The sequence below is a fragment of the Populus nigra genome, chromosome 18 (genome assembly GCF_951802175.1).
Source record: "Populus nigra chromosome 18, ddPopNigr1.1, whole genome shotgun sequence".
NCBI lineage: Eukaryota > Viridiplantae > Streptophyta > Magnoliopsida > Malpighiales > Salicaceae > Populus > Populus nigra.
This window is the reverse complement of record NC_084869.1, coordinates 9,861,960-9,933,590: the sequence shown is the minus strand read 5'-3', so window position 1 is coordinate 9,933,590 and position 71,631 is coordinate 9,861,960. Positions and strand designations below refer to the sequence as shown.

The 71,631-nt window shown below is 32.3% G+C and overlaps 9 protein-coding genes across 10 annotated transcripts in view; 3 read left to right on the top strand and 6 right to left on the bottom strand.

Moving 5' to 3' along the window:
- The window catches only part of LOC133678462 (pachytene checkpoint protein 2 homolog), a 4,074-nt gene extending 1,952 nt beyond the window's left edge, over window positions 1-2,122 (bottom strand). The window contains exons 1-8 of the mRNA XM_062100756.1: window positions 1,938-2,122; window positions 1,785-1,848; window positions 1,574-1,680; window positions 1,318-1,385; window positions 881-984; window positions 668-772; window positions 260-349; window positions 99-174 (exon numbers count right to left, since the gene is read on the bottom strand). Of these exons, the coding sequence (XP_061956740.1) occupies window positions 99-174; window positions 260-349; window positions 668-772; window positions 881-984; window positions 1,318-1,385; window positions 1,574-1,680; window positions 1,785-1,848; window positions 1,938-2,088 (765 nt within the window). The 5' untranslated portion in view covers window positions 2,089-2,122. The remainder of the gene's footprint in view (window positions 1-98; window positions 175-259; window positions 350-667; window positions 773-880; window positions 985-1,317; window positions 1,386-1,573; window positions 1,681-1,784; window positions 1,849-1,937) is intronic.
- A 4,310-nt stretch (window positions 2,123-6,432) lies between these two features.
- On the top strand, window positions 6,433-6,870 carry LOC133678865 (uncharacterized). Its single transcript, XM_062101374.1, has one exon. It carries the CDS (start codon window positions 6,433-6,435, stop codon window positions 6,868-6,870), a length of 438 nt encoding a protein of 145 aa, XP_061957358.1.
- A 9,496-nt stretch (window positions 6,871-16,366) lies between these two features.
- LOC133678023 (uncharacterized) lies at window positions 16,367-17,013 on the bottom strand. Its single transcript, XM_062100173.1, has one exon. It carries the CDS (start codon window positions 16,970-16,972, stop codon window positions 16,583-16,585), a length of 390 nt encoding a protein of 129 aa, XP_061956157.1. The 5' UTR covers window positions 16,973-17,013; the 3' UTR covers window positions 16,367-16,582.
- A 5,953-nt stretch (window positions 17,014-22,966) lies between these two features.
- Window positions 22,967-27,216, bottom strand: LOC133678145 (protein JOKA2-like). 2 transcript variants are annotated; one of them, XM_062100359.1, is made up of 8 exons: window positions 27,087-27,216; window positions 26,895-26,972; window positions 24,939-25,996; window positions 24,717-24,840; window positions 24,344-24,595; window positions 24,099-24,248; window positions 23,427-23,981; window positions 22,967-23,300 (listed from the first exon to the last, which is right to left on the bottom strand). In XM_062100359.1, the coding sequence occupies exons 2-8, from the start codon at window positions 26,916-26,918 to the stop codon at window positions 23,202-23,204; spliced, it is 2,262 nt and encodes a 753-aa protein (XP_061956343.1). In that variant the 5' UTR covers window positions 26,919-26,972; window positions 27,087-27,216; the 3' UTR covers window positions 22,967-23,201. The 2 variants fall into 2 exon arrangements, with proteins under 2 accessions (XP_061956343.1, XP_061956342.1); XM_062100358.1 differs by having other exon boundaries at window positions 26,895-27,167.
- Window positions 27,217-31,161: 3,945 nt separating this feature from the next.
- Window positions 31,162-34,482, bottom strand: LOC133678602 (plant intracellular Ras-group-related LRR protein 9-like). The gene is made up of 3 exons (XM_062100978.1): window positions 33,673-34,482; window positions 32,281-32,447; window positions 31,162-32,204 (listed from the first exon to the last, which is right to left on the bottom strand). Exons 1-3 carry the CDS (start codon window positions 34,390-34,392, stop codon window positions 31,562-31,564), a joined length of 1,530 nt encoding a protein of 509 aa, XP_061956962.1. The 5' UTR covers window positions 34,393-34,482; the 3' UTR covers window positions 31,162-31,561.
- A 10,918-nt stretch (window positions 34,483-45,400) lies between these two features.
- LOC133678191 (uncharacterized) lies at window positions 45,401-49,169 on the bottom strand. The gene is made up of 9 exons (XM_062100424.1): window positions 48,966-49,169; window positions 48,757-48,866; window positions 48,156-48,274; window positions 47,947-48,044; window positions 47,097-47,184; window positions 46,880-47,017; window positions 46,685-46,787; window positions 46,127-46,263; window positions 45,401-45,764 (listed from the first exon to the last, which is right to left on the bottom strand). Exons 1-9 carry the CDS (start codon window positions 49,025-49,027, stop codon window positions 45,720-45,722), a joined length of 900 nt encoding a protein of 299 aa, XP_061956408.1. The 5' UTR covers window positions 49,028-49,169; the 3' UTR covers window positions 45,401-45,719.
- Window positions 49,170-50,407: 1,238 nt separating this feature from the next.
- On the top strand, window positions 50,408-51,113 carry LOC133678192 (SKP1-like protein 1). Its single transcript, XM_062100425.1, has one exon. It carries the CDS (start codon window positions 50,514-50,516, stop codon window positions 50,979-50,981), a length of 468 nt encoding a protein of 155 aa, XP_061956409.1. The 5' UTR covers window positions 50,408-50,513; the 3' UTR covers window positions 50,982-51,113.
- Window positions 51,114-61,079: 9,966 nt separating this feature from the next.
- LOC133678330 (uncharacterized) lies at window positions 61,080-63,058 on the top strand. Its single transcript, XM_062100623.1, has 2 exons — window positions 61,080-61,312; window positions 62,765-63,058. Exons 1-2 carry the CDS (start codon window positions 61,169-61,171, stop codon window positions 62,918-62,920), a joined length of 300 nt encoding a protein of 99 aa, XP_061956607.1. The 5' UTR covers window positions 61,080-61,168; the 3' UTR covers window positions 62,921-63,058.
- Window positions 63,059-66,742: 3,684 nt separating this feature from the next.
- LOC133678442 (protein PAL OF QUIRKY-like) lies at window positions 66,743-67,698 on the bottom strand. Its single transcript, XM_062100736.1, has 2 exons — window positions 67,415-67,698; window positions 66,743-67,297 (listed from the first exon to the last, which is right to left on the bottom strand). Exons 1-2 carry the CDS (start codon window positions 67,569-67,571, stop codon window positions 66,927-66,929), a joined length of 528 nt encoding a protein of 175 aa, XP_061956720.1. The 5' UTR covers window positions 67,572-67,698; the 3' UTR covers window positions 66,743-66,926.
- Window positions 67,699-71,631: the final 3,933 nt, after the last annotated feature.

Below are 71,631 nucleotides of genomic sequence, written 5' to 3'. Positions count from 1 at the left end.
ACTGAAAACAGAGTTATAAAACTAAGATTTCCAATGAATAGAATAAGCTAGTTCCAGAGGTAGGGATTTCTCAAAGCTTATACAGCTTGATGACTTACCAGCTTGCCACTTTCAGAGAACCATTTGCTAAACAAAGAATGAGCATTAACTTCAATCAATTGGCATTGGGGGTATCTGATTAAAGAGGAAGCATAAAGCAGAAATTAATATGAAATGAAATGTAATAATTTTTGTTCATCAGACAAGGTTATGTATAAACCTGGAGTTAAATCGTATTGATAGCTTCTGAGCCAATGCTTTACATAAAGAAGTCTTCCCAGTTCCTGGAGGTCCATGTAAGAGAATAAGGCTGCAAACGTAATTGATATATCATTTAAGCATCATTTTCAATCATGATACATTAGAAGAAGCAACAGCTTTATTCCAACATTAGCAGTTTTCCAAATATGGTTCGGATAAGTGTAAATGCATTTGTGGTTTCCATGTATTGAGTTTCCATCCCATCCCAGATTCTTGTATTAGCAATTAAGCCAGTGCACTGAAAGAAGAATGTTACAGGTAAAAAGGTTAAGACTCTTTCTACAGCCTCAAACTAGAGATTTCAGTGGCAAGAAAACTAGTCTGAATGACCTGTGGATGCATATCATTTTAAACAAAGCTTCCTTACCGATTCCATGAAACAAGAAAAGGATCAACACCCTTTTCAGTAAAGAACAATGCACTGGCTGCATACCGCAATAACCTTTGCTTGAGACCAAATTCATAAATCAAGCTACAAATAGCAAATTACGATGCCATCAGTCCCTACATAATTGACTTAATAAAAAAAGAAAAATCAACTGACTTGAAAAACTAGAAACAACAGAAGTTTCAAGCAAACCTTTCCCACATGCCATCAAATTCCTTAGCTGGAAGAATCCAATCATTAAAGCTAGAAAGTTGGCCATCCCCACCTAGCTCCTCACACGGTCCTTCCTCGCTGAGCTGAAAAGGCGGCAGTCATGAATTTTGAAACCAGCAACTCAACAAAATATCTCTTGAAATTCAAAGAAACAAGAGGATCATTACACAGGGAAAAAGAAATATGTAAATATCAAATCAAGTTCTCATTTTTACGACCTTGAACAGCTTTTACTGTTTGATGTTCACGTATTTTTATACCCTAAACAAAAGTTGAAGTGTCTCAAAAAGCCATTAAAGAAACAAACATTCCAATACTTAGAATATGTTGATAGAAACAGAGATAATGAGCAAAGCAAAAAGGAAAAAAAGAGAGTGAAAGAAGAAAACCCATCAAGCTTAAGTGATTCATAGTACCTGAAAGACATGTACAACAGGTTTGACTTGCCAGAACAGAAGAATATCATGGTTGGTCACCCATTCATCTACAACACAAGCATTAATAGCATTAATTGACAAAACATATTACTTTCTCCCATTTTCGAACATTATTCTGCTGATTGTTTTAGTATTCTCAGAACCCAAAACAGCATTAACTTCCCAAACCTTTCATTTTCTTTTCCCCTAGACCAGAAACAGGAAATTGAACACGTAATGAAACAAAAACCCATACCCGTATCGCAAACGCAGATTCTTTGTACATTTTCAAAGAGAAATTGGTCATCAAATGGCACAGGAATTGGTCCATCAACATAGCTTAAACTCCTCTTTTCAAGCATTCTATCAAATAAAGAGAAAACCAAAAAAATTTCCTCCTTTCTTTTAAGAATTAACAAAACAAAAGACCTCCGCAAAAACACAAAAGAAACTGAAATCAAACCTACCTTTCAACGGCTAACCGCACATCTTCAACGCGAGCTGTGCTTGAAGGTTTTAAGCAAACTTCAACTGTACCAAAAAAGAAAAGTAGGAGCGTCAAAATCAAAAGAAAAAAAAACATATATAAAATTGGAAACGGAAGAAAAAAGGTGGGGTACCAGAAACGAGGAATTTGCGATGGGTAAGAATGGGGGAAGGGGAAGAGAAGGGCAAAGCCATGCCATTACCATCGGATAGATCATGGCTTATGGCTGTGGTTTCAATGGGGTTTTGGATCGTTATGTCCATGGGACTGGGACTTGTTGTCATTCTTTACTGACCTGTGCAGAGGAGGAGAGGTGGTTTTAAAATTTGTAGAGATTTTGGTGAGCCCATTGCCATACCCTAATTTTATTTTTTAAAGTTGGGCGGGAAAATTTAATTTTGCTAAGCCAAGGGTCTGTTTGGTAGTATCATAGATTGTTACATGGTTAGATATTTTTTTTGTTTGGAAATACATCTAACTAATATATATATATATTTTTATTTTTATTTTTAAAAATTTATTTTTAACATTAACTTATAAAAACAAATAAAAAACACTCCATTAAAATTAATTTGAAGCCAAAAAAACAATTAATTGCAGTTGGATAACAATGTCAAACAAAGTCTAAGTATGTATTTAGTATAATGATGGTTTTTGCAATTACAATTTAAAAAATATAGGTTTAAAAAAATATTTTTGAGTAAGTTTAAAAAATTATATGTATGGTTAAAATTAATATAAAATAGATTTTTAAATGATAAAAAAAGTCTCTATAAATAAAAATTAAATTATTTTAAATTTTATAATATCAAGATTTGAAATGAAATTATACATTGCCTTTGAATTTTACTCAAAAGGCACCATGCATTATAAACTAGAAATAATTAAAAAAAAATAAAAGATTTGATTGTATTTTCATTTTCTGAAGTTACAATTTTTATCTTGAATTTTATATATACGCTAAGTCTTAATATTTTTTTAAAAAAATAAATAAAAATATATGATTATTTATAAATTTATAATTATATTTATTTTAATAACTAAACAACCTTAAAAGCGTTAAAATAACAAAATTATCATTCATAATTACAATAATAACATCCATAATTTCTTAAAAATCATTTAATGAACACAATTCCATTTCACATTCCGTCAAACAATTTATGGCATATATCAAATTTTGTAAGTGAAATTTGATAGCAGAACATTCAGTAGTCTCCCCTGCTCCAAACAGTTGAGTGATGGTACCTGCCAAATTTGCAGTAACAAAGGGTACCTCATTTCCCTCCTTTTTATTTTTGTACTCTTTTCCATTTATTTATTTATTTATTTATTTTAAAAAAATTCAACATTAACATGAACTCAAAAAGCATATTAAAAACTAAACGCGTTGAAAGTAAATTTTTTTAATTTTAAATTTTAAAAAAAAACACTAAAAATAATGCAAATATATCAAGAATTTTGTTTTTGTTATTTATTGGTTTTTTTAAATAAAAATAAATTAAAAAATTAAACAGCAACAATCAGGTTCCAAAATTTGATTGACTTATCCAATTTGATGTTTTTTTAGTTAATGTTTTTTTCTTAAAAAAAAATGCATCCGTCAATGCTGGACTTATTTGGAGTTGGATTTTATTTTTTATTTTGTTTTATGGTGGCTTATCCTAGTCTGATTACTTAGCTTGTATATTTGGCATGCTTATTTAGGTTGATTTAATTTTATTTTTTTCTTTGTTTTTTTAGTTTTTTTTTATTTGAATGGTTGGAATTAGATTCATCACCTTTTTCATTTCGGTAACCATTATTTTTTCTTCTGTTCCTATGATTCTTTTTTTTTTGTTTAAATTGGTCAATTTATTGTCATTATCTGGTATTTTATTATCTAATTAAATTATACCTTTTTTTTTTTAGCTTAATCATGTTCTTGCCTTGAGCCGTGTTTGTTTTTCACTTATTTGAAACACGGTTGAGTTATTAGGGCATCTTTTTTTAATAAAAAATATCCCAAGCCATGGTATAATGGGGGCTATATATCTAAGAATATCTAAAAGGTGTGGAAAGCTAATGTAGCAATTCACGATAAAAAGAACATTTTTTCCATTTCGAAACAAACCAATAACTAGCTATCAAGGATAATATGATCTTTTTATAAGGAATAGATGGGGAATAAATGGATCTTTTTGTATTTATGATGCACAATATAATAAATACATTGTCCTTATAATTAAATTTTATAAAGTTGATGTCCAGGGGCAATTTTATATTTTTAATTTTTCCAAAATGCTAAAATGATATAAATACCTTTAAAATAGGATTTTCCTTAACTTAAGGCCATCAATATTTTTTTATTATCATTTGGGTGTTTTTTTTTGTTATTATCAGGTTGATGGAGGGGTGCTATTGTAATTTTACATATAAAAATATTATAAAAAGGTGGCTAACGTATGCATTATAGGCGTCGGCATGTGCGGCGCGTTGCTAAGTGGCCAACCACTAGCTTCAAGGGTGATGTTCGAATCATTTCGGCATCCCATCTATTCATGTTGGTGTGTGTTGTTAACGGATCATCAGTTTGGCGTTGATGATTTTTTTCTTTCTTTCTCTCCTCCTTGATTTTTCGTGCTTACCCCTTCAAATTCTCGAAAACAACTTTTCAGTTTGTTTTTCCTTCAAATTTGATTTCTATTTTTTTTATTACTATTTGTTTTATTTTATATAATTTATGAAATTGATTTTTTTCGATTTCAGCCTCCATCAGTTTTTTTGTAAATCGATTTAGTCCTCATTCTTTTAATTGCTATTTGTTAATTATGTTTGAATTAATTTTTATGATTGGATTTTTTTTCATGATTTCATCATCCATTATATATTTTTTTCATATATATCAAAATTGATCTTCATTCTTCTTATTGTTGTTTTTTTTTTACTTAGCAAATTTTTTTAATTGATTTTTTTTCAATTTCATCCTTCAACATTAAATTTCTTAGAAGTTTAGCTTCTTGATTAAGTTTGAGTTTAGGATTTCACAGGTTACGAGTTTGAGAGATTTAGACGAGTTTACTTGTTTTTGTCTCTCCATTTTTTAAGTTTATGTTTTTTTTTTAATTTCATCTTTCAATATTTATTTTATTGGAGATTAGATTTCGTTATTTTTTATAGAATTTTTCACTAATTTTAATAATGACTCATGTTATCTCGAATTTTTTTATTTGTCATTTTTTTTTGGGGTACTAAGAAAATAATTTGAGCGCATCTCACAGCATAGTGCGGGCTATACAGCTAGTATGATCCAATTAACCAAGTTATGATTGTAAGTTTTCAAACTTAAAAAAAAAAAAATTTGTAAGAAATAGATATTCTTATAAAAACTATAATCGAAAATCAGCTGTAAACAAATTTACTGGTAATGTAGGAAACATGATCCAAAAATTCCACGGCATTGAAAGTCTAAATAAAAATAAAATAAAATAAAACAACCTGTTTTTTTCCCAGCAAATATTAGTTTTGATATTTTTATATTAAATTCACAACTATATTTACTTTTCTGTTTCAATTTGATTCCAAATCATTATTTACTAAATTAAGAGATCTGTAAAATGTTTTTTTTTTTTTTGTGCAATAGACTTGGACTAGATGTTTCAACTTCTGATCATGTCATATACATCGAAATATGTGATCCAATCCAAGATCCAACCAAAAACTTATCAAAACATTATCACGTTAAAAGAAAATTAGATGATGTTATCAACTCTCATAATGGGTTTATATAGATCCGTATATATGCGTATTTTTTTTATATATAAAATAAGAATTATGTATTACAATGGTATTTTTTTTAGGAAATTAAATGGTAAAATCTTAACATGGATGAGGGTTTGATTTTAAAATAGTAATTATAGAAGTAAAATTTGACTTGATTTTTCAAATTGACCCAATAAAACCTGGAATTGAAGCCTTTCTCATGCTGAATTAGGCCAATCGAATCAATTAAAATTTGGCTCGATAAAACCAATTTGACTTGATCAAGTTTTTAGTAATGTGGATGACCCAACTATACCTAAATAAGAAAAAGACAAAGTCAAAAATAAAATAAATTAATAACAATACTATCCATGAATTATGGTTATTTTCATTTGGATATTGAAACTTGAAGTTTAGTTTGTATTTTAAATATTTGAATTATGTTTTTTAATTTAAACTTTTGAATTTTTGAATTATTATTTATTTATTGGATTAATTTAAAATATGTTGTGGGTACACATTTTAAATGAAAATTCTAATTGATTTTAATTTTAAAAGGACAATGAATATATGTGTATTGATTAATGGACAGTGGGACACAAACAACTAACACCAAACAACTAACCAATTATCAAAAGAAAGACGTCTAATCCACAAATAAATTGCTTAGAAACTAACAAATTTTCCAGTTATCAATATCTCATCTGTCCAAGGGGCCATAATTTAGTTCCAGCTCCCAGTCAAGAAGAAGATAGCAGCCTTCAATAGCAGAGAGATTAGGGACACAAGAAGCTTATCTCTCATTTTAGCAGCAATATTTTGAGGCTCTAGTTTAGGCAAGATAACATGGCCAAGAGTGAACTTTGTTGCATAAGTTACCATTAAGCATGAAGAACAAGTCAGAGCATGAAGATGATGATAAGCATGAACTTGAAATCCTCAAGGGTGTGGCACAATCGTGGCATGCTCACTCGGGCAGTTCAAGGTCTACCAGCTGTGAATATGATAAATATCGCCAAAATTTTCAAAGCAAGCCTTCTCGGTTTAAGCTGGAAGCAATGAACAAGTCATCAGCCAAGAGGGTTGAGAGAGCAAATTGGGATTTCAAGCAATCACTGTGGGATTCCTATGAGATTGTGAATGTGTACAAAAGGTTGGAGAGAGGGCTTGTTTTAGATGATTCATTTAGTGGGGCAGATGCTCAGAGAAGGGTCCATAGGAAGAAAAGAGAGAGTAAGAAGAGTCTTACAAATTTGTTTAATCTAATATCTTCGAGGAGATTCAAAGAGGCTGAAGATCCTCGTGAAGATAACAATCAATATTGATGTAAAATCTTTATTAGTCCTATAGCTTGCTCTTAGCTTGCTTATGTTAATTAGTTCTATCTTCAGGTTTTCCATCGAGGATGTTAGTAGGTGCAGTCTTCACTCTTCATTAAAAAAAAAAACCTGACATGAAAAATTAAGATTTGTTTTGCAGGTAGTTTTCCCACTTTCCTTGTAGGAAAACCAAGCAAATTCTTATCTTGTGCTTTCAGCGAGAAGTATTTTCATAGAAATCTCATGCTACAAGTACCTGCGTTGTCATGAAAACACCACACAGGCAGACGAAGTAGTTGTTCTATGTGTCAGAGCTATCTATCACAGCAATTAATTTGTACAATAGAATTACTAGTTTTTTTAAAAAAAAAATCTCCAGAAGAATTTTAGTATCAGAAAATGATAAAGTTGCGCGATAGCAGTCGATTTTGATCCTTGATTTGTCAACATCACTTGAGGAATCTTGTAACCAAGTCCAGGATTCTGTCAAATTGAACAGTATATTCGTGCCTGATATTGAAAATGGTATGCTATTCTTAACTCAATAATTATTGCGGTCTGGTCCTGGTAGATTCCCTGCAAAGAATCTCAGCTGTTCACCACACGTCACTAGAAGTTGCTTGCAGCTGTCCAGCAACCAGATTAATTGTGCCGAAGAAACAGGGTAAGCCATCGTCCATCTGTTCGTTAATATTAATATTCCCTCATATGACACTTGTCTTAAAACCATCATTTGGAATAAGAAGCCTTAATTGTTAGTAGTTTATTGTTAAGTGGAAAGGATAATGTCCTTTAAGTAGAGGCATCCCTCATGTAATTCTAATAGCCCAGTTATGACAGGAGGACAGTAGAGTATTTAATGTTTAATTATACCAAAAGTACAAAGGTTAAGTAGATTAATCCCCCGTTTGCTTCATGGCCCATTGGATTTTTGAACTGATACATGAATCTTTCATCGTGATTTGTGTCAGTGGCATGGTGATTAGGGGTAAATCCCGGGGCCGTCACCATTGATTTATGAACGTATTACCAGAAGAGTTTCTTTGCTGTTCAGATATCTGCTGGAACATACCAGGAATAATACCTCTATCAGCTCCAACGATGACATTATTAATTAGTGTCTGCCATATTCAATGCCAGTTTTAAAGACCAATATCACTCATCATCTGTTTCCAGCATAACCTCCAAAGTTAATGATTCATTTATGAAATCTGCCAACCGAACATGATGACATAACAGCAGTCAGGCAATCACAGCAAAAAGCAACGAAGTAGCTTCATGGAATGACAGCTTATTTTGAAATGTTTGAAAAGTAATTGGAAAGGGTGACAATGGAAAGTCATTCATTGTAATGGAAAATCGGCTTGTAGCAGCAGCAGCAGCAACAGTTTCCATCAGTTCCATGTTAAATAAGCTCTCAAAGCATTTCTACAGGTGTTGCATAATTTTTTCCTTTTCACTGATACATTTCAGATTTTTTTTTTTCATTTCACGTATCTTTAAACTATCTGCATCAGCATAAGCCTAGATCCAGCAAAAGAAAGAAGGGAAGAGAACATATAAAACATTAACCAAAGGGTTAAAGATGTTATATTATCTAACATATAGTTGATTCTGGCAACATATATCATGTATGCAGTCAGCAAATCTCAAGCATCAACAATAGATTGTCCAATCTAGACTGTGCGATTCAGAATTTTATGTAATCATTTGCAATTCGCTCCGAAGTTTAGCTTCCGTAACACTCATTTATTTTGTTGAATGCTTAATCGCTGTAATAAGATTGCACTGTATGAAACCCTGGATTCACAAATAAGCAGCAAGGCAAAATCTTTCGTGACAGAATACCATCAATGAAAAGCTAGAGTATATCACACTATATTGTCTTATTAAAAGAAAAAATACTAAAATTTTCTTGACATGCTATATCCAAACAACCCTGAAAGAAGTTCTGCCAACACAAGAAAGACGGGCATTTTATTTAAATATCTGTGTTGGTTCACACTGCAGCTGGAATATAGTTTCCCAGTAATCTAAGCACAACCGACATGCTCCCAAGCCTATGGAAATTTGAAGGTCTTCCATTTGCACAGTTCAAAGCCCTTTTGCTTCTGCTCGATGAAGCCATCAGCTTCACCATTAACCTCTTCTTCTTGAGATACCTTGTTGTTGAAGGCCTTGTGAACACTTGGGTACTGGGGGGCACCATGGATAACGCTAGGCGTCTTTGATAACGTCGAAATATAGTCATGGTAATCACCGGACGTGGTGTTCGAGCCTTGCTGCTGCCTAGTTTGGCAGGCAGAGCCTTGAGACATTTTTTGCTGATTTGCTCAGTTTACAACAATTAGTAGAGAGAATCTGCAAATTTATAGACCCATGTCTTGCGAATTTATCCTCTGAAGATGGTAAAGTTGCATCTAATTCCTTATCTCTTGTCAGATATCAAGTTATCCACATTCTTTAAAAGAGAATAAATGCCTAGAAAGTGGAGAGCCTGAATGGATTCACATCACCTATACAGTATTATTCCAAGTGTCTGGCCCTTCCTGAAAGAAGATTATAACCCACAACTTTTGAACTCATGATAGATATTTGGAGAGTAGATGCCATATCATGCTGCATTAAAACAAACCCTAGCTGCACTGTAGGCTCAGCCACAATAGCTAACTAACTTTGTGCATTTTAGAAACTACGGTATTGTTTTGAATATAGTAGTAAAAATGAATTGGTTAATGCAATTAAATAATGGTATTGCATATTCGATTGAATATCAAGTTTAACAGTTAAATTTTATATTTGTCAATTGCAATGTTTGCAAGCACTTGAATTTAAATGATATTTGCATAGGAGATATAATAAAAGATTAGATTCATTTAAGATAACAAAGTTAAAAGAATCACATATATGTGTTTTAACTTTTTTTAAAAAGACCATCATCAACCTGATACAAATTTTATTGCTAATGCTATATCAACCCTAGTAATGAATAAGCTTCCAATAATGGTTACAAGCATACATGACGAAATAAAATTGCATTACATGTATAATATTTCATATGAAAAAACATGGATTGCAAAACAAAAGGAGATTGAGAATCTTATTGGTTCACATGAGGAGTCTTTTAGAAAATTACCTAGGTTGTTGTTGGTAATAAAAAAATGAAATCTTATAACAGTTGTTAATTGGAACCAAGACAAAAAAAAGGGTTTTATGTTATGATGATGGTTACTAGTATGGTAATATGACAACTAATCTTTCAAATCATTTAATTAAGTTCTGAATGGTGCTCGTACAATGCCTGTTTTAGTTTTGGTGCAATTAACATTTTACTAGTGTAATAGTTATTGGGTCAAGCAGAGACATGAAACTAATGATTTTATTCAACATGGTAAAATTTAGCCCCCAGCAATTGAGATTGAATTGACAATGAGTAGGGATAGATTAAAAGATTATACTGCAATGTTGTTTGATTCCGAGCAAGGGGTGTTCCAAGTCAACACCCATATTAAACTGGGTGTTATTAAAGAAGTCAAACAAGCAGTCAGTTTGAATGACAGATATTTCAACATTTATATTCACATGTTCTTAAATGTTGTGCCAAGAGTCATATAGATTTTATATAGTTTGTTGATGATCATTACACGATTCAAAGTTACTAATCAATATATGGCATGTTATTCCGTTTATTATCAAACGAGTTGGAATGGACTAATTACACTAGATCTTGTGTTGAAGGAGACTCATATAGATGGGAATTCGGTTTTGGTCAATGAATGTCTACTCGTTTGCAGAACGAGATGGATGCAAGAGAAGGTCATGCATATTATAGGTGTGACATATGAAATGAAACAAGCTATAATAGAAAAACAGTCACAGTATGTCACAACCCAAAATATATATATATATATATATATATATATATATATATATATATAAAATTATTTTTTTTACTAAAAATTCGATAGAGTTTCCTTGTAATGGGACCATACCAAGTTATCGACATCTTCATTCTTGACACAACTCATATTATAATCATGATCCAATCATCTTGGACCTCTTTCCCAAACAACGCATCACAAAAAAAACAGGTATGGTCCGATAATCAACATGCAATCAATAATAAAAAAACAAAACAAAACAAAACAAAACAAACAATTCTAAAGTTTACTTAACTTGCATAATAAAAAACAATAAAAAAAAACTTAGATTATGAATGTAACACCCCCATTATTTTATCATTCCAACATCTCTAATCATATGAGCAACCATGATATAACACAAATACTTAATTTAACATAAAGATATTCTTAAGTATGACATACACATTAATTACATATAAAAGTTTTGTTCTACAAATATAAAGGTTTATTCAACCTCTTTTACATCATTCATAATTCTCAAAATACATGTTGACCAATATAAATACACAAAAAGTAGCATATATTCAAGCATGATCTATTCTACTACTGCGAGGGTCCTGAAAATAAGATTAATATTTTATCAATATAATTATCAATAAATGTAATGTATCATTTCACTATACCTATATAAATATATATTTTTTCTATATACTTTATTATGAATCATTAATATCTTACACCTCCATATTCACCCAATTAAATTTCAATCTTACTCGTTTCACGGGGTATTGCTCCCTTATTAGGGACACTAATTCATTCGCTTAAAGATCAGGCACTAGTTCATCTATCTAATTACTGGAACTAATTTATCCGCCCAATTACCGAGCATTAGTTCACTTGCCCAATTACCGGTACTCATTCATCCGCTCAATTACCGGTACTAGTTCATCCGTCAAATTATAGGTACTAATTCATCCGCTAAATTACAAGGCATTGATTCACTTGCCCCATTACCGGGTATTAATTCATCTGTCCAATTACCGGTACTAATTCATCCGCCCAAGTACCGGACATTAGTTCACTCGTCCAATTACCGATACTAATTCATCCGCTCAATTACTGGTACTAGTTCATCCGTCAAATTACCGGTACTAATTCATTCGCTAAATTACTGGGCATTGATTCACTCATCCAATTACTGGGCATTAATTCATCCGCTCAATTACCGGTACTAATTCATCCGTCCAATTACCGGATATTAATTCATTCGCTCAATTACTGGGCATTAATTCACTAGCCCAAATATCAGTACTAATTCATCCGTCCAATTACCTGACATTAATTCATTTACTCAATTACTGGGCACTAATTCATCCGCCCAATTACCGGTACTAATTCATCCGCTAAATTACCGGGTATTAATTCACTTATCCCATTACCGGACATTAATTCATCTGCTCAATTACCGGTACTAATTCATCCGCCCAATTACCAGCCATTAATTCATTTGTCCAATAACTGGGCATTAATTCATCCACCCAAATATGTTCATCCATTAACATCAAACATAAATTACAGAATTTCTAATTAAAATTAAAACAAGTTTTTCAATTAATCTTTCTACAAAAATTCAAGATGTTGGATACCTACATGCTGGTGATGCTTGATTAGTAACTCCTTGTTGCTATTTGGAGCTTCCAACCTCTCCTGTTTCATTTGAAAGATCTTATGATTTCAATATTTCATCACCCAATAATTTTCTTAAAACTTTATAACATAATAAGATTTTCGATCAATATAATTTTAACATCCGAAACTATTGTGATTATTTTAACATAGTTTCATGTTCTTTAATAATTCCACAAATAATTCATATAATGCTATATCCACCTAAACTTTTAATTCACCATAATGAATCTTATATCCTATAAAACATTTTCCAACAATTAAAGGAAATTTAATTCCTTTACACTTAATTCAATACATCATTTCATTTTATTTTTCTTCCACTATTTCAATACAATTCATTAATTTCTTCAAACTTGAAATTTTATTTCTTTTATTTTCCATGGCCAAATTCACCTTTCTAAGAGTTCCATAATCACAATTCACACATAACAACAACTAAGCATCCATGTATGGAATTTTACTAATCAATACAATAAGATCATATTTACTTATAACATAACAAGGATCAATAACAAACCCAAGGTGGAAATCATTTTTTTTTATCCCCCTCCTTATTCTTTTTTCTCTTTTTTTACACATTCTTCAATCACCAAATACTCAATTATCATAACTAAATATAATTTGTTTGTCATTAATTCAACAACCTAATCACCTAAAAAATCCACCATTGGCTGAAATTCTCATTACTAAGAGGAAGAAATACTTTTTTTCTCTTCAAATTAACCTAATTAATGACAAGCCCAAACATTATTCCTTCAATAAACATGTAATTAACATAAATCCATGCATTCAAACCATCATAACATCAAGAACCCACATTCATATAATACCAATTCTACTCAATCCAATAACAAACATGAAAAACAATACAATGGATCATCATGAAGAGTTTTCTTAATCTTAAGGAATGAAGAATCAAAAGCCAAAACAAGTTGAATCAAGTTTTCCTTCATACTTCCCTCTAAGCTTAATTTTTTTCTTTCTCTAAAAGCACACTTAAAATCTTTAAAATCCTTGTAGTCTCCTTAATATATCAAACCCTCTCTTTAATTACTTAAAACCTTTTCTATCTTACACTTTGTTTTTTATTTTTCAAGCAATTTCCATGAAAAATGACAAAAGCCCTCTTTTCACATTTTCTTCTCTTGGCTGGTTGTACACTCCCTCTTTTCTTTTTTTTTCTTTTTTTTTATTATTGCTGGCAGCTTATAAAGAGGATTGTTTTGGGCAAAGTTTCAATTTGGTCCCTAAAGAATTTCTAGACATTCATTTGTGCTATTTGTTCTTTTATCTGAAAAAAATTCTTATCATACTCCAAAAATTCTAAAACTTTAACCTAGGTTAAAATAATATTTTATAAGACACCATGCAAAATTTTAACTTAATTTGATGACCAGATTGAAAGTTACATGTTATAACGTAAAATTAGTTGGTTTGTAATTTTTCATCAAAAATTCAGATTTTTATATTTCATACTTGTAGAAGTCATATCAATTAATTTACTCAATTCTCGAGACCTTTTTTTTCATATATATATATATATTTATTTATTTTTACCGGGGTTTACACAGTACATGCCTACTAAACCCGCGAACATTTATGTCTTGCGATTGCAGGATCGACATCAATCGGAGGATGTATTCGCTGACATTGTAAGAATTTTTAATTTTAATATATTTTTAAATTATTTTTAATATACTTATCATTAAAGGTATTATTTGAGTAAATGCTTATAATTTAAATTTTTATGGAGGATGAGACCACTATTTATTGTTGAACACATAGGTGAATGAGACTATATGAACAAATGTAGTTGTAGGTGTTCTAGACATGTTTATTATACGTTAGTTGTCTAAACCATATCAAGCTTTACCATGGATTGATCCATGCACTAGTTGAGCGATGAAAATATGAGACACAAACATTATATCTAAGGCATGAAGAGATGACACCGACATTACAGAACATGATGATTTTGCTTTGACTGTCTATTAATGGACATGCAATCACATCTTCTGATGTTCATAATATAATTGTATTATGCGAGCGATTATTTGGACTGTCACCCTTTTATTTTGAATTGAAGGGGGGTAGCATGCGTCTTAATAAATAGTAGATTGATGAGACATTAACGACACCATCAAATGATGTTGACAGAGAGGTTTTATGGAGGTATAAAATAATTTATGATTTGAATGTGTTGATTATTTGTTAAGTTTGCATGAATGATGATGATTGTGATAATTTTAATATGTTATGTTTGTATGTTAGAGCATATGTACTCCATATGTTTGGCGATGTATTACTCGTAGACCTAACAGGTAGATATGTGTCTTAATTTAACTGATGCTTCTGGATAATTTTGACGTCAGCCCCACATATAATTGGGGATCTACTATTTTAGCATGTTTGTACAAACATGGGTTTTTTGTATGTTATTTGTTTAGACCATATCAAGCTTAATCATGGCTTGATCCATGAATTAATTGAACGATGAAAACATGAGACACACATTCTATATTAGGTATGAAGAGATGACAAACATTACAGGACGTAATGGTTTTGCTCGGGCTGTCTATTGATGGACAGGCAATTACATCTACTAATGATTATAATAGGATTGCGTTATGCAAACTATTATTTGAATTGACACCCTTTTCTTTTGGATTGTCACAACCAGATTAATTGTGCCGAAGAAACAGGGTAAGCCATCGTCCATCTATCTGTTCATTAATATTAATATTCCAACATATGACACTTGTCTTAAAACCATCATTAGGAATAAGAAGCCTTAATTGTCAGTAGTTTATTGTTAAGTGGAAAGGATAATGTCATGTGTGCTATCCTTTAAGTAGAGGCATCCCTCATGTAATTCTAATAGCCCAGTTATGACAGGAGGACAGTAGAGTATTTAATGTTTAATTATACCAAAAGTACAAAGGTAAAGTAGATTAATCCCCCGAATGCTTCATGTCCCATTGGATTTTTGAACTGATTCATGGATCTTTCATCGTGATTTGTGTCAGTGGCATGGTGGTTAGGGGTAAATCCCGGAGCCGTCACCATTGATTTATGAACGTATTCCCACAAGAGTTTCTTTGCAGTTCAGATATCTGGTGGTGGAACATACCAGGACTAATACCTTTATATATCAGCTCCAACGATGACATTATTAATTAGTGTCTGCCATATTCAATGCCAGTTTTAAAGACCAATATCACTCATCATCTGTTTCCAGCATAACCTCCAAAGTTAATGATTCATTTATGAAATCTGCCAACCGAACATGATGACATAACAGCAGTCAGGCAATCACAGCAAAAAGCAACGAAGTAGCTTCATGGAATGACAGCTTATTTGAAATGTTTGAAAAGTAATTGGAAAGGGTGACAATGGAAAGTCATTCATTGTAATGGAAAATCGGTTTGTAGCAGCAGCAGCAGCAACAGTTTCCATCAGTTCCTTGTTAAATAAGCTCTCAAAGCATTTCTACAGGTGTTGCATAATTCTTTCCTTTTCACTGATACATTTCAGATTTTTTTGTTTTTCATTTCACATATCTTTAAACTATCTGCATCAGCATAAGCCTAGATACAGCAAAAGAAAGAAGGGAAGAGAACATATAAAACATTAACCAAAGGGTTAAAGATGTTATATTATCTAATATATAGTTGATTCTGGCAACTTATATCATGTATGCAGTCAGCAAATCTCAAGCATCAACAATAGATTGTCCAATCTAGACTGTGCGATTCAGAATTTGATGTAGTAATTATAATCTGGCAAAGCATCATTTGCAATTCGCTCCGAAGTTTAGCTTCTGTAATACTCATCAAATCGACAATTTATTTTGTTGCATGCTAAATTAATCGCTGTACTAAAATTGCACTGTATGAAACCCTGAATTCATAAATAAGCAGCAAGGCAAAATCTTTCGTGACAGAATACCATCAATGAAAAGCTATAGTATATCACTCTATATTGTCTTATTAAAAAAGATAAAATACTAAAATTTTCTTGACATGCTATATCCCAACAACCCTGAAAGAAGTTCTGCTAACACAAGAAATTAAGACGGGCATTTTATTTAATTATCTGTGTTGGTTCACACTGCAGCTGGAATATAGTTTCCCAGTAATCGAAGCACAACCGGCGTGCTCCCTAGCCTATGGAAATTTGAAGGTCTTCCATTTGCACAGTTCAAAGCCCCTTTGCTTCCGCTGGATGAAACCCTCAGCTTCACCATCAACATCTTCTTCGATATCTTCTGATTTCCGATTCCCATTTTGATCGATAACTTGCACTTGCTCCTTCACCCGAACCTTCTTGGTAGACCTGGTGGGATTCTTCTTGTTGACATTGTCTTGGCGAGCCTTATTAACCTCTTCTTCTTGAGTTACCTTGTTGTTGAAGGCCTTGTGAACACTTGGGTACTGGGGGGCACCATGGATAACACTAGGCATCTTTGATAACCTCGAAATATAGTCATGGTAATCACCGGACGTGGTGTTCAAGCCTTGCTGCTGCCTAGTTTGGTAGGCAGAGCCTTGAGACATTTTTTGCTGATTTGCTCAGTTTACAACAATTAGTTGAGAGAAGCTGCAAATTTATACACCCATGTCTTGCGAATTTATCCTCTGAAGATGGTAAAGCTGCATCTAATTCCTTATCTCTTGTCAGATATCAAGTTATCCACATTCTTTAAAAGAGAATAAATGCCTAGAAAGTGGAGAGCCTGAATGGATTCACATCACCTATACAGTATTATTCCAAGTGTCTGGCCCTTCCTGAAAGAAGATTATAACCCACAACTTTTGAATTCATGATAGATATTTGGAGATTAGATGCCATATATATCATGCTACATTAAAACAAGCCCTAGCTGCACTGTAGGCTCAGCCACAATATTAAACTACCTTTGTGCATGTTTAGAAACTCAGGTATTGTTTTGAATTTGTTATTAAGATTCGGAGAGCAGTATAGTGATTTGTTCTTATCTCTTCTGCTAGACCACAAATTCAGAACCACCAAACAAACACACCTCTAGAAGAACCATTGGTGGATTATGACCTCATCAGCCATTAATTTCCAGAGACCCATCACCTTAAACTTACGACAGTGCAAAGCAAACCGAAGCCTAAGACTAGTCCATGCCCACCTCCTCAGAACCATTGGTGGATTATGACCTTTCCATTTTCGATAGAACAGGGGATCGTCATCCCCATCTTCCTACATGAATACTACATCCAATTTATAATAAAATAACCACCATATCCTTTTCTGTCTCTCTCTTTTTTATCCTTAAATCACATCTAACACAGAGAACAAGGATTTTTTTCCTTTTCTCAATAATATAGATGTAATTATATAGAAAATATTGTATATATATTTTTGTGTGGTAACCTTCACTGTTGCTATTGTATATTACCTTTTATTTATTTATATATATATATATATATACCCTTTATATATATATATAAAGGGTTGATTAACCATTATGTTAAAGCCTTTTAATTATTCTCAACTTGATATCAGAGCAACTTGGATTTTTGAACTGATACATGAATCTTTCATTGTGATTTGTGTCAGTGGCATGGTGATTAGGAGCTGTCACCATTGATTTATGAACGTATTCACACAAGAGTTTCTTTGCAGTTCAGATATCTGGTGGAACACACCAGGACTAATACCTCTACATATCAGCTCCAACGATGATATTATCAATTAGTATCTGCCATATTCAATGCCAGTTTTAAAGACCAATATCACTCACCATCTATTTCCACCATAACCTCCAAAGTTAATGATTCATTTATGAAATCTGCCAACCGAACATGATGACATAACAACAGTCAGTCAGTCACAGCAACAAGCGACGAATTAGCTTCATGGAATTATGACAGCTTATTTGAGATGTTTGAAAAGTAATTGGAAAGGGTGACAATGGAAAGTCATTCATTGTAATGGAAAATTGGTTTGTAGCAGTAGCAGCAGTTTCCATCAGTTCCTTGTTAAATAAGCTACCAAACATTTCTACAGGTATTGCATAATTATTTCCTTTTCATTGATACATTTCAGATTTTTTTTTCGTTTCATATATCCTTAAACTATCTGCATCAGCATAAGCCTAGATCCAGCAAAAGAAAGAAGGGAAGAAAACATATTAAAAATTAACCAAAGGGTTAAAGATATTATATTATCTAACATATATTTCATTCTGGCAACTTATATCATGTATGCAGTCAGCAAATCTTAGCCATTACCATATTGGTAGGGAATAAATAGATTTTTTTGTATTTATGATGCACAATATAATACGTACATTGTCCTTATAATTAATTTTTATAAAGTTGATGTTCAGGGGCAATTTTATATTTTTAATTTTCCCAAAACGCTAAAATGATATAAATACTCTTAAAATAGGATTTTCTTTAACTTAAGCCCATCAATATTTTTGTATTATCATTTGGGCGTTTTTTTTGTTATCAGATGGAGGGGTCCTATTGTAATTTTACATATAAAAATATTATAAAAGGGTGGCTATGCGTTACAGGCGTTAGCATGTGCGGCGTCGCTAAGAGGCTAAACACTAGCTTTAAGGGTGATGTTCAAATTATATTGGCATCCCCTCCATTCATGTTAGTGCGTGTGGTCAACGGACCTTCATTTCGGCGTTGGTGATTTCTTTCTTTCTCTCTCTCCTCCATGATTTTTCATACCTACCCATCAATATTTTTGTATTATCATTTGAGTGTTTTTTTTGTTATCAGGTTGATGGAGGGGTGCTATTGTAATTTTACATATAAAAATATTATAAAAAGGTGGCTATGCGTGTGTTAGCATGTGCGGCGTCGCTAAGTGGCCAAACACTAGCTTTAAGGGTGATGTTCGAATCATATTGGCATCCCCTCCATTCATGTTAGTGCATGTGGTCAACGGACCTTCGTTTCGGCGTTGGTGATTTCTTTCTTTCTCTCTCTCCTCCTTGATTTTTCATACCTACCCTTTCAAATTCTCAAAACAACTCTTCAGTTTGTTTGTTTGTTTTTTTTTTCAGATTTGATCCCTATTTTTTTTTATTCTATTTGTTTTATTTATATAGTTTATGCAATTAATTTTTTTTAATTTCATCCTCCATCAGTTTTTTATAAGTCGATTTAGTCCTCATTCTTTTAATTGTTATTTGTTAATTATGTTTGCATTAATTTTTATTATTGGATTTTTTTTCATGATTTCCTCATCCATCAATTTTTTTTTCATATATATCAAAATTGATCTTCATTCTTCTTATTGTTGTTTTTTTTAACTTAGCAAATGTTTTTAATTGATTTTTTTTTCAATTTTATCCTTCAACATTAAATTTTTTGGGAGTTTAGCTTCTTAATTAAGTTTGAGCTTAGGATTTCATGGGTTGCGAGTTTGAGAGATTCACATAGATTTGCTTGTTTTTGTCTCTCCATTATTTAAGCTTATGTTTTTTTTTTTCAGTTTCATCCTTTAATATTTATTTTATTGGAGATTAGGCTTCGTTATTTTTTTTATAGGATTTTTCACTAATTTTGATAATGACCCATGTTATCTCAAGTTTTTTTATTTGTCATTTTTTTATACTAAAAAAATAATTTGAGCATATTAGGCCCTATAACTAGTTTGATCCATTAGGAGCACGAGGTTTCCCTCGAGAAGAGTGAGGGAAGGCGTAGAAAACTAAGGGCCCCGGGGCGAGGACTGCAAGATCTAAAGATTTGGTGGTCGGAGTGGCGATTCCATGTTACTGTAAGGAAAACGAACTCCGGATGCTCCTGGAAAAATCTGGGCGCGATCCAATGGTCGGATCGCAGGTTATGGCCCTTTTGAGCCGCTGTTCTGGTCTAGCACGAACTGGCCCACTCAGGGGCCCCGGTTGCGCTTCCCCAAGTAGCCGCCCCTTTGCGGCGGTGCTTGAACCGCCGGGAAGCCTCCCATCGCTCTCTTTGCGGGCGCCTTCGAAGCACTTATAGCAATTGCGCGTGCATGGACTCACATGTATGATTATATTAGCACTAACTCTGCAGTTAAACGTGCTTGGGTGATAGGAATACTAGGATGGGTGACCTCCTGGGTAGTCCTCGTGTTGCATCCCTCTTTTGTGCCCATTTCCCGTGCGGCTCCCCTCGCGACCCCTTCTTATTTTTTCCTTCTCCTGCCCCCTTTCCTTTCTCGCGTGGCGTTCCCGCATGTCGAGGATAGGAGAACGAGGTTTCCCTCAAGAAAAGCGAGGGAAGGCGCAAAAATCTCAGGGCCCGAGGGCGACGACTACAAGATTTAAAGATCTGATGGTCGGAGTAGCGATTCCATTGGAATAGCGACTCCATCTGTTTGGTAATGCATTATTCACGGACCTAATAGGAAGATATGTGCATTAATTTATCTAATGCTCTTGGATGATTTTGATGCCAACCCTATATATAATTGGAGAATCTATTGTCTTGGCAAGTTTGTACAAACATCTATGTCTTGCATGTATGAAGAGGGTCAAACAGGTTGATGGATGTTTACACTTCTATATATATGAATCAAAAGTTTTTAAATAACTATTTAGATTTTAAATGTTTTATATCAATCCTTGTAATAATCAAAATGTTTTTATTTAATAACAGTAATGGTCATGGAAACATCTTTATATGGGTAGGCCTTATATATATAGATTGTCACCTATGATTGTCCAGACTATAGGGGTTACACTTCATCTCCCACTAGGATACAAGTATTGTGATATTATTTTGCAATTATACGCAATTATATTGTGTAATTGTAACTTTAAAAAAATGCAATTAAACTAACATTTTTTTAATGTTAGGTGGTGTGCTAGTAGAGTATTTGAAAATAATCTAACATATGTGTTAGCATTTTATCAGAGCGAGCTAAACAAGCAACATGCTACCCATATATTTTTTGAACCATTTGTTTAATAAAAATCATTACACTTCACTAAATTATTGTTTTTTAATATTTAAAAAACTTATATTCTACTGGTCATGTGGACGCCTTATTCGGATGAAAAAGTAACATTGCTTTGGTTGTTTGCACTAGTGGGATAGACATATGGACATTAATGGTCCCGTTAATATTTTTTTTCACATGGTCGAGTTATATTGCCTAGATTAGGTAATGCAATAGTTCAATTACAAATAACGCATTACAGTCGACATCGTTTGCATGTCGTAACTTGTAGGGGTAAAAATGATGATTATGATTGTTTAAATCGTCATGGAGTTTATGTATTGAGATGCATGGAAGAATGAAATATTTACAGAGATATATCATGTGATTACAGATAAGGAGTATTTGATTTGGTACATGAGTATCACACGTAAGGTCATTACTCCAGATCCCAAGCATGTTCCTCTACCCGGATACATGTAGTATGAGCAACATGTCTAGCGGATTTAAAATCTCGTAAGTAATCAAATATTTTTAAAATTAATATATGTTAAGTGTTAGGTTTAATTAGTGATATTTTAATTTAACATTAAGGTTTTATTCATATTAGGTTGGTTTTATGCTACGGGAGGGTCGAGAGGTTGCATCTTATCTTTGTAATACTGATGAAGACGATGAATGTCAGACCATTACATCCTGGTGATTAAATGTTTGCCACATTGGACTTAATATCTTTGGAGGGATGTTAACTCTTGATGATGCCATAATAGAACAAGGCCAGTAGGTGTCGGAGCTGGAACCAGTCATGATACTGATGAGCCTAGATCATCCAGTAGACGACGTAGACGTAGATAGATAGAAAAGTTATATTTATGTATTTTGATATTTTAATTACTTGAATATTATATTATTTAAGTATTTGAGATTTATTTTACATGTATTTGTGTGTATATGTGTGTGTTTGTATTCATGGAGCTACTTGTGATTATGAAATGTTAAAATTTGTTGAGTTTAGTTATTGTGGTTCTTTTAAACGAGACAAAATTTTAAATATAGTTCTTATATAAAGAAAACTACCCAAATTTTATTAAAATTTTAATTCTAAAAAGTTATTAATTAAATTAGATGTTATGTTAAAAAGATAAATAATAAATCTTATATAAAATAACATACTTTTTTTTTTGTTATATTAAGATATTAAAAAACTTTGTTGTTACAAGAAATAGCATTACTACCAATCATCTGGCTCAACTAGTTAGCCGATTGATTTAATTGTTTGGACCGATTGATCAATTAAAAAACTACCTCAATAAAAATTTCTAAAATTTATTATCAATTATGTACCAATCATGATTATGATACATGATATCATGATTCACAATCATAATATTTAATTAAATATTATTATTCTAAAATATAAACCGGCCTGCTGAGATTTATCTGACAATTATGTAACGATCATGATTCTAATCCATATCGATATAATGATTCACAACCACAATATTTAATTAAAAATATTTTGTTCTAACTGATATTCTAAAATATATTATTTCACAGGAGCATTTATTTGTATTTTGAGTGCTATGCACGATGAAGTAGAGAAGGCACAGGGACACAGACCATCACAATAAACCATATAACAGATAAATTATTATTAGTTCACACTTCAAGGTTCACCTGATACGAAAAACATAGCCCGCAAAAGCATTCGGTTGTTGCACCGAACACAATTACTACTACAATATGGAGATCAACTTAAACCTTAGGCAGTTTTCATAGCAAAAGCTAATTACCCCCTTTTAACACTAGATTTATGTATAATACCCCCTATAGACAATGTGAAGGACGATAAAAATTCTTGAACTAAGCCTTCTCCCCGGTGAGAATATCCATGACCACACCCCTGATACTCCCTTTGTTTTTCTTTAGCAGCTTCTTGTTCATTTCCTTGTCACTGAAACCCTGCATCAACAACATACATTGTACACTCTGTAAACCTGACATGTCTAGAAAACAACAGAAACACAAGACAATCCTAGTCTTGTTACATTACAAGCTAAAAAAATACACCCCACAAACAACTTATACCATCTCTTGCAACTCCTCAAGAATGGGGTCCCACTCAGCAAAGCCGCAAAGATCATCCACTGACTGCTCTAGATCATACTCATTTCGCCTCAAGATCTCTTTGTTCAAATCAACCTGCTTGAAGCCCATTTCCTCAAGATCCTTTAGGAGGGTCTTCTCAACAAAACTTTCCATGTTGGCTCCTTCAGACGAAGCTGGAGCATCCACAGCAGGACGGGGTTCAAAAGGACCAGTAGTCGCTGTTTCAGAAATGTCTATCATTGGATATAAAACAGGAACAGATGAAGCGCTGGCCTCTGGAGGAGCAGAGGCTAAAACACCATGCCCAACCGGCAAGGCATCATCAATAGGAAACAACTCCTGGCTCTTAGGCTGTTCGGCAACCATGGGCTCTACTGGTTCTGTAAGCGAGGTAGTATTCTGAGGCCCCAGAAAACAGCCATCAGCAGGCTGGGCATTCATATCTAAATCTTCAGGGCATTTAGAACCACTCCAATTGGGGGACTCATTCAAGTTCAGATCTTTGAAGAATGGGTCTTTCAGGGAAGCATCAACCTGCAACGACAAATAAGGAATAACTACTGTGTTCTCTCAAGGTTGTGTGTGTGTGTGTGTCTAATCAAAGAGACACAGTATAAGACAGAAGAATGAGAGCACCTATAATGCCAGTACCTCAATAAGAACCCAGATGCGCTGTCCAAATTTCACACCTGATGGGTGTGCCATCTTCCAATATGTTATGTATCTACCAGGCAGAGCAGGAGCTACAAAATCAGCTGCAATATCAAGTTCACCATCAATAGGCACGCCATTGACTGGAATCTGGACAGATTAATGAAGCCACAAAATGATAAAAGGTCAGAAGAATTGTTTAAGCCAAGGCAGATGCTAAACAACAGCAAACTGAAGATGCCCACCTCTATCTCAACAGAATCAGCGCTGAAGAACTGGTCTCCACCAATCCACACAAGCCGCACTCCCTGGGGCCATGCAACACTACCACTGTTGCGCATTCGCCATATCTTGGTAAAGGGTGTAGATGAAGGCATCACAGTACCGTCTGAGACATTGACATCCAAAACAAAACGGCTGTCTAGCTTAGGTTGAGCTCCCTTTACTCCACAAGAGCCTTTGTAGAGAGGCTGTGGGAAGGCCAAAGATTTCTGTGTCTGCCGGAAGCGGAAAATAGAAAAGGATGAGTCAGCAATGAAAAACGCACGCAGGATTATATCAACTGAGAAAACACACAAAAACATTTTAAACATCAGCACAGATAAAAAGTCCCCATACAGGATCATTGAAACACTTGGAAGACCAAGGATTACGGAAAGACATCGGCCTGTCCACCTTTATGTAATCAGCTTCATTACCCATGGCAGCAAAGCAGATACTGCAGAGATCATAATCTTCTTTCCTGCCACAAAAAAAGAAGAAGAGGAAATAACATCAATCCAACAGCCATCATCTTTATAAGAATAGGCACAACATCAAAGGTTCAACTGTATCTCTTACACTTTGGACTTGTACCGAGGTCCAGTAATTGGATGAACACCACATCCATCGCATTGAACACCCCTATGAAACATGCCAAACATGGGATTATTGACATAGTCGCTTCTCTTAATTGCATGACTTTTTGGAGAACGCACAGCTGAGTCATTTTCCACAGCCACTCCACTAAATGGAAAATCAGTGTGTGAAGGAAAGCCGTAATTCATAGGAAAGGTGGGCAAACCAAAGGGAACAGGCTTCCTAGTAGGAAGACAGGTATTCTGTTTCTTGGCTTCCTTCCCATCATCACCAGCAGGGACAAATGATGCAAGGGGAGCACAATGTGCAGATGGATTGGAAGCTTGAGGGTTCCGATCCAGATTAACAGGAGCAGAGACAGCTGTGTGTGGTCCCGCTGAAGTCCTGGTAACATTTTCAAAGCTCTCTTCCTGGCTGGTTTTGAAAGGTGAGTTTGAATTTGGCAAGTCTTCTAGCATACCCATATCCTTGGATGCATTAACAACTGTAGGAACAGCAGCTCCAGTTTGGACACTTGAACCTGCACCATCTTGAGACTGGGGGGCTGGGTTCAAATGGGATTGCCCCATCTTTGAAAAGCAGTCAGCAAGCTCAGTAAGCACTGCATTGGATGCCACAGCTTTTGAAGCCAGGTCATGAGATATCTTGGAAAGTATGCCTTGCAGGGGCTCAGGCACAGATTTCAAAACTTCAGCAACACCATTGTTGAGACATGGTAATGGACTCTGGACTCGAGGGGACCTCATAGGGGTGGAACTACCACTAGATCTGGCATAAGATTTACCAAACTTGTCATTATTAAGCTGTGCATCAATCCTCAAAAATTTCAAGTTTTGCCTCATCACATCACGTAGATCATCATCATCAGCAAGTGTTACCACATCCCCGTCTTCATCAATATAAGTTAAAGCGAGATCACAGTCAGCAGGAAAATTAAAAAGACGGAGGATTTTTGCCCTCAGTGCAGTCATGTCAAGATCGAGTTGCTCATTCTCCTTTACATGAGCATTAAAACGCCTAAGCGTATCACCATATTTAACCTGTGTCCACACCAGAAAACATAAATATGTAAAAGGGGAGACAATATGGAATATAAAAAAACACGAAGACTTGCAGAGTAACATATAATTCCATTTGTTTGTCAAAAGAATTGAAAAGACAAATCAAATATTTTCTCCATAATTCAGCATAAACCTTTTAATCCTCAACAAAGATGAGATAATATACAAATTTTTGCGGTCAATTGGTCCACATATCCTTTATAGCATCTACACAGATAATCTTCACGAGTTTGAGACCAACAAAAATTGCACCATTGACAAGGTATATTTACAAAAAAAAAAAGAAGAGGAAAACTGAATAAAAAATCCAAAGAAGATTCCTTGTACAACCAAGGCCAAAGTTCAAGCTGATAAAAAATCTTTCAAAAGTAAGCCCGTCAGATTTATGCCCCTCATTAAACCCTAGTCTAAACAAAATAACAACCATATCATGAAAAAAAAAAGAGAAGAAAAACCCTTGATCGAATCCTACTCTCAAAACAAAGGAAAAAATAATAAACAACACAGCTCATAAAAACACACACAAAGTATTTATCTCATTGGAGCATTACATCACAATATATAAACCAAGATTGTTATAAAAGGACCAAGACATGAAACCGCAAATTCCAAGTTTCTCATGTTTGACCCAACAAACCGACAAGAAAATCAATAACCCTCGATCAAACACTACTAAGATCAAACGATAAGCAAAACAGAAAAAAGTTCAATCCTTTCGCTTAGAAAGTACAACTGAAGCAATAAACCACTGTATATAAATCCAAATTGTTCAAAAGAACAGAACACAAAACCCCAATTTCCAAACTTTTTTCATATTTACTCAACAAACCCAAAAAGAACCAACAACCGAACAACAAAAACACTGAATAAAACAAACCTTGATGACCATAGTAGAATCCATCGCGTTCCAGTAAGCCGCGCAGTAAGAGAAAAACCGAAGAAGAAAACAGAGACCCTAAGAAACCCAAATCATATATTATTATCGAAGTAAGTTTTTAGAGGAGAGGAAGAATTGTTCAGAATTTGTAAAGGAATAAAAATCGGAGAGAGGATATGAAGAATCACTAACAAGCGTTCCTGTTAGCCGCTTGTGCGTGGAAAGTAAGAGAAGTACTCGATTTTACTGAAATAAGCTTAGTGCCTCATTCTTTGTGTTAATATTTATATCCTTTTTTGGCTTATGGGATAAGTTAAAAATATAATCTTTTTTTTTTTTTGGTTTCTTTTTCAGAAAGAAAAGGAGAACCTTTGTGAGTAAGGAACCCCAAGAAAATATTGTTATAATTTGAGGATACTTACGTGGGTGCATCTCATTGGTTGTATAGTTGCCGAGTTCCAATTGAGATAAGCGGAGACTTGGAAAAAATCGCCTAATTAGGTGTGGTATTAATTGAGTTAATTAATGCTACGAAATTGATTCTTTGATGTGTTTTACATTATTTTTAAAAAATACATATATTAAAATAATTTTTGATATTAGAATATTAATATCATTAAAAATATCAATTTAATATAAATGCATTTAAAAAACACAACAAAAATAAAGATTATCTATCAAGACATTGATTTAAAAATTAAAAAAAAAAAAGAATTGAGCACATATGTTCTAACAAAAGAAAAGAAAAGAAAACTTGAAAGAATGGATGATTTTTACTAAAAAATATCTATCAAGACATTTATTTAAAAATTAAAAAAATAAACCCACAAAAGAAATACAGAAATTCTTTCAAATATTTCAATTTCCCGTCACAACGTGATTGGTTTCTCAATGGCCGTATCACAATTTTTATGGTTAATTTTAAAATTAAACTCTTTTCTTTGATTAATGGGGTTATTTTTTATTTATTCTTGTAATATATTTAAATTTCATATAAAATTTCATTTTTAATATTAAAAAAATAATTACAAACATAAAATTTCATTAAAACATCTGAATTAAATTCAATTAAAAAAACTCTAAACATTCTACTAATCAATATCTAACAACATCAGCACTGATTTGTGTCCAGCGCCTCTTCTTGCAAGAAAGCATCAGAATCGCAGACAGTAAAAAATTAGGGGGGGGGCTTGCAAGGCATTTTATTTTTTTAATTACTGGGTATTATTGGGTAATTAAGTGTGAGGAGATATTATATTTTTATTTTAAAGAGGTGAGCCCTTAAATTAAATTAAATTAAATGTGACTTTACTTTTGATTTCTTTTGAATTTACTCTTGACCTGTGTGGGAAAGAAAAAAATACAAAGACATTACTTTTATTACTTTTATAGAGGAATTATTTGTGACTTTACTTTTGATTTTTTTTTTTAATTTACTCTTGACCCACGTGAAGTAAAAAATAGAACCACCAATTTACCCTAATATAAATTCACAGTCGATCAAAAACAGAAATAAAAGAACAAATCATGTGCATAATTTTTCTACAAAAAAAATTAAAGCAGAACCATTAATTAATTTATCTTTCATCAAACAAAAAAAGGTAGCTTAAATTTAAAATTTGTTTATTTTAAGATGTTTGTTGATGTAGTTTTTTTTTAATAATTCTACTATTTTTTCTCCTTTTGTTTTCTCAGATCTGTTAGTTCTACCAATTGTTTTTTGAATTCTTGTTATAGTGATTTTTTTCTAATTAATTAGATATATTTTATTGGTTTGTGAGTTATTAATTTTTTCTTACGATATATGTTTAGATTTTAGATTAAACTATGAACAAAATAAGAAGAATCGATTTTTTTTGGAAAAAAAAATATTGATAACTCGCAGCCTGCTGAACGAGCTTTGTCAATGATGAAAATTGTTAAAACAAGACTTCATAATTGGATCGAGAAAGATTTTCTTACAAATTATTTGATTGTCTATATAGAAAAAGAAATTGCTGAAAGATTCACAATTGATATGATAATCAATGATTTCTATTCTATGAAAGAACGACGAGTACAATTAAAATAAATATGTAAGAATCATTCTTAACTATTTTTTGCTTTATTTCAAAGTTTATCAAACATAAATAATGCTTCGCTTTAATTAGTGTTTCTTATATACTTTGTATGTTTATATTTAATAAGTATAAAGACCAACAACATTAAAGTGATAAATACATTATGAAGATAAAATTAACTTCATTACTTTAACTCAATTTGGTATTGCTTCAAACATTTTATCTTATACAAAAGTCATTATATGCTTGTAGTAAGTTACTTGAATAAAGCTAAATTATACAAGTTTTGTTTTACAACTCATGTACAATAAATTAAAACAAATATTATATCTTGCAATATTAATTTTAACTTTCCTAACAAATAATCCCAGCTCCGTTCCTGGCAACAAATATAAGAGAAAAAAACTTAATAGTAAATTATTAAATTATTTTTTTAATAATTTTGATATATTAATATTGAAAATTAAAAAACATTTTTTAAAAAAACACATTTAAAATTTACTTAATAACAAACACCCTAAACTAAAAAAGGCCTAGCGGGAAAAGCAGACCAGCTGGGTCTACTAGTGTTGTGGGTCTCCTAGTGTCCAAGATGTTGAGAAAAAAACAAAGAAGGCATTAAGGAGATGGCCATATGTCCAATGTCTGCTTCGTCTTCTTCCTCCAAAAAAACCATCGGCAAAAAAGAGAGGAAAAGGACAGTTTCTTGAAGGGTTATTTCTGATTGATGAGAAATGTCTTGATGGATTGAAAAGTAGAAAGGGATTGGAAAGCATGTCTGTTTTCCTGCGCCGGTTTTGCAAGGTAACCTTTCCGATTTTGATTTGTAATTTTTCTTTATATGATTTTTATTTAGAGTTATATTAAAATAATAATTTTTTTTTTAAAATATAGCACATGAATTTAAATATAAAAATTATTTACCTAGCTAAATAGCTTATTTTAATGTTAAAATCCAGTATCCAATGTTTAATTTACTCTATAATTTATAATTTCAACTGGATCAGTTCGAATCCTACAAATCTCAGTGTTACTAGAGGCTTATATGATTGTTAACTTCAAGATCTGTGAGATTAATCGAGATGCACATAAGCTAACCCGGACACCCACATTAATTAAAAAATAATAATAACTCTACGATTCATCTTTACAAGAAATGTTAAATGTCTATATCCTTGGGATCACACAGAAGCCTCTCTTAATAAATTTGATGTGCCTTCCATTATTATTATCATCATTATAATTATTTACTCAGCAAGTAAAATGCATGCATCTGAATAATCTTCTCTGTTCAGCTTGGCCTACTTGAATCTGAACAATTGTCTCTGAAAATTGAAAATATAAACATGAATTCACACCATAACGTGTCTTTCGTTTTACTTTTCATTACCTTTATAACTCTTGATGTAGTAAAAATTAAATTGATAGAATTCCGGGTACATCAATAAATTTCGAGGAGACACTAAAAATAAACGTAAATGGAGAAAGGAAATTTGTGTAAATTCATGAGTATAGGGTTTTTTTCTGAATTAATATATAGATATTATTCAGAGAGCAAATTGATATTTTATCAATTTATAAAATTTTTCAAATTTCCCTATAAATAATAAGCTATGCCTCTTATCTTATTTTAAGAGTAGTTGTCTGTTAGACAGAAAAACTACGTAAACACAATATTAAAGCTAACACTCTAGACATGGTTTAGAAGATTTCTCACAAGTGATTCAAGTGAATTACTATTAAATATTAGATAATTAAATGACTTATAATTTACAACAACCTAGTTTTTAAAAAATTATTTAAAATAAAAAAAAATCATATCTTTAGATAATAAATCCCTAAACGATTCTAGATTTATAAATCCCTAAACGATTCTAGATTTATCTAACATGATACTAAAAACTCTCAAATAATTTTGTTATATACTTTCATAACACAGTGTTTATCAACAAGATGAGGAAATGGACACTATTAATAGTCATAGTCGGGTCATGTTATCGAACTCCTGTGTATTTTGCTGATGATGTATTCTACGCGAGTTAAATGGAGACGAGACCAGTGTGGCATTATCTTCTTTAATGAAGTGGGGTATCGATAAAGAAAATGTCCACGCCCGATTGTCTCTGCCGGCATATTTTTCAAAAACAAAATAATTTAAAAAACACCTACTCTAACAAGATAATACAATTCATCCAAAGTCAGCCCCATCCCAAAATATTACTGTATATAACCTCCTTAAACAGGGAGTGGAGTAGCATTTGTGAGCAACTTCCAAACATTGCTCTATTCCGTGCAATTTAACAGTGAGCAAAGGAAACTGTCGTTCAGCTAGATATACAGCTGTCAATGTACTGAAATCAAAGTGAAGTTCAGATAACAGAACAGCCAAGAATCTACCTATTTATTGTGTCGCAAAACTGGCAAAACCAGAAGAGGACTGAGGGGAAGAAGAACAAAATTTGTTTAACTTGCAACTCATTCTAGTTGACATTGTCACGGCATTAGAATGAAAGCAATTGAAAGCAGAAGAAATCCATCTCACCAGTCATATCAAATGTGCATGCTGTTGAGAAGAAATGGATCTTGAAATATCAGGAAATTGGGAAGTCAAAGCTGTTGATCAAGATAAGGATCTCTAGGACCTCTCGGACTTAAGATTCCTGAAACAGTCTCGGAAACACCAGACGCGTAAGTTTTCAACCAAGAGGTGCTGCGTGTCAACCATCCAGTCTGTGCCTGTTCTTGTACTTCAAGCATACTCTTCCTTTCTTCCTCCACCAATATGTCGAGCCACCTCTTAGCCATAAAAGTCTTCACAGCCTCGACCCCTTCCTTAACCACTTCTGCTGGCGGGATAACAAGAGGATTTTGGTCCAAGTTGAGCTTGGTCAAGTTATCCAGCCGACCAAATGTATCAGGCAAAGCAGATATCTGGTTGTTGCTAAGATCAAGTTCCTTGAGGTTCATCAAATCACCAAAAGTTTCAGGGAGTTCTTTCAGGTCACTGAAATTACTGCTCAAATTGAGGATCTCTAGATTTGCCAGTTTCCCAATAGCAAGAGGAAGGCCGCGAAGCTCATTGAAATGAGCATCGAGGTGGCACAGAGATCTCATCTCACAAATAGAAGTGGGAAGGGAACAAATCTTGTTCAGCTGGATCGAAAGCCTCTGAAGATTCAACATTTCATATCCAATATTAGTCGGCAAGTATGTCAAGCGGTTGAAGCTCACATCCAATTCCAGCAATGACCTAGACCATTGATGAATATTAAAGCACTGTAAAGGATTCCTGGACAAAGGAAAAACTTGTAATGAATTACAATTACCTGCAATGACAAATGGTGTCAGGCAAGATCTCTATCTTGTTGCTAGAGACATCCAGGATTTTCAAGTTTTGCAGTAATCCAATTGAATCTGGCAATGCTTCTAACAGATTTGAAGCAAGAATGAGCTCCTCGAGAATTTCTAACCCAGCTATAGAATCCGGAATGACCTGTTTCACTCATACAGGTTACTCAGTTAATAGGAAAATAATGCAAGTAATAACCATTAAAAAAAAAAAGGATCAGACTAACAAGATGATGGTCATAATTTAAGATGGGGCCACAACAAGAAAAAAACTTTTCACTACCACACATGCAAACCTACAACACTGTTTTTATGACCTAATGAAAATATTCATCCACGAAGCAAAACAAGGATGAGAGGTTTCATATTGCAGTTAACAAATCAGGTTGGTTCTCAAAGATTTGCAGATCGCACACTCATATTATATGTTTCATAAACAATAATGTGGGAAAAGTCTAACACCATATACACCTATAAACTCTAACCAGTATGATCATTAATGAGAAAGGTTTGGACATTAGAACTGTCACATACTAAGAAAAAACCACCTTAACAGAACCTATAATATGGTGTGAAAAAGAGTATTTATTCCTATCCACCTCAGGCAAGATAAATCTTCCATTACCTACAACAAAATACTGAAGAAATAATCAGCCAGCAACTTCAAGCACCTATATAATTCCACAAGATGGCATAACATGTATCTAACTGATATAGACAATTTCATCTGGGTGTTTGTTTTTGCAGTTAGACCATGTTTTTGAAAATTTTTGAACTATTTTTTAGCTTCATATTATTTTATTTTTTTATATATTTTTAGATTGTTTTAATATGCTGATATCAAAAATATTTTTTTAAAAAAAATAATATTTTCAAGCGAAAATACTTCGAAAAGCTATGTCACAATCTCAAACACAATCTAAAACAAACCCATATCAGACTCATATCAGAAGCATAGCTAGTAGCCCACAAATTAATTCTACAACTTCGAAAAGCTATGTCACAATCTCAAACACGATCTAAAACAAACCCATATCAGACTCATATCAGAAGCATAGCTAGTAGCCCACAAATTAATTCTACACATTGCCAAAGTAAGATACCCTACCAAATTAGCTTTCCCTGGATTTCAATATTTTTTTATTTTATTTCAATGACAGATTTAACATGCACAAATCCTTTAACATTACCAATCCTTTAATTTCGATAACAAATGCAAACCTCTTAATCCACCTTCTTGCCAACACAAATTATATCAGAACTGCACTCTGTCCAATCAACTCACACATTAAAAATCAAAATTAATTCACAGCACATAGAAGATATATATTTCTAAACAATATTTAAAATTAGATTTAAGAAAAAAAAACCTCAAGTTGATTATTGGAAAGATCAAGCACTTTCAAGCCAACAACCCTCCCAAATGCCTCAGGTAAAATTCTGAGTCTCCGATTCGACAAATCCACTCTTTCCATCCCTTTTCCACTCCCCTCTCTCAAAACTCCCACGACCTCCTCACTCACCTCCTCCTCCTCCACCACCACCTCTTCTTCTTCCCCCCCTCCTCGCTCCGCCTTCTCATAAATCTTCACCAATCTTTCCTCCGCTTCCTTCAACAACTTCTCATACTCCTCGTGCATTTCATCCAATTGCAACACCATTTTATAAAACCCTCTCTCTTTCTCCGCCTCTTCTCGAATCTTCTTTTCTTTCTCAGCCAAATGCGCCCTCCACTCTAACCTATCAATCTCATTCGACCGCTGAGAAAGCACAAGATCCTCCAATTCTTTCGATAGATTGCTCTCGATTTCGCTTACTTTGAGTTTCGCAGCGTCGACAGTTTCGTGGTCGGGTCGGGGGCCTAGGGTTTGGAGTATCGATCGGGTTTGGGCTACATCGCCAACAGCGCGTCTCATAGAAGAGAGGAGGGCTGGGTCAGTTAATTGGGGAAGCGGTGGTGGTTGTTGTTGTGATGGTGGCTGTGGAGGTTGCTCGATGTCGAAGGAGTGGTCAGGGGGTTTGGGTCCGAGAGAGGGAAGTCTGGCCATGACGTAAGAGAGAATCGGGTGGGTTTTCGGGTTCGGATCCATTATTGGGATCTTCCTGGGAGAGAGTTCCTCTTGTGACGATGAATAGAATTTGTTATAAATATAAATGAGATTGGCGGAAGTAGAGGCCGGTTGTCGACGTGGATAACGATAATCGAAGAGTGTTTTGATGAGGTTACATGCGGGTGATGTAATTAATGATGACTTGTCAAGACAGTATTGGATGGTCAGGGTGTTATGTGACACTTTTAGAGAGTGGTAAATAGAACTTTAATCAGTTTTTTTTATTACTACAGTACAAAAAATATTTATTAAAAAAATAATTTTTAATCTTACATAATCATAACACGGGTGAGACCTGTAAAATTCCGTAGATATATTGTGAAATTTACATAAAAAAAAGTTTATTTTCTTTTTTACTACCTTATTTTTTTTATTTAGTTCCTCAATTTTTTTATTTAGTTAACGATTCTTTTCAAAATAAAATTAACCAAGATTAATATTTATTTTTGAATGAAAATGATAAAAACAAATTGTAAGCTTTTATGTGCAAGACAATTCATTTTCGGCATAAAGAATGGAATGGAAGACGGAAAGCTAGTCTTCTTACAGCTCCGGCGCATCAGGCTTTAAAGCAAGCTACCGTGTGGTATTAGGAGAGCTGCTCGAGCCACATCTTAACCCAATTGACGAGTACGCTCAAGGATTTCCACTTCCCGGGGAGATCCTCAGGTTTTTCCTTTGGCTTTCACTCTCGTCGGACGAAGTCAGTCCACTATCAGACCCTTCGACGTGACGGATTGAGGTTTCTTTCGGGGGATCACGTGTGGCAGCCTGAACAAGAAGCTCCTGCTGTTCGAGAAGGAAGGCCCTCTTTCGGTTTTCGAGGGCTTGGATTTGATTCTGTATAGCCTACGAAGAGGAGAACAAAGCGCCAATGGCGCGCGAAGAATTCCATTTGTTTGACAAAAGAATTGAAAAGACAAATCAAATATTTTCTCCATAATTCAGCATAAACCTTTTAATCCTCAACAAAGATGAGATAATATACAAATTTTTGCGGTCAATTGGTCCACATATCCTTTATAGCATCTACACAGATAATCTTCACGAGTTTGAGACCAACAAAAATTGCACCATTGACAAGGTATATTTACAAAAAAAAAAAAAAGAGGAAAACTGAATAAAAAATCCAAAGAAGATTCCTTGTACAACCAAGGCCAAAGTTCAAGCTGATAAAAAATCTTTCAAGAGTATGCCCGTCAGATTTATGCCCCTCATTAAACCCTAGTCTGAACAAAATAAAGAAAAACAACCATATCATGAAGAAAATAGAAGAAGAAAAACCTTGATCGAATCCTACTCTCAAAACAAAGGAAAAAATAATAAACAACACAGCTCATAAAAACACACACAAAGTATTTGTCTCATTGGAGCATTACATCACAGTATATATAAACCAAGATTGTTATAAAAGGACCAAGATATGAAACCGCAAATTCCAAGTTTCTCATGTTTGACCCAACAAACCGACAAAAAAAATTAATAACATTCGATCAAACACTACTAATATCAAATGTTGTGAGCTAAAAACACACCGTAACGGGAACTTCAATTTAAAATAAAAGTCAGTAACGAAACGCCATCGTTTCAACATCTTCAATTATACGCACCATTTAAATAAATAGGAACTTAACTGTCAGCATCAACCTTGTGTTTCAATTTTGTTATTGTTACTGTTACAAGAAGTCGTGTGTGACTCTTGTAACAGATTCTAGAATTCACACTCCTATAATTAAGGCACTGCATGTAACAAGAGGTGTGTGGAAAAATATACAATGCAATTAGTGTGCTTCTGTTCTGCTCTCTCTCTCTCTCTCTTCTCCCTCAGTCTTCTCCCCTCCTCTATTCCTCTCCATAGTCTTATGTTACGTGTAAAGATTCCTGTAGCCTTAGCTCATCAGTCGAATTCTTGCTGATTAGTTCTCTCAAAATTTACCTTGCAACAAGTGGTATCAAAGCCTCTGATCTTCAGACTTCAATCATGCCACTAGAGACGAGGTCCCAAGATCTTAAGAAATTGAAAGACTCCCTGGAAGTTGCTAACAAGGAGTAATCAACATGACATGCACAAGTCTCAATACAGTTGGAAACTTATGGACAACAACTACACACTACCAAAGCAACTCAAGATAACAAATTGAAGAACTCAAAGCCCTCATCAGTGGAATAGCTTACCAACAGTCAACTCTCCTACAGAGGATGCAGACGAGTACCCTTGAGTGTAGTCCCATGAAGGATCACCAAGACTTTCCCCAGGGTGGTTCTGCTTTAAACATGGGTTATTCTGTAGAAGAAGGGCCACACTTTTACAGTGTACATAAACCTCGAAGGGATTTTCCCTGTTTTGACATGGAAGATGTTCACAAATGGTTATATAAATGCAATCAATATTTTAACATGAAAGAAATTAAAGAAACAAAGAAGGTAAAGCTGGCCTCATTTTATCTCGATGGGATGGCTCTATACTGGCATCAAAACTTCACAAGGAGCATCAGAGGTAGAGTGGCCACCTGGGAAGAGTATACTGAGGCTGTGTGTGGACGGTTTGATGGCCACCAAGATCCTCTTGAAGAACTGATGGAACTGAGACAAGCCGGCAATTTGGAAACATATATTCAAGATTTTGATGTGCTGTGGAATAAGGATAATATCAGTGAGAGACAGGCCATGGTATTCTTTATCGGAGGACTAGAAATAGAAATCAAAAACCTTGTAAAAATGTTTGATCCTAAAGCCCTCAGACAAGCCTACAATCTAGCCAGACTGCAAGATAATACCTTATCTTATAGACGATCACAACCACAATCACATCAAACACTTTCCAAATACACTCCCCAATGCATACCACCCTCGGTTCCCTTCAAATAAAACACTCTCATGCCATACTCAAGACAAACAATGGCCCCAAATATTACCACCATCAAACAACCACAACAAGGCATCTTACCCACCCCTACACACAAACCAACCAGAACTATTCGGCCTCGAGACCTAGAGGAAAAGAGGGCCAATAAATTTTGTTTCTAGTGCGATGAGCGATTTGTGTTAGGTCACCTCTGCAAAAACAAGCGTCTATACTCTCTATGTACACTCAAAGATGACGAGGAGATAGGGAACATTGAAGGCAAAGCAGATGTTATGGAGCATGACTTACTTACACCCCATATTTCTCTCAACACCCTAAAGGGTACGATGGGTTGCTACACTTTAAGAGTACCAGGGAAGGTTGACAAGCACCCTTTATAGATCCTTATCGATTCTGGCAGCACACACAACTCCCTTAATAGTGCGTTTGCTAATAAACTACAATGTCTAGCTCACCCTATCCGAACCCTGGTAGTCGAAACAGCAAATTGGGGTACTATGCACTGCTCTGCAATGTGCAGGAACTTCAGCTGGCGAATGCAGGGAGTACATTTTGTTGCAGACATATTCATTATTGATTTAATCAACTGTGACATGGTTCTAGGCATACAATGGCTAGCCACGCTGGGTAATGTTATGTCTAACTACAAGGATCTGTGGATGTCCTTCAAATGGCAAGGTCAAGATGTAGTCCTCAAAAGCACCGACTGCACCAAGGTACAAACCATTAAACTAGCACAACTTAACAGCCTGATGGTTAACTCAACTCAACTGTCAAGTATAAGTCTCTGTTGTTTCACGACTAGTGAAGTTACACGCAAGGATGCAAGGCTTATATCCCAATCACTCATAAGCAATCAGAAGGAAAGAGCAACCCTGGAAGAATTAATTACTCATTACAAGGAAATATTCAAAGAACCGGAAGGATTGCCTCTCATCAGGGCCCATGACCACGCTATTCCTATGAAAAAAGGTGTACAAGCAATTAACCTCAGACCATACATATATTCTGGAGTACAGAAGGACATATTGGAAAAGATGGTGGAGGAAATGCTTGAGTTTGGGATCATTCAACAAAGAAGCAGCCCATTTGCTTCTCCTGTTGTTTTGGTTAAGAAAAAAGATAGATCCTGGCGACTCTGTGTTGACTACAGAGCTCTCAATCATCTCACCATCAAAGACAAGTTTCCTATACCGCTAGTAGAGGAGTTGTTAGAAGAGTTGGTGGGTGCCACAATATTTTCCAAAGTGGATTTACGATCAGGTTATTACCAGATTAGAATGACTCCCCATGATGTGTTCAAAACAACATTCCGCACCCACAATGGTCATTATGAATTCTTGGTAATGCCATTTGAGCTAACCAACACACCAGCCACCTTCCAGAGTTTGATGAATAAAGTATTCCGTAGGCATTTAAGGAAGTTTGTGTTAGTATTTCTTGATGATATTTTGATATATAGTCAGACGATGACTGAACACTTAGACCACCTGCACACTGTGTTTGAATTGCTGAAGGAGCACCGGTTGGTAGCTAAGCGCAACAAATATGCATTTGGTATTCCTCAGGTGGAGTACCTAGGGTATGTTATTTCCAAGGAGGGGGTAGCTACTGATCCTAAGAAAATTCAAACCATCATCAGCTGGCCAGAACCTCGAAATGTTAAGTAGCTGCGGGGATTCTTAGGTCTTGCGGGTTACTACAGAAAATTTGTCAAAAACTATGAGGCCATTAGCAAGCCACTCACTCAGCTGTTAAAAAAGGATGCATTTGACTGGAAGGAAGACGCCACTAGTGCCTTCAGCAACTTAAAACAAGTCATGACTCAACCGTCGGTTCTCTCCCTACTTAACCTTAACAAACCTTTTGTGGTAGAGACAGACACCTCAGGATCGGGTATAGGGGTTGTACTTATGCAGGAGGGGCACCCTATCTCTTTCATCAGCAAATCTTTGGGACCACAACAGTAAGCATTATCAACTTACGAAAGAGAAATGCTACCCATTTTACATGCCGTCACCAAGTGGAGACACTACCTATGGGGCAGACATTTCACAATCAGAACAGATCATATGAGCCTCAAGTATTTGCTAGCACAAAAGGTTTCTTCCCCAACCCAACATATATGGTTAGCCAAACTTTTAGGCTTTGATTATGACATTGAATATAGGAAGGGAAAGGAAAATATTGCTGCTAATGCTCTCTCTAGATGTACCAACAGGGAGTTGTTCGCCCTTACATTGTCCACCATTTCAACCAATTTGTTAGATGAGGTAAAGATGTCCTGGGCTACAGACACTGCTCTACAAAGGATCATCAACAACCTAACCACAGATCCTAGTTTGCATCCGCAATATACGTGGTTAAATGACCATTTATACCGAAAGGAAAAGCTGGTGGTTGGCAATAATTCTACCTTACAGGGCAAACTGATCTCCATCTACCACGACTCTGCCATAGAGGGACACCCTGGTGTCACTGTCACTACCAAACGAGTAGGGTCACTATTCTATTGGAGGAAACAACAAAAACATGTGAGAACATATGTGTGAGAATGTCACATATGTTAGAAAAATAAAAATGAGAACGTCAAAACACCCGACCTGCTTCTACCTCTCCCCATACCCCAAGCACCCTTCGTGGACATTAGTATGGACTTTGTTGAAGGCTTACCCAACTCCAAGGGAAGGAACGTCATCTTGGTTGTCGTGGATAAGCTCAGTAAGTATGCCCATTTGATCGCATTATCCTACCCCTATATAGCTACATTGGTGGCAGATGTTTTTATGCATAACATTTACAAATTACACGGCTTACATGCTTCAATAGTAAATGATAGAGACCCGGTATTTCTAAGTAGGTTCTGAAAGGATTTATTCACCCACCAAGACGTTCAACTATTACATTCAATGGCCTACCACCCACAAACAGACGGACAGACAGAAATGGTGAACAGGTGTCTAGAATAATATTTGCGATGCATGATAAACAAGACACCCGATCAACGGTATCAATGGTTACCCTTAGCCAAATGGTGGTATAATACCAGCTATCACTCGTCCATCAAGTCTACACCATTTGAAGTTTTATATGGTCAGAATCCTCCAGTCCACATCCCTTACCTACCAAAGGATTCTAACATAGAAGCTGTTGACAGACAACTTACAAAAAGAGAAGACAGGCTGAAGACTGTCAAGGACAATCTCAAAGTGGCTCAACATCGCATGACTCAACTAGCAAACAAGAAGAGCAGTGAGCGCATCTTCAAGATAGGTGACTTGGTATACTTGAAATTGCAGCCTTACAGGCAACAAACGGTGAGCAGGAGGGGTTCATAAAAGCTGTCCGCCAAGTACTATGGTCCATACCAAGTAATTGAGCGTATAGGGGCAGTCGCTTACAAACTAAGCCTTCCCAGTTCAAGCGCTATACACCCAGTATTTCATGTCTCTCAATTAAAACAACATGCAGGAAATAAGATAGTGTACGACAGCTTACCTGCCCAAAAGCCAGACCCATAGTTGCGACTTCAAGCCATTCTTGACAGGAGGATGGTCAAGCACAAAAATCAAGCAGCAACATAGGTCTTAGTTCACTGGAAGACCCCTATCACCATACGAAGCTACTTGGGAATTTACAGATGACCTTCTCATAAGGTACCCGCAGTTATTCCTTGAGGATAAGGAAATTTTTAAAGGGAAAGGTATTGTTGCGAGCCAAAAACACACTATAGCAGGAACTTCAGTTTAAAATAAAAGTTAGTAACAAAACGCCATCGTTTCAGTATCTTCAATTATACGCACCATTTAGATAAATAGGAACTTAACCGCCAACATCAGCCTTCTGTTTCAATTATGTTATTGTTACTGTTACAAGAAGTCGTGTGTGACTCTTGTAACAGATTTTAGAATTCACACTCCTATAATTAAGGCACTGCATGTAACAAAAGGTGTGTGGAAAAATATACAATGCAATTAGTGTGCTTCTGTTATGCTCTCTCTCTCTCTCTCTCTCTCTCTTCTCCCTCAGTCTTCTCCCCTCCTCTATTCCTCTCCATATTTTTATGTTACGTGTAAAGATTCCTGTAGCCTTAGCACATCAGTCGAATTCCTACTGATTGGTTCTCTCAAAATTTACCTTCCAACATCAAACAATAAGCAAAACAGAAAAAAGATCAATCCTTTCCCTTAGAATGTATAATTGAAGCAATAATCCACTGTATATAAATCCAAATTGTTCAAAACACAAAACCCCAATTTCCAAAAAATTTTCATATTTAGTCAACAAACTCAAAAAGAACCAACAACCCAACAACAAAAACACTGAATAAAACAAATCTTCATGACCATAGTAGAATCCATCGCGTTCCAGTAAGCTGCACAGTAAGAGAAAACCCGAAGAAGAAGATGGAGACCCTAAGAAACCCAAATCATAAATTATTATCGAAGTATGTTTTTATAGGGGAGGAAGAATTGGTCAGAATTTGCAAAGGAATAAAAATCGGAATGAGTTTTTTAAACTTTTTTAAATTTAATTTAATATATTTTATATTTTTTATCATGTATTAAAAATAATTTTTTTAAAATAAAAAAATATTTATTTAATAATTTTTAAAACAATCACAATTTCAAACATACTCTAAACGATCCTGTTAGCCGCTTGTGCGTGGAAAGTACTTGATTTACTTAAATAAGCATAGTGTCTCATTCTTTGTGTTAATATTTATATCATTTTTTGGCTTATGGGATAAGTTAAAAATATAATTTTTTTTTTGTTTTTTTTTAAAACAAAGGAGAACCTTTGTGAGCAAGGAACCTCAAGGTTATGGCTGAAAATATTGTTAGAATTTGTGGATACTTACGTGGGTGTATCTTATTGGTTGTATCAAGTTTTGAATGACTTTCTAGTCAGATCCTTCCTGCGTTTCGGATATGAAGTCTCATTCGAAGCTTTAGAGGCCGTTTAGCACTGTGGTTGCGGCTAATAAAAAAAGTAGGACCGAGATGTTTGGTTATTTTCAACCACACTTTTTATTTAACATAGCCCCACCAAAAAGTGAGGTTGGACCTCAGTTTTGGAAAAGCAAGTAACACCTACTTTTCACTCCATGCCACACACTTTTCACGAACACTTTTTTTTTTTTTTGTAAAAAAACTTTCCTTGCCTGAGCTTAAGCTCTGTTCCCTTCCCCTCTATTATTGATCCGGACGAGATTGATGAAGATTGATGCTAGAGACAGTGTTCCATCTTGTTCCCCTATGTCCCTTCTCTTGTCAAACGAAAGATTTTAACACAACATTTTCCCAACCCGAGCTCGTCTCCTTTGTTCCCTTCCCCCCTGTTCCATTGATCTGGATGAAGATTGATGCCATAGACAATGTTCGTCATTGTTCCCTGTTGTCCCTTTTGTTGTGAAGCGAAGATTAGATCACCTTCACTGAATTCATTTATGCCGAGCAGTTTCCATTATTTTGGTTTGCAGGAAGTTTCGGTTTGCAGGAAGCATAACAGTGCTAGGAACTTGTTTCTGAAATCTTGATTTTTTAATGGAAATTGTCTGTTGAAGAAATTATGTAGTTGCTATTTTGGGTTTTGAGTACTGATTTGGAGATTTTGTATCCAATTTATGGATCAATTTCGTTTTTTATTTATCTCCTGTGAGGCTTTTTTTGTTGTTAATCTGCCATTCAAACTTGTTATGTTTTCCTTACACTTTGTTGATCAGTTTTCTTGGTAGTGTTGGCGGATTTCAAGATTTCAGTAAACTGTCTTCTTGTGTGTAGTTTTATCTGTTGGTGATCTTGATTTCTTGAGAGAATTGTGCTTTAAGTTTCAGGGAAGCAAGATGATGAGGTTTTTTCTGAATATGATCACAATCTCAATTTCATTCCAGATGATTTTTTATCTGATATTGTACCTCGCTCAGCTAATCAAGGATCATAACGGCCTTCATGTATGGATTTTGTACGAGATGGAATTGCAAATAGTTTGATGGGATAATAAAAAATATTTAATATAAAGTATTATTTATTTCATGATGTAATAGGAGTAATTAATTCTACAATATTTAAATTTAAAACCATCAATATATATATATATATATATATATATATATATTAAATTATTTTATAACCTCAATTTCAACCACAGTTTTAACCAAACACCTATTTTTTCAAACCAATCTCAACTAAAAGTACTTTTTATAAAACAACTTTTTTCAAACCACAACCACAATAGCTACCGTAATACCAAACACACTCTAAAACCTTACCGAGTTCCAATTAAGATAAGTGGAGACTTGGAAAAAATCGCCTAATTAGGTATGGTATTAATTGAGTTAATTAATGCTACGAAATTGATTCTTTGATGTTAGTTCTTACTTCTTAATGTGTTTTACATCTCTTAAATTTAATTTCTTGATTAATTTCAAGTCTAAAACTTAATAGGTTGTGAATTTAAAAGATTAATTAGGTTTAAAAAAATCATCTAAAGTCATTTTTTTTAAGTTTATATTTTTCAAAATTTTCATTTGACATTTGATTTAATTGGATATTAGACTCTGTAATTTTTTTTTCTTATATAGAATTTTTCATTGCTTTTAAAAATGGTATGTGTTATCTTGAGATTTTTTATGTTTTTTTCTTTATTAGATTTAGCTTATGTTTAAATAAGTTTTTGAGTTAAATTAAATGAATTGCTCAATATTTATTTTTTAAAAAATATATCATCTAGTATGCCACCATCTCCATTCATTTTAACATTTTTTAAGGTTAGAAAAAAAATATTTAACCTGCAAAAATGTAGTGTATGATATTAAATCATTTGATTTTTTTCTTTTTTTTAATCTCATATTTTTCGGTTTTATCATCTAGTTTATGGTTTGTTTGAAAATTGGGCTTTTTTTTTGTTTTTATATGATTTTTCATTAATTTTGAAAATAACATAGATTATTTTAGGTCTTTTTATTTATAATTTATTGTTATTTTTAATTATATTATTAAATTAGCTCAACTTGATGGTTTTAGTCAGGTCAATTACCTGAGTCTTGGATTTTTCTTTTTTCTTTAAAAATACTAGTCCAGGCCGCATCATAGCACGAGACATTGCTCTAGGTTTGCTCGAGTTATTTTTTTTTTATTTTTTTAAATATTTTTTTTCATTTAAGGCCTTCAATACTTTGTTAATTTGAATTAAGATTCTTAATTTATTTTGATTTGGATTCTATGATGTTATCATGGACTCATGTTCCATATCAAAAGTTTCACAAGTTAAAAATAGTTGATTCTAGTCAATCTAATGTGTAAACATCTCAATTTTTTTTAAAAAAATATCTTTCAGTATCTCAATATCTCATTATCTCAATATTTTAAAAAAATCCTCATTTGTTATATATCAAACTTTTAACCTCATAATATTTTTATATATTTTATAAGGTTACAAAAAAATAATCTATTCCGCTAAAATAAAAAAAATAGTTACAGCTAATTCTTGAATTAGATACCGATTAATGATTTGCAGTCCAGGTAAGTTTCGCGTTTTCCTTCAAAATACTTTTTTGAGTTCCAACTTCTACTTCATTTCTTAAAATAAAATAAAATAAAATACTTAAAATAAAATAATAAAATGCTGATTTATGTTAGGTGGAACTCAAATTTTTAAATGTTATATTTTACAGTTAAGATTTTCTTGAAAGTAGAGTGATAATAAGTTTCTCACTAGAGTGATAGTAAGTTTCTCACTCCTTGAATGACTCACTTTGCAAAAACCTGTCCCCAAAAAAAAACTCTGAAATTAAATCCTTATTCTCACTCACGGATAAAATCACTCCTGATACCATAACTGCTGTAGCAGATGAAAATTCTAATAATGAAATCTATAAACTTTACCAAGCTCAACCTATCATTTCTCCTTCACATCCAATATCCTAGCCCTGACGGACAGCGTTGCTAGGTTGGGCACGAGCTTTTTAATTTTTTTTAAGAGAAAGAAAATGCGCACATATAGGAAGATCATCCCTCAAAATTAACTAGTAGTTTCGGCCAAACTAGATATGCCATCCTCAAGATAGTTCATCAACATTCAAGAATCAACCTTTTTTTTTTAAAAAAAAAACCACTAAACTTCAATCAAAGTTATTAAAAATACATTCAAAGAGAACCCCTAATTGTTTCCTTGCATCATTTCACCATTTAAGTGACTGTCAAGGCAACTAAAATCTTCAGACGAGAGGTAAAAAAGAAAGGAAAAAGGAAAAAACAAGAAAGGAAACAGAAGAGAGTTAAAGATAATATCACATCATGGCCTACTGCATCTTCAGACTCTAGATCCCTCCATAGAGATTAACTTCCTATCTGTGAAACCTAACTTACAAAAATTGATGTAAAGAACAATTTTACACGCAGATGTCAACCGCTTAATTAAAAAGCATGTTAAAACCCTCTCAAAAGGTCGCCCTCTGCCTTTCAGAAGCATCTTCATGCTCGACCTGATACAAAGCACGGAAAAATATGGTAAAGTGCACATATTTATCTGTTGCTGGAAACATGAAAAGGCAAACAATTGACCCACCCGATTAGAGTTTTGGAGCTAAAACTAACCCTGATTTAAAATTGAGGAGCAACGTTTGCTCAAAACCAGAGATGCAATTGCTTAGCACAAGATGATACAGTTTACAAACAGCATGGAGATCAGTGACATTTCAAAAGTTCCATTTATGTTTTGACCACAAGTAACTTGCATGTCATGCCAATCACAGATTTCAAACTTTACATATCAAACACATTTTGAATTGGAGTTCACCATTCCATTTAAAAGAAAATTATCTAAAAGAAGGGGTTGATCACTGACCTCAACCAGAACCTTTGCTTTCTTTTTCAACTTTCTACGTTCATCTTCCTTCATCTTTTGATGAGCAGACTCTGATCTTCTTTTAACCCTCTTACCATCAACTGAGTCCATCTCTTCTTCATCCTCAGATGCATCATCTGTATAAAATTTCATAAACATCTTTCAAACATGAACAATTTGCCTCATGTATATATAGGCATATTGAAGTTTGAAGCCTGTTAATCACGGATTGAGATGACAAGCATTGTCATAATAACATCACATGCTCAGGTATATCTGAATCTTGTTTTCCAGAAAAAAACAACAAATCAATGACCACATCAAACCTTCACATTTCTTCTACCAATGATTGTCATAGTTATTAGCATCTATTCACAAGCAACTTCAAACATAATCCATATAAATGGAATACAGTTATCATATAGCAAGTAGGGGAAACAATGTGCACGCAATCGTGGCAGTGATAACCAAGTAACTGAGAAAGATTACATTAGAAATCCAAACCACACTAGGTCCTTTATAAACAAAGGATGTGCAACAAAGAAACAAAGACTTTACCATTATTCTTGAGAGACTTGTCGATTGCAAAACCACCAAAATCTTCTATATCATCTTCCTCTTCAAGATCATCATAGCCTTGAACATATTCTATTTCAGGTTCCTGCTGATTCACAAAATTCCTCAATATACAAAACAGAAAAGCCCTTCGTGTATTACACAAGATTAACTACTTAATATTACCAGAAAACATACCTCTTCATATTCTTCATCTTCACTAACAGCATGTAGTTCATTTTCATCAAGAATTTTGTTGAAATGTTCTGGCAGAATATTATGTATGTCACCATAAAGTCCTCCATTGAGTCGTTCAAGCAACTCTTTCTCAATACTCTGTTGAAAGTACTAGTTAGGACTAACATTGATCCACAACACAGTTGAGACAAATATATTAAAAGGAAGGAATCTTAACCTTGTCCAGTTCAGCAGCTGTTTCAGCCTTTTTCTCCCTTCTAGACTCTCTTTTTATCTCTTTTCTGGGTGTAGTCATTATCTTTTCCCTAGCAACAAAAATTAAAGCAAAATATACTGAAGAAGTAAACAAGATCCATGGATTTCCAACATGGTGGGAAACAAGAGGAATTCAATATGTGGGTAGATCAAAAAGAAAACTGGAAATGGAAATTAAATCAAATGGTATAATAACCATAAAATTACAGGGAAATACCAAAAATTCCACATATTATCAACTTACAATCTTGGTTAGAGACATGTTGACAGTAATCTTGTTGAAAAAAGTGTCTTAATATCTCCATCTCAACAGTTAAGAATTTGTTCACATCAGCGTGTTAAACATCTTTACTGCAGATAAAAGACTATAACCACACCCAATCATACAATTTTCACTCTGAACAATGTTTCTCTTTTCAATTTCCAACATTAAACCCACCTGTGAAAGACTACTATCATGCTGCCAAAGAAATAATAGACAGAAACTAGTCACCAGGCCTTACAAAGTCGAGTATTATAGACATAAGGAGGCCAGAAACTAAATGTGATGTGATAGTTAAAAATGAGCCAAGCCCTGCAAGAAGCTATGTGGCAATTTAACGAATCAGTCTGAGTAAACTTGAATATGACAAATAAAATGTACCAAAAACAAAAGAAAAAAAAACGGAAAAGAAGCTTGCAAATTTAGTTTGTTAATAAACATCATCACCACCAATTATAATGAAATATCCTACAGTAGATGCAGCAAAATATTTAGAACCATAAGAAGTTACACAAAATAAATTAGAACAAATGAAAGGCAGTTGCAAAACCTTGTTTTCAAAGCAAGCTTCCTCATACGTATACGCATCTGAGTCATTTTTGTCAGGCGCTGTTTAGCTTTGTGCACAAGAAACTTCGGCCAGTACATCTTCAAGTTCCAAGGAATTTACAGATCAACAATAAAAAGTAATTAAAAATAATTTTTGGTTAAAAAAAAATACACACAACCAACATCAGAATGTAAGAAAAAATGGAATACCAGATGCTTGTCTATGATTTCAAGTGCCTTCTCGTAGTTTCTTGGCAACTTTACTCTTTCCCATAACTCATTGGGTTTATGAGCTCTCTCAATGGTCTTCATATATAAATAAAAGACACCTGTGCAGAATGACACACAGCGCAATTGTCAAAAGCAAATTAATCATCAAATTCTGGAAAACAAATCTAAGTAATAGACAAGATTATTAATTTGTAACAAACAAGAACCCAAAATTAGATAGATATCTAAATAAATCACATTACAAGACGCAATAATATATCTAACCAACCAATGATAAGCTACATATAAGATCAAAACCTCCGCAAGAACCTTAAAATCCCTTTTAAATGGCTCTATAAACCAACTAAGGATTCAATCCCGAATCAGAACAGAGCAATTGACTAGAACTAATTCAATCCTCATTAAGAAACCATTTGCTATTTATAATTATATTCCAATTATAAGCATGAAAGCCCAGTAATTTTCACCACAAAAAGCAAACATTTATTCACATTCACTCATCTTGCCCAACATTTCTTCCCAGCAAACAAAACCCAGTTTGAGAAAACTAAAAAATAAAATATAAAGAATAAAAACATACCATCATGATCACGGATAGTTGCATAGCGACTATTAGCAAGAGGGCAAGAGCTACGATTACAAACCCCAGTAATGTTATATGGGTTTCTACAAAAATTTCCAGTTGTGATTCTACAACAAAAAAACAAAACAAAACAAAATTACAATTAATTATAATTTAAACAGATTCAAAACATTATTATATGCTAAAAAATAAAAAAAAGGTCTTACTTGGCCATAAAACTGCAGTGATTGTGTCTGATAACTTGCCATATGACCTCATCGTGCTGCATCTCTCTTCCTCTTCTAAATTACAGTATGAAATTATGCTATAAAAAGATAGAATGAAGTATGCGGGACTTTGGAGGTTTAGGGTTTATGTTATGTGTATCAGTGAAACGCTACCGAAAACCTAAAACGGTGGTGTTGATGGTTTATTTTTTTTAGCGAACGTGTGGGGTCTACAATTCAAATACCAAAGTTTGAAACTAATATTGAGCTGCTTTTAATTAAAATTTGATTTTTTTAAAATTAATATATTTTTAATATTTTTAGATTATTTTAATATATTAACTTCAAAAATAAATTTAAAAAATAAAAAATTATTATTTTAATATATTTTCAAGTAAAAAATACTTCAAAAAACAACATCCAATTCTTGACTCAAACACGGAAAAAAACATTTTTTTTTATTTTTGAGTTTTAAACATTTATTCTACTTACTTATTTTTTAAAAAATATAAATATAAATTTTTAATTTTGTTAAATTTTAGCTTTATGATTTTCTTGTATTTATGTTTATGGTTTTAGGTTTATAAATTTTTTATCATGTTTTCTCTTTTGTTTTTATTTTTCTCTTTTTTATTTTTTTATTTTGTTTTTTATGTATTTTTTCTTTTTAAGTTTTTAGCTTGTTTAAATTTTACTAGCATTGATGCCTATTTTTAATAAAAACAAATGTTCAAATGCTAAAATTATTACTAAAAAATTAACAGATAACAATAGTAGTAGTGGTGATAATAATAATAATAATAGTGTTAATTGTTAAAATAATAATAATATTAATAGAAATACTGCTATTATTACTAATAATGATAATATTAGCAATTATTGTGGTTGTATTACTACTACTACTACTAATAATAATAATTATAATAATAATAATAATAATAATAGTTTTAATGATAATAATAATAATAATGATATTACTTATTAATAATAGTGATTATAGTAATCTTGATCTTTATTTTTTGAATTGTTATTTTTAATTTTTTTTGTATGATTAGATTTTTTTCCCTTTCAATTTTATTATTTAATATTTATTTATTTTAGAATTGAACTTCGTGATTCTTTTAAATTGAATTCTTTGAATTTAATGACTTGTTCATAAATTTAAAAAAGTTAACATAATTTTTTAAAAAAGATTTATAGTTATTTTTTAATTTTAATCAAGTTATTTCAATCATAATTCAGACTGTAAATTTAATAAAATATTTCATGTTGACTTAACTCTAATTAATATTTTTACATATTTATTATAAATATTTTTTTTTTTTTTTTTTTTACCTGAACATTAGTTTTTTTTGTTTAAAAAATTGTCCAGCGATCAATTTACAAGAAGCACTAAATGCGTGCAAGCCGTTGAATATCCTCGTCCGAGAGGGATAAAACTCCCTAAATATCCTATAAATAAAACCTAATCCCTTGACGATTCTTTTGCAATTTCCTCAATCATTCATTCTCTGCAAATCTCTTAACAGAGACTAATATTAATACGCTATGGCATCATCAGAGACTGCAACGAAGGTCTTGAAGTTGAAAACCAGTGACAATGAAGTTTTTGAGGTGGAAGAAAAGGCTGCCTTACAATCTGGGATCATCAAGAGCATGGTTGAAGATGGCTATAGTACTGATGATGCGATTCCACTCTTCAATGTAGAAAAGAAAACCCTAGCCAAGATTGTAGAGTGGTTGAAGAAGCATGCGAGCGATGCATCAAAGGATGAGCTTGAGAAGTGGGATGCTGATTTTGTTGATGTTGACACAGATTCTCTCTATGATCTTCTGCTGGCTTCAAACTATCTCAGCGTTGAAGTTTTGCTTGGCCAACTTCTACAGAAAGTTGCAGACATGATCAAAGGGAAGCAACCTGAGGAAATTCGCAAACTCTTCAATATCAAGAATGATTTTACCCCAGAGGAAGAGGAAGAAATTCGCAAGGATAATGCATGGGCATTCAAGTTATGATTAATTGCTTTTAGAATATTGGTTTGAGAATTTAAGATTTTTACTTTTTATTCTTGTTTTATGGTTTCATCAGTAAATATTGTCTGGATCGGTTAAGATTTTAATTTCATTATCACCTTTTTCTAGCCTAAATCATGTTGTCATACACTCATGAAGTCTTTAGACAGGGCCCAAATTCGAAGTTCTTGTTGCAGATTTCAAACTATCTATGTCATTGCTCTCACAAATCATCAAGAACTTTTTAACAAATTCTTAATAATTGAATGGTTTTTTTCTCTTACTTTCCCGAAAACATGAATTTGATCTTGGAGAAGAAAATGAACAAAGAAGCCATGTATATGCTTTCTGAAGAGCGAATCAAATATTCATAATTATAGTACCTGCAGGCCGTCGAATGGAATCGTGATTTGCAAAACGTATCTCTCTCTCTACGAATTCGAAAATCTCCTTCACTCCTTGTGTGAATTTCTCAGCTATGTCTCGAGTGATTCTTTGTTAGAACAAGTTGTTTTTTAACTAGGTGATCACATGTCAGCATCACCAGAGCTTTCAGCAACAGTTTTACAAGTAGCTAAGCAAATTATACACATCATTATCTCTTGCTTTCCCGAGATCATGCTTGTTTAATTTATTAGTGGCTAAATATCATACAAACAATACTTGAATGTCATGTCATAGCCATCAGATCAGATATACTATACATAAAGAGTCCTCATACATGGCTCACTCGTAGTTTACAATATAATCAAATGTAATATGAGAAGTAACAACTCCTTCAGAAAAATTTCTGATTAAACACTCCACTACTTGATTGAATTAGTTATAAGTGAAATGGAGAGGTGAATGGGACAGGAATTGATTGTTTACACTAATAGGAAGTTCAGCAGAGAAAATCTTGCACGTCCTTACTTCTTCAGCATCCAGAAAGCATCCATAATCTTCAGGCATGATGGACCCTTTTTCTGAATCTTTATGCTGTTCTTCAGCAATTTATGCTTTATGCTCAGGAATCATATCAGCTCCATTAAAGGAAATGTACCATTTCGAGCCAAGCGTCCTGAACAAAAATCATTGATCTGACTGAACCTACTGGCGACAGTACTGAACGAAACAGATGATTGAACGTAGTATTTTAGCAAAACCTTCTTCATCCTATGATTCTTCCCAACGCCTTGCATCAATACCTCTACCCTTACGCAGAACTATGACCAGAGGAGTACCCACAAATGATAGTGACGGAGGATGTACTTGGATGTCTTCTAAGAGAAGAGAGTAGACAGATAAAGTAGAATATTGTGCCAAGAGGCTTTGTTTTCATTGCTCGCAGAAAATGAATTTATACCAAGCATTTGTGATGCGAAACTTATGAAAATAAAATTTTAGAATATAAAGATTTAAAAACATATAATAAAATCAATTTTCTTAAAAAAAGCTAAATTCAGACTTGTGATTGAAGATGACATAATAATAATTTATATCAAAATACAAAGAATATACAAATTGAACTCTCACCTAACGTTTATAAAGAGAAGCGAATAAGTAGTATGAAAAACTCCAAGAAGCTTGATTAATTCTTCGATTAGTCAGAGTAATTTAATGAAATGTCAAATTAAAAGAATCCTCTTACAATCACATAATAAAAAAAAACCTTAATTACAAGCTAAATGATCTTATTTATACCATGTAATGATATTGAAAAAATAATACAAGAGTTTTAAGTGAAATAGAAAAAAAAATATACAATTCTCACACAGTATCTTTTAAATCTCATCGCAAGGCCTTTTCGATGTACGATTGACCTAAAATTTTAACCTAATATAAAAATAAAGTCATTGAAATTTTCTAGTTCAAGTTCCAAATCAATGATCGAATAAAAAATTATGTTTATTAGAGTAAAAATGTGCATAAGAATAAATAAGTCTTTAATTGTCAAAATTAATTAGCCTATGAAGTATATGGATCATGCCCCTTTTGTACATAGATTAAATTGATTAAGGTTTGATCATTATTTGTTGAAAATACAGCCTTTTTAAAATTCACATTGACCTAAATACTCTGAATAAGCTCATTGAATGCATATTTGAGCTTCTTTACCATTGACCTAACAATTAGCCCATATGAAACTTATAAAGGATTCAATTTTAAATTGTCACCTCCACAAAACAAAGAGAGATTAGAAACATTAAAAGGAGTATATTAACACCATCCTCACATGGTAGATTTGCTTTGTAGGTATTGTTATTATTTCTTTCAACGATTTGAAATGATCAATCTCCTCTTAGCATCAACATAGATCTTCTACGTTTAAAAAATCTCTCCTTACGTATATACATCCAAACCTAATCACTTGGTTCAAAGATAATTCTTTTTCCGCCTTTGTTAGCTTTGGATTCATATTACTCATTCTTCTTCTTTTTGTATTTGTTGTCATATACTCTCATTAAAAGCCTTCAGTACATATGTTTTTTTTATTGTCATCAAGACTAACCCTTTTATCAACAAGTAGAGGAATCAAATGCAAATGATTTAAATGATTAAAGTCATAAACAATTTTAAAATGTGAATAATTAATAGCAAAATATACACTCTTATTATATATAAATTCAATAAACAACATACAAACTTTCTAATTCTTTAAATTCTTTTGAATGATAGTTCTTAACAATGTAGTCGAGGTCTTATTAACTACTTTAATATAACCATTTGTATGTGGATGACAAGTAGTAGATAATAATAATTTTGATCCTAACTTATTCTATAAAACCTTTCAAAATAGCTAAAAATTTTAACATCATTATAAAAAACAATACTTATAGGAACCCTGTAAAATTGAACTATCTCTTTAAAGAATAAATATATTACATTAGCTGCATCATCAATTTGATAACAAAATATAAAATGTTCCATCTTAAAAACCTTATTTGAAACTACAAAAATAGAATACATACTCTATTTTAATCTAGATAAACCTCAAATAAAATCCATAGATATATCAATTCAAGGTTCCTTAGGTACTTGTAAAGGAGTATACAAACTATGAGGTAAAACTTTAGTCTTATATTGTCTACATGTTATACACCTATTACAAATTCTTTGAACATCTTTTTTTTTTATCTTAGGTTAATAAAAGTGCTCATGTAAAATATCTAAAGTCTCAACAACTCCAAAATATCTCATTAAATCGCCCACATGAGCTTTATGAATAAGAAATTCATGCATGGAACAATTAGACACACACAATATTTTTTTCTTTAAATAAAAAACCATCAACCCAAAAAAAATTATCAAATGTTAATTCTTACATGCTTTCTATACTTGGCTGATATCATCATCATCAATGTATAAATATTTCACATGCTAAAACCCTGATAATCTAGCACTTAAATTTGAAAGTATAACATACCTTAGTGTTAATGCATCATCATATTTTCCTTATCTTACTTATACTTTATAATATATAAGAACATTTTTATGAACTCAACCCACTTGGCATATGCCTACTATGAGCCTCGTCAGGGAGAATATCATTATAATCTTGCAATAAAGAAACATTAACACTATGAATACAAGGATCAAGTTCATTAGTGTTAAAGTGTGTCTCCTTATATACAAGTAAAACCATTGGTATATATAAAAAAATAAGCATTCTTGATCTCATTTATTTTTACATAAAAATTAACTCTCTTTTTTCCACACTCTTCTTTTCTCACCCTTTATTTCTTCTCTTATTTCTCGATTAAATTTCTATTTTTTTTTTCTATCTTGGCCTAAATCTTTTTCTCATTGCTCCCATTATTTTTACTCTTCCTCATATCTTGACATGGTTACACTGAACTTTTGACTTCACCTTCCTTCCTAAGTCTTAATTAATCTTCATAAACCTTTTAAAGATGATAATGGTATAAATATAAAATTTTCTTATTCTTTTCAAGAGAATATTTGTTCTTAAATTCATCATGCTTGGCTTTTCTATTAAATTGCCGAGGATATACCAATAGAAAATAAGTAGCATTCATAAAGATCACATCATATAATTCATCATCCTCATACTTTCCAGTAAAAAAAAATCAAAACATGTTTAGTAACTCTTACTTCTCCATATCCATTCAACCATTAGAGTCTATAAGATATTTTGTGCTTAATAGTGTTTAGATTCAATTATCTAACAAGTGTAACACCAATGATATATATTAACACAACTTGCTCTATCAATAATCATACTACATATATAGCTTGTTACTTATATAGTATCTATTATGAAAGATGTTTTTTCTTTATTGTTTCACATCATTATCCTTAATCTGAACATTAGTGATCTTCTAATCATCACAACCTCTTTATCAACTAGATACTCAATATTACAAAAACCATCCTTCTTATCTTCTTTTTTATGACCGAAATAATCATATGGCTAAAATCCCTCATGTATGCGGGTCTTGCAGTGCCAAAACCTAATGTCATATTCATGATCAAAATCATTAATCTCCTCATCTATATTTTTAGTTATAGATTTCTCTTAAGGTGAAATAGCTCGTCTCACATGCTTTATACCCTCGGGAGCTAGCTACTTTGGTTTTTAATCTAGCCATTCCATTTATAATCTCTTCAAACCTCATTTTCATCAACTCTAACTGTTATTGCATAGTCAAATAATCTCATTTTGAATTATTCCTATCATTTGGTAGTGATGATCCACTTTTGGTTAACATTATCAAGATCTAAAAATCATGTTGGTAGCAAGTGAAATATATCTTCACTCACTCCCTCATGAGTTTACACTCAGTAGATGTCACTCCCCTCGTGTTTCACATAAATATTAAGTTTGTCACTATAATAAGCTCACATTTCAGCTTTTATCACTCAATCTAAATTAATCAGTTCTTTAAGGAACTAATTATAAAAAAAATCAGAAAAAGTAACCATTTGATAGTGCAATCCAAAATAATATAAAAACTTAAGAAACAATAAAAACTAAAAATTATCAAGGTAAAATTATGAGTATGAAATCACAAAAAGAAAAACAAATTCGTTCAAAATATGAAAGATACAAAGACACAAAAAAAAATATGAAAATAAAAGGACTAATAAATAGGACTTAAATAACCCACCTAATTAAGTAAAGACATTAGTTTTTTCTTACTTAGCTGGAACTATAAAAAAAGGCAAATATTAACACAAAACAACATGTTATAAAAAAATATAATTTTAAAAAATAACCTTATAAATATACTTAAATAACCTCGAAAGTTAAGATATGATAATGATATATCCCAAGAATAAAAAATTTTATATTTGAGTTGTCGAATCCAATTTTTGTGGAAAAACCCTTAATTTTACAGCTTAAAACCCTACATTTTATCTTTGTGTGATTTCTTTGATCTCTCTCTTGTTTGAATTGTAGACAGTCAGATTGCAATTAATATACCTTTCTTTTAATTGTTGCCATAACAAGTTTATGAAAAATAACATAGAAACTAAAAGTTAAAGGGATATAACATGATTTTAGAGCCTTTCTTTGATTTTAACTAATGGGAACTATATAAATATAAAAATCTAGAAATCCACAGTTTAATCAATTGTTCATAAAAAAGGAAGCTAAATTCAGGCTTATGATTAAGTTTGACATAAAAAAAACCTGTACCAAGGCATCAAGACTATAAGTAACCAACTCTCACCCAACACCTATAAATGAGACACAAACAAGAAGTATATAAGATGTCATGAAGATTGGTTAATTTTTTAATAAGTCAAAGTAGTTTAATAAAGAATCAAAATATGAGATTTCTCTTATGGATATATAATAAGGTTATTCTAAAATCAAAGTCTGTACAAAAAAAACTTATATACAAGCTAAATAACTCTATTCATAACAGGTAAAAACATTTTAAATAAAGCTAAAAAAATTAAAAGAGTTCTAAATAAAATAGGAAAAAAAAATTCTAAATCAACCAGGAAACTAATTAACCCATTAAATCTTCTAATAAAATTTCAACTTGACCAAATAGCTGGATTAAAAATTATGTTTGTTAACATAAAACTATGCATTAGGAAAAATAAGCCTTTAACTATAGAAATTCATTAGCCCATGAAGTAGATGGATCATACTCTTTTGTACATAGATTAAATTGATCAAGGTCTGATTATCACTTGTTGAAGATATAGTCTCCTTGAAATTCACCTTGACCCATATATTCTGAATAAGTAAATTGAATACATCTTTGAGTTTCTTTGCCCTTGACCTAATAATTGGCCCAACTGAAACTTCTAATGGATCTTTTTATGTAGCTTGGATCGCAATAAATTTTCTCTGTTTATTACTCCACAATATTATCTTTAATATGAACATTAAGTTATCTCCTAATCATCAAGAGTTCTCTATCAACTAAATACTGGAATTTTTCACTTTTAAATTCACTCTCTTTATGTTCTCTCATAATCATAACTATTTTGTTTGGACATTATAAAACTATGTCTATCACCAAAACACTTAATACCACAATTATGATTAATTAAAGTTTTAACTTTACCTTGGACATTAGTGGCTGGATCTTTATTTATGGTCATATGTGGTTTGGTTTTGCTTCCTATTATATGCATTATTGTTGGGGCTCTCTCCTCTATAATTTAACCTTTAAGTAGAAAATAAACTTAAATTACCTCATGGGCATGTACTATCCTTTATTTTCAACTACTTCTCTACTTTGGTAGTCATGTGATCCATATTCTCTATCTCAACATAATGTTACAACCCAACCATAATATTTATCTTTTTATTCAAATCATTCAAAAACCTTGTCATTATAGTCTCTTTATCCTCTATAATATTAGCTCTAATTATGAAAATCTCCATCTCAGTATGGTAATCCTTCATATTTTTAAAACCTTGCAATTTTTGAAATAATTCTCTATAATAATGTTCAAGAACAAACCTTTCTTATGATTGATTTCATCTTATAACAAGTCTTTATGAGTATCTCTTCATTCATTCTTCCATCTAAAATATTTTAATCCCATCAAATAATAGCATAGTCATTAAACTCAATAACAACAAGTATTACCTTTTTTTCTCATAGTATAGGTGAAAATAAAAAATTAACTATACTTTCTTCTTCCAGTCCAAGTATTCTTTGTTATCATTTTTGCTCGATAAAGCCAGGATCTTCATCTTAATACTCCCTAAATTTCTATCTAAATCATTACGAAAACCACCCTCTCCTTCATCTCTTATGTGATTGAAATATCTTTGTATTTAAACTCTCTCATGCCTATTGTTTCTATATTGTTAAAACCTAGCATGATAATTACGATCAAAATTCCCAATCTCTTCATTTGTATTTTCAACTATAGACTTCTATGGAAGTGAAACAACTCATCTCATGGGTCTTTTACCCTCGGGAACTCTATGGTCTGGCCCATCTTGAAGGTTAGCTATTTTGATTCTCAATCTAACCATTTCATTCATCACCTCTCCAAACCTCATATTCATCAACTCTAATTGTTATTACATAGCCAAATAACCTCACTTTAGATTATTCCTATCATTTGGCAGTGATGATCTATTTTTGGTTGACATTGTCAAAATCTAAAAATCATTTTGGTAGTAAGAGAAATATATCCTCACATACTCTCTCATGTGTTTACACTTAATAAATATCATTCCCTTCGTGTTTCACACAAATTTTCTATTTTTCACTATAATAAGCTATTTTTTCACCTTTTACAATGCAATCTCAAAATTTCACTTCTTTAAGAAACTAATTTACAACAAATTAGAAAAAAAAACCATTTAATAACACAATCTAAAATAATATAAAGACTCGAAAATCAATAAGAATTGAAAACTATTAATATAAAATTATAAATATAAAATCGCAAAATGAATTTGTGCGAAATATGAACGATACGAAGACAAGAAAAAAATTACAAAAATAAAAAGGACTAATGAAACAAAAATTAATTAACTACTAAGCAAAGACAATAATTTCTTTTTTTTTACTTGGCTAAAATTATCAAGAAAAAAAATATTGATGCAAAACTACTTGTTATGATTTTTTTCTATAATTTACTAATTTGCATACATAACCAAACAAAATATACCTAAACAACCTAAAATTTAAGATATGACAATAAGATATCCCAAAATAAAAAATTTCATATTTGAGTTATTAAATCCAAGTTTTGTGGAAAAACCCTAATTTTGTTGCCTAAACCCAACCTTTTGTTTTTGTGCGATTTCGTTGATCTTTCTTCCATTTTTTTAAAAATATTGTAGAGACAACCAAATCACAATTAATATGCCTTTTTGTAAGCTTTGCCACAACTTGGTTTTAGATGATGACAATGATGAAATAACATGGAAATTTAAAAGATAAAGGATATAATCTGATTTTTTAGCCTTACTTTGATAATAACTATGCGAACCTCGTGGATATAAAGATCTAGAAACCTAGAGTTAAATCAACCATTCCCAAGAAAGCTAAATTCAGGATTGTGATTGAGTTTGACATAATGATAGCATGTACCGAGACATTAAGACCATAGAAATCAAACCCCCATTTATTTCCTATGAAGAGATTCAAACAAGTAGTATGGAAAATTCCATGAAGCTTGGTTAATTCTTCAAGAAGTCAGAGTAGTTCAATGAAGAACTAAATTAAGAGAATCCTCTCACAATCACACAATAGCTTATTTTGAAATCAAAATGCGTAATAAAAAGAGTTAAATAATCCTATTTGTAATAGGTAAAAATACCTTAAACAATGTTGAAAAATAATAAAAAAGTTCTAAATAAAATAGAAAAAAAATCATATATCAACTAGGAAATTAATACAATTCTAGCACAATATCTTCTATACCTTGTTAGAAGATCTTCTTGAAGTCCAACTTACCTAAAATTCTATCCTAGTATAAATCAAGGCCTCTAGAATCTTCTAGTGAAATTTCAACTTGATTCAACGATTTGATAAAAAAAACTATGTTTTTTTTTTTAAAATACATCTCTAGCTACCAAAATTAATTAGCTGATGAAATAAATCCTTTAAGTAGTTTGGATTGCATCAATTTGAGATCAAAATATCTATAATATAAGTGCTAGATAAGATATTATACATCTATCATATAATAGGAAATCTTAAAAAAAAAATACAATCAGGACAACAATAAAGCTGGAATGATAATTATATATGTGTGATTATACCGATACTGCCATGATTACTATTAGATTCAATTGTATTTGTATCTTTAAGAGTATGCTGAAAATCAATATCTAATTTGATCATATCAGATATGATATTCATCAATAAAATTATACTCCTGAAATCATACCCTATCACCATGCCCCTGCAAGTATAAGTATCTCTGTGGGATGCTGAAACCAATTACTAAGCTACCATTTCTTTTTTGTTAGAGAGTCATCAAATCCGTATGAGTATGACTTTTGGATTGGATGCTTCACAACCTCATCTTAACAAAGTAGAAGTTCATAGCTAATGTCTTATACAAGAGTGAAACACATGATTAGAGCATAGATATTTAGTGTGTATTTGAGATTGAGGTGTGGTTGGTTTTTTTTAGAGGACAACCCCCTTAAAGCATAAACAACACATCACTAAAAGTAAAAAAATACATCTTTTTTTATTGTTTTTTTTCTCATAAAAAAAACTCAACTACATCTCATCACACTTCTATCCCGAACTCACTCGTAGTCCCCACAATAGAGCACCTAATTCTTAAATTAGTTTATTTTTAATTACGAAAAATCATCACTTTTAGCTAAGGTTGTTATATGTAGATTTAATTTTGATAAAATAATAAGTGGATTTCTTTTGTTTTATTTTTTAAAAAGAAAATATTAATTGAAACTAAACTATTGTTTCCATTCCATTTCCAATCTTAAGAGAACCGAATGTAATTTCACTTTAGCTGATCTAAAACAGGGAAAAAGAAAAGAAAAGGAAAGAAAAAAAGAATAGCAGTTCTCGGGAAAATAAAATGTAAAGGAAAGACTCGAGAGGGGTTAGTTGTAATTCTAAGAATAAAAGGGGCATTAGTATAATTAAAGTAAACTTGGATACCATTAAATTCCAATATTTAAACAATGTCACGTCCTCCTTCCTCCAGGTCCAGCTGAGAAAGCAGGGTCCTTTGAAACAAGAAAGACAATCCATAGAGGAAAGAGAAAATTCAAAATGTTACAGTTCCCAGCTTTCATGACACAGTACCCAGTTTCAACAAGGACAATTCCAACATCGTATTTGCTACCTTCACAGTGGCCTCAGCCTCAAAGCGAAGAGCTTCTCCTTGCCATGGAAGAATCCGATTTCGAAGACAAGGTTTGGTCTGGTCTTTTACGCTGTCTCTTTCTTTCAATTTCTGTTTTTCAACAAAAAGAAAAGCATCCCATTTATTATCTTCCATTGTATTCTCTCGTCGAAGCATCAAAATCAAAACTTTCAATTTTTTCTTTGGTCGGATTTGTTAGGATTAATGTATTTAATAATTTGTGCAATAACATAGTTTTCTGTGCTTTTCTATCTCTTGTTGTTGTGGGTCTTTTAGTTTGATCAATGTATTAGACCATGCAGCTCCTTGAAATGGAGAAATTTACAATTTAGTGATCCATTACGAGGTTTTTAGTTTAATCTTTGAGGACCCTTTGTTTTATAAGAGGTCAGTTTTAAAGATTCAATTGGTAGATATTCGATTTATCTTGAGTTGTGACTTGATATGTGCAAGAGACTTTTGTTGAAGCATTGAAATTTCAAAATTCTGATTGTCGCTAGGTGATTTGCTTATGAAAGTACAAGTCTACATTTTGCAATATTGTAGTCCCATGCCATCATTTTTCTTCTTCTTTGACATTGTCTAGCAGCACACTCACTACAAGGTCTCTTTATCCTATCTACATTTGGTTTCATGTGTGATAACCAAAATGGATAGTGTTGGAATGGAATTAGTGGAACGAGAAGGCATGGTATAGTTTGTGCATCTTTTTATATTGCCATTTTAATTTAATCTAACTTATTGATGACCCACGAAAGTTGTTATTTGAATGAGTGAAGAATCCTTATACTGGACAATCCAAAGGGGGCAGCCTGGTGACCCATCTGCAGTCATTTATGCTAAATGTTGAAACCTTTAATATGTAATCATTATGAAAGATGGAAAAGAGAGATCATATTTTTGGGGCTGTAACAACATGATCTGCAACGCAAAAGAGAGAGATAAGTGGAAGTATGGAAGTTTAAGATTTTCAGTTTGAAAGTCTTGTGTGAAGAAGGGTTGGCATTGAAAGAGGACTGCAATGAAGCCCTCAATGTTGGAGCTTGGGAATTTAAGAAATTGTGAATTAATAGCTGTCTTTGGTGCTTTTTTTTTCGTGACCTTTAGATTATCAAGCAGACTGTCAAACAGAGAATGGGAGTAATATTTTCATTTTTTAATTGGTCAGTGTTTTGCAAGTTTTTTCTGTCAAAAACACCTGCTTGTTTGGTGCTTTTGATTTCATGAAAAGTTTGACTATGTACATTCTTTTACGTCAGCTCACATTCTTGGAGGGTGGATTTCAAATGCTCTTTGAAGTATAAGTTGGTTTCAAATTTTTATAGTAATAATTGCCTTTCTTGTTTATGTGGAACATTTTGGGCATATTTAAGAGGCATGTTATTGCATGTGTGTGTATAAACTCATGGTAGAACGACTACTATCCATTCATGCCACCAATATTTTCTTCGTTCTCTCCTTAATCTTGCTGAACTATCATTGATATAACTAAGTTTTTGCAGTGCAATGAAATTAGAAAGGATGATAGCAACCTTGCTGTGATTGGAAAAACAACTGTTGATAACGATAAAGAAGAGTATGACAATGATGCAGATGATGATGATGCTGATAATGCTGAGGAATCTGAAGGTGAAGAATTTGAGCAAGAAACTAGCTGATGATGCCCTCTCCCCTTCTATATCAACGAACCCTAGTATTATTTCTTTTTTATTCTGGTTCGGAATATTCTCAATATCAACTTTGTACGACAACTTGTTGCTAGAGTTTATATCAGTTGAAAGTCTACTGTTTTTACACTTTCTCAAATTAAAAAAAAATAAAAATTTGAAAGTCATTGAGACTTTCCCCCTAGACACAAAGCGTTGAAGACGAGAATAGTCTTTTTACTATTTTACCTTTTAAAAAACTTTATGAAAACTTTATGAATTTGTTTGAGATTTGTTTGAGATTGTGATAGCGATGATGAATTAAAGTATTTTTTGTTTAAAAATATATTAAAATAAAATTTATTTTATTTTTAAAAAATTATTTTTAATATAAATATATTAAAATAATCTGAAATTGAAAATTATTTTAAATAAAAAAATTAAAAATTTAAATAGATTTCCAAACAATTCCTAAGCTAACAAATTGGGAAAGTGGTTTTACGTAAGGAATTTATCGCTAATTAATGGTATTTTTATTTAATTTTTGAGTAAATAACTTTAAAAATAAAATTTATAAGGAGGGATTTTTCTTAAAATAAAAATTTTTTTAACTAGCATATAGGAGGTTTCTTATTTTTATTTTAAAAGAACAATAAAAAGATATAATTACTTTTGGAATGAGTAATTAAAACCGCTTTTGCATTTGATATAAACACCATTCCAAGATAATATTTAATTAATTGTCTTACTCTAATTTTTATTAATTTATTTTTCAATATTATTTTAAAAGAGAAAAAATGAAATAGAAAAAATGAAAAATCAATAAAAATAAAAAATGATAAAAAGATTGGGAAGTGAAAATGATAGGCAAGAAAAAAATGGAGTAAAATTATAGGAAGTTAAATAAAAATGATGGTTGAACTTAATAAGAACATTTGATTATGATTAAGAACAAAGAAATTTTGAGCTTATGAAAATATTTGATTGTGATTAAAGAAATGAAGAGATTTAGCCTAGTCTAATAATAGAAATTTGAAATTTTGATCAGCAAAAATTAAGGATTCTCATAAAAGAAATAGTATAGAAAATTAATCTTGTACATTTGAAGCAAAATTTTTATTAAAGGAAAACAATATTCTATTAATTTCTTTCTTGATAAAATTTACCAATATAAAAAGACAATAGATCTTAACTAGGAGAACAAAAAAAATACTCAACCTTTTTCCCTAGAATCCTGCCCCGTACAACAACAAAAAATCACCTAACCCAAAACATCAAACCCTAGCCTCCATCTTCCTCCCTTTCACTACCAAATAAAAATACAAACACAACAGCAAACCTATTGTCTTCTTTTTTAGTTGTAATATGGCAACACATGATCAACATTAACCTAGCCATCATTGCTTTTATAGCCTCCTCATGTCAATAGCCAAACAACCCTACTATTGTAACCTTTCCCTCTCGTTCTCTTTTTAGATTGGTCTAAGTTTAAGACAAAATAAGAGTGCCTTGGTCTAATCTGTCAAAAACCTAAGTTGACTCGTGATCTAAGGTTACACCTAGTCAAAACCTAGCCCTAAAGTCATTGATGTTTATTTTAAAAATAATCAAAACGAAGTTGTCTTGATTGATTTTTAGAAAAATATTTGTGGACAACCTAATCTAACCTTCCTGACTCATAACCCGAGCCTTATTTATAATAATGCTACAATAATATCATTGAACATTTTCACTTGATGGGTGATTTATTACAGATTTAGAGAAGTTGGTGTACTTGCAGTGGAGAGGTCAGTTACCCTTCTATCTTCTAGAGTTTTTAAATCATCAACCATGAAAAGAATTTTTGATGATATATGTGAAACAAGAATGAACTCTATTTTTATGGGGGCGCCACTAAGCTCTTCATCATCACACAATAAGGGGATGAAAACATCAAGGTATATCTCCAAAGGTTTGACAAGAAAATGCTCAACGTGGAGAATCTACTCGAACTCATTGTCATTGAAACCTTAATCAATGGAGTCTACAACTATTTTTTTTTATCGAAACTCTCCTTAACATGAAACTAGCAATGAAAAAACACTTCGAGTAGAGGAAACGAGCATGATCAAACAAGAACATCCACATTTTTAGCCATAAAGAGTAGAATCTTCTAACGCCATTAATCTCCTATCAAGATATCTAAGAGGAGCACCAAGGGATCCATTCGTGACCACTTGATATTCCCTAAAATCCTGACCATGCCTCTTACCACCAAGTAAAACAAAGTACTAATTATTATCAAGGGGAAAGAATTTATGCATTACATCTTCCATAAGCAAGAACACAACACAAAAAACAAGTCCTCACAACAGGATTTCAAACACAAAGCAAAGGATGCCACATGAGGCTATATAGCCATATAGCTACTCATACGCTCTTAATCTTGCTCACTGATGACATTAGTCATCTCATCGGTTACTTCTATACTCAATATACTCTTTTTCATCTCATTTTATTAACTTAATCATTAGAAGATCTTATATTTTGACAAAAAACTTATTTTGTAGAAAAGACTGTGAAAGTCACTCCATCAACCTATTAAACTAGTGGTAGATCTAGTCACTTCACTAGCCCAAAATCATAGTCATAGAAAGTCTAGTCTAATATGAAGTTTTCACATCTTCATGAGTACATAATAAACTAGAGAATTTATAATTATGCACTATCATATACGAACATGACTTATCTTTGAATATTGGAATAACCCCACAATTTTTATCACCTTTAAAGTCCTATAAGAAAGGCCATATTAAGCACATATTTATTTTTATAGAAAACTTAGTAGTCCCTAAATTATATATTCATAAATTTTATCAACTTGGTACTAAGTTTTCAAAATATTTTCAAATCAGATCCCTTTGTTAATGTTCATTAGCTTTTCCATCAAATTTATCACATATTTTATTCTTTCAAAAACCTCAATTTAACCTCTAGATTATATTTTCTTTCTCAATTAGATCCCAAACAATAATGGCTATCAATTTGGCCTCAATTTTTTAAAACTTTTCAATTAGATCCTTGTTAATGTTCATTACTTTGTCATTACAGTTTCTAAACGACGTTTTTTATTGCATAAAATAACCACATTGGATGGGGAAGTGTTAACAAAAAATTATGAAAATACCCTGTTGAGAAATATTGAAATTGGTGGGACCTAATTAATCAAACCTATCAGTTTGAAACCATTTGAAAACTAGGTATTAAGTTAAGGACTAAATTAAGGCTTTTATTTTATTTTTGCTCTGTGATTTCCTTTCTCCCTCGTGTCATCGTCCCCTGCTTGCTAGGTCATACCTGCTCTGTGTAGTAAGGTGTTCGTAATTATGTTTCAATACGAAGGTGGTTATGAGTTTCTTCTTTTGTTCTTTGGACAGTGTCTCATAGGCCAAAGAAATCTCAAAAGAGCATGTGTTAAAAGTAAGCTGTCCAGCAGCCATTACTTCTCAGCTGGTCCGCCACCAGATATTCTGATTCCCAACGTAATTTCTTGACCTTGCAAATCTTCAGACAAACAAACATAGAACAATTAGAACAGCAACATATTTTTTACCTAAAGAACAAGGGAAAAGAGAAACTTACACCCACTTTCTAACCCCAATTGTTCCTCAGCCACAACGAACTAAACCCGTACGTGTCAAAGGTTGCACTAAACACGAAACTGAATTTGTCTCTCGTAGCCAACAAAGGGATGGATGGTTGCCTAAAACATGGGCGCACAAGCAAATCTGTTTTAAAGGCCATAAATAAAACCCTGTCGGCAGCCACATATTTGGTGGTGGTGAAGTCGAATAATTCAAGCAACTTCTCAGATTTATATAATTCAAAGTCCAAACACACAAAGATTTATGTATTTTTTTTCTCTTTTGTCGTCGTAGTCATCATCTTCTTTCTTTTCTTTGTATAAGAAATGAACAAATCAACGAATTCCAGCGTTTACGAAATTTAATCTAATTATTCTAATCTAATGTTCATAGTATTAGTGCCAATAATCACAACACTGATGGTTATAACACAGCGATTCTTGTCTACGGCTTGGAGAGTAGCGGCCTTTATATCCAATCGGAGGGGAGCAACTACGAGATTGGTGATAATTGAGAAACGATTTGGTAGTTGAAAAGTCGATACTGGAAGCATTGGATATCGGGGGAGAGATTTTCTTGAGCGATTTCGGAGGAGACAAAATAGCTCTAATCTTCGAACCAGGACAAGATCTATCGAATTCGGTAATCAAGCTCTTTAATTCATCCTCCGATTTTACAGAAATTAACGTCTCCAAATCTCCGTCTGGTAACTGACACCTTAATTCCACCGAATATCCACAGAATTCACCTAGCTTCACCATCAACTCTGTTTAGAAAACATAATAATCAAAATATTGAACTAGATAAAATAAAATCAAAATATTGAACTAGATAAAAAAATTAACGTAAATTAAGTGTTGATTACGAAAAAACAATAACGAACCTGCATAGCATATTGAACGGTCGACGGCCAGAACTCTGGTTAAACCACCAACGTAACGGAGAACGCCGTCGCTGGGACGAGGAAGAATTTTACCACCGTAACTACATAGAAACTTGAGAGTTTCTGGTTTCGTTTTTGTTTTACAGTCAATACTCATCACCTTGTTTTTTTCTTTTGATTTTCTTTTCTGAGTGAAAGTGACAATGGAAGCAAGTAGCTTGACCTGAAAAGAGAGAGCCGGGAGCGGGAGCGGCTCCTAGAGAGAGAAAGAGTGAAGAGAGAGAGTGTTTGGGTGTGTGAGGCGAAGGCGGGGGTATAAATAGGAGGGTAGGGAGGGACTTTCTCGGAATTTACGAAATGTGGACGAATTTTGTTGGAAACAGAAAGGAAAGTTGTAGGGTTAAGGGTTCAAAGAGAGAGTGTGAGTGAGGAGACCCTTTTGAAAAAATCAATCCAAATTATATTCGGATATTCGAAAGTATGGTGGACCGGCTCAAGTTTTGTTTTTAGGACGCTTAAAATTTAAAGCGTTTCTTTAAATTTTTATTTAAAATTACTTTTTTATATTTTTAATTTTTTTATGTATTGAAATAAAAAGTAATTTTAAAAAATAAAAAATATTCTTTTAATATATTTATAAATAAAAAATATTTTAAAAAACAATTACTATCATATTCTTAAATATTAAATATCTTCCATTAAGCTTAGTTATCATTATATGCTGGATATTTTTCATTTCTTTACCTTAATTGTGCGGGATGCCTGCTTATGTTCTTGATTGTTTCGTTAATCATGGGATTTTGTTGGACTGCCTTTGATATTATTAATTTTCGAGCATTGTGACCAATGACCAATGTTTTATGTAAGATTCATTGTTTATACAAGTGTTTGCTTCTAAGTTTTCTAAAATACTAAATTAAATTTTATCAAGTAATAAATAATATTCACGACCCTATTAAGTATGTGTGTGTATATATTATTTTAAAAATAATTTTTTAAAAAAAATACTAAACAAAGCAAAGTTAGTTATCCTACATCAAGTCACCAATATAATAACAACTCCACTTATAATGTATGGTTGCAAGTTGGACAGTTCAACTTACAAGTTTAAGAGTTAACTTGAGTTTATTGATTTTTTTTAATAAAATAATATTGGTTTAAATAGTTTTTTTTAATTAAAATAATATTACTTTAAAAAATAAAATATATTAATTGATCATCAAATGAACTTCATAAATAATTCAAAAATAAATTTTATATAAACTAAATTCCAAGTTAGCAGATCATCATTGGAAGAACTCGCATGATTAGTAACAAACACATGCATGACTTTTGAAGGCTAGCACTAATCAAATCATAATGACATATTAACAATTAAATTAATTTTCCTCTAACAAAAAAGAAAGAAAAACAAAACTACATGGAAAAAAATTTAACAATACCAATAATTAATTAATTTTTAACAATTGCATTAGGATTCTTTTTAACATGTAGTCATACATGGCAAGAAAGATTTAATTGGAGGGCTGCATTTGGTTCTTTGCTTGTGCGTTTAACCAAATAATTAGACAAAATCATAACCAAGTAACGCATCCATAGGACTTTCTTTGGTAAAGCACAATGAATGAGAGATGCTTGATTCTATAAAATTGCATAATGTAGGAATGCCCAGAGCCCCAGAGTAGAATTTCCTAGAGGTATTAAAAGTTTCTTTAGAATATTCTAGTCCGTTAATATGTGATGTTCCGATGGTTGGATTAAAAAAAATTTTGAATACACAAAAAAAATATCTAGGTATATTCCTAATATTTTTTTTAATAAAAAAATTAAACTATATAAAGATAGATATAATATGAACTAATCAGCTTCATGAGTCTAAAGGCAACTCGGATAATCAGTAAAAACATAGTTCGAATCACAAAAATTCAATAATATCACTTTTTTAAAATAATATCGAAACGATAATATATTAACTTGTCAAATCATCAATCTGGATCATGAGATCATGATAGCCTCATATAAAACAAATCAAAACAAATTATGAAACTCAATTCTCAATTAATTCAATATTAAAGAATGAAATTCAAAACAATTAATTAAAAAATAACAAAACAAATGACCTAAGTTAACTTGTTAAACTTGTGATAAAGATTATAAGATTGTGATAACCTTATAGAAAGCAAATCAAAATAAATTATAAAGCTCGATATATATTTTCAATAAACTCATTGTTAAAGGGATCTCTAAAATATTATATTTTATTTTAAAAATAGTAACTTATTACTAAAATAAATTTGGTTCAGTATAAAAAAAATATAGAATCTTGTTTACTGTACTTTTAAATTTTTAGCAGTGACAATAATATTTAGGGTTCGAAATGAACATTTGTATAAAATAAGGATCTATTGATTTTAGTATTTTAAATTATACTTTCCTAACACTTGAAAAACTGAAATTTCTTTGGTAACCTTCTCCAAAGAAGGAAATGTAAAGGGGCCGGTTTGGAAAAATAAAATTCGATCGAGAGAAAGTCAATTGGATTCCTGAGGCAATTCAAACACAACCAAACTTCGAATTGCACTTTTCTGGCTCTTGACTTTTGCCACGTTTTTTCCTTTCAAGGATAATTTCGCCTATAATTTCTAGGAAGAAGAGTTGGACTCTTTAAATCTATGTTGTAGCGAACTTAAAAACAATACATAATTATCCTACCATCGATAATCAATAAAATAGCATTTAATTACTATTTGAAGACTGAAAAAATAATATGGTGAAATAAAAATGTATTTTGTTGAATAAACAAAAAAAAAACATAAAATAAATATATCTATGAAATAATTCTGAAATAAATACTTATAATTTTAAAATAAAAACTATATAATAGACATATCCCCCCCCCCCAGTATTTCCATTATCCTTATTATTTACATATCTTCAATTCCAGTAATTAAGAGCTATTTAAGGATTTTTATTTTGTAACTACACAATGAGCTAGCTATATATACAATATCATGAATGCTTAAACAAAGAAAAAAAGAGTTGTTATGAAATCATATATACATAGTCAAGAAAAAAAGAGTTTATTTATCTTATTTTACCTTTTTATATTTATATTCATTCATCATTTTCAAGTTCATTTGAGTTATATATCTTCTTATGATCTTTAGATTTACACGTATTAATATACATTAGACTATAAATAAAAGTATTGTTGAGATAATATGAGTAAGGTCATATTTAATTATATAAAATAAGCTTTATTTTTCTGTTTCTCTAATCTCAGTTGTTTTTATTTATTATTTATTGTCTACTTTTAAATATATAGTTTTATAATAAGAGTAAAAAAATGACTTTTTTCATTCAATTCGTGAACCAAATGGAACCATAAATATTAAATCTCATTTCTAATTTATATCCGTACCAAATCTAAATTGTAATATTGACTTGTTTTTTAGGCACCATGCCATGACTATTATTGGCAGTAATTATTGCTAAAAATTGATTGTACAAATTAAAAAAAAAATCAAGAGACTGAAGTAGGAGATTTTAAAACAAACTCCAAAATTAATCCATTTGAAATAAAAGAGTTCGTTTTTTTTTAATAATAAGTAATAGTAATAATTGTAATTAAAGAGTTAGATTTGTTATCTAAACTTGCATAAACTTATCAATTTCATTAATACGAGGGCAAGGTAACTTTTACGCAACCATAACTAGTAGGTATTAATTTAAATTAACAATTCTTATGACATTTTAATTAAAGTTATTAATTTATCAAGTATTTTATTAATTTATCAAGATTATATTGAAATTACTTAATTAATTAATGACACGGCCTCTTATGCAAGAAAAACCTCAATTTAGAGTCTTTTTCTTACTGCAACAATAATCTTACAAACAATCCAAATGATAAGACCCAATAAAAGACTTTGTATTCTTTCCTACAACACTTGATGTCAGTACCATACACTTCATTGTAAGAGACAATTAGGAATTTCGGAGATTCACGTAATGTTGATTAAGAAAAATGCAAGACATTCCTCGGAGATCATATTACTAATTAAGTGCTTGAACCCTCCTAATTAATTCAAGAATTAACCTTGCAAAGTACAATATCGCCTTCAATCACAAGTGTTGAAGGCTGAGAAAGTTCTTCAATCAACTACGCTATTAGAAAAGACATTGCCAAGGAAATCCCAGATCACCCTTTATTCCAT

Coding starts and splice junctions, on each gene's coding strand:
- LOC133678145 (XM_062100359.1), bottom strand. CDS start 26,918: ATGGATTCTACTATGGTCATCAAG. Junction 24,596..24,716: donor CCAAGTGTTTCAATGATCCT/GTATGGGGACTT, acceptor CGCTTCCGGCAG/ACACAGAAATCTTTGGCCTT. Junction 24,249..24,343: donor CTGATTCTGTTGAGATAGAG/GTGGGCATCTTC, acceptor TAATCTGTCCAG/ATTCCAGTCAATGGCGTGCC.
- LOC133678602 (XM_062100978.1), bottom strand. CDS start 34,392: ATGGATCCGAACCCGAAAACCCACCCGATTCTCTCTTACGTCATGGCC. Junction 32,448..33,672: donor TTTCCAATAATCAACTTGAG/GTTTTTTTTTCT, acceptor TGAGTGAAACAG/GTCATTCCGGATTCTATAGC. Junction 32,205..32,280: donor GACACCATTTGTCATTGCAG/GTAATTGTAATT, acceptor TCAATGGTCTAG/GTCATTGCTGGAATTGGATG.
- LOC133678192 (XM_062100425.1), top strand. CDS start 50,514: ATGGCATCATCAGAGACTGCAACGAAGGTCTTGAAGTTGAAAACCAGT.
- LOC133678865 (XM_062101374.1), top strand. CDS start 6,433: ATGAAGAACAAGTCAGAGCATGAAGATGATGATAAGCATGAACTTGAA.
- LOC133678191 (XM_062100424.1), bottom strand. CDS start 49,027: ATGCAGCACGATGAGGTCATATGGCAAGTTATCAGACACAATCACTGC. Junction 48,275..48,756: donor AACTATCCGTGATCATGATG/GTATGTTTTTAT, acceptor CATTCTGCACAG/GTGTCTTTTATTTATATATG. Junction 47,018..47,096: donor CAGCTGCTGAACTGGACAAG/GTTAAGATTCCT, acceptor TACTTTCAACAG/AGTATTGAGAAAGAGTTGCT.
- LOC133678442 (XM_062100736.1), bottom strand. CDS start 67,571: ATGAGTATTGACTGTAAAACAAAAACGAAACCAGAAACTCTCAAGTTT. Junction 67,298..67,414: donor CCGTTCAATATGCTATGCAG/GTTCGTTATTGT, acceptor TTTTCTAAACAG/AGTTGATGGTGAAGCTAGGT.
- LOC133678023 (XM_062100173.1), bottom strand. CDS start 16,972: ATGTCTCAAGGCTCTGCCTACCAAACTAGGCAGCAGCAAGGCTTGAAC.
- LOC133678330 (XM_062100623.1), top strand. CDS start 61,169: ATGTTACAGTTCCCAGCTTTCATGACACAGTACCCAGTTTCAACAAGG. Junction 61,313..62,764: donor AATCCGATTTCGAAGACAAG/GTTTGGTCTGGT, acceptor AAGTTTTTGCAG/TGCAATGAAATTAGAAAGGA.